The 60,948-nt window shown below is 36.4% G+C and overlaps 7 protein-coding genes across 13 annotated transcripts in view; 1 reads left to right on the top strand and 6 right to left on the bottom strand.

The window, feature by feature from the left end:
* LOC18790703 (dynamin-like protein ARC5) lies at positions 780-8,760 on the bottom strand. The gene is made up of 16 exons (XM_007226935.2): positions 7,881-8,760; positions 7,491-7,613; positions 7,183-7,404; positions 6,301-6,434; positions 6,106-6,198; positions 5,830-5,893; positions 5,325-5,373; positions 5,045-5,127; positions 4,513-4,670; positions 4,309-4,369; positions 3,946-4,008; positions 3,736-3,836; positions 2,514-2,571; positions 1,657-2,001; positions 1,269-1,433; positions 780-1,160 (listed from the first exon to the last, which is right to left on the bottom strand). The coding sequence occupies exons 1-16, from the start codon at positions 8,592-8,594 to the stop codon at positions 1,071-1,073; spliced, it is 2,523 nt and encodes an 840-aa protein (XP_007226997.2). The 5' UTR covers positions 8,595-8,760; the 3' UTR covers positions 780-1,070.
* On the bottom strand, positions 11,427-15,354 carry LOC18791109 (mRNA decay activator protein ZFP36). 2 transcript variants are annotated; one of them, XM_007224725.2, is made up of 4 exons: positions 15,111-15,354; positions 14,575-15,014; positions 12,272-12,331; positions 11,427-12,179 (listed from the first exon to the last, which is right to left on the bottom strand). In XM_007224725.2, the coding sequence occupies exons 2-4, from the start codon at positions 14,998-15,000 to the stop codon at positions 11,838-11,840; spliced, it is 828 nt and encodes a 275-aa protein (XP_007224787.2). In that variant the 5' UTR covers positions 15,001-15,014; positions 15,111-15,354; the 3' UTR covers positions 11,427-11,837. The 2 variants fall into 2 exon arrangements, with proteins under 2 accessions (XP_007224787.2, XP_020416654.1); XM_020561065.1 differs by having other exon boundaries at positions 14,575-15,019; positions 15,111-15,353.
* On the top strand, positions 17,723-24,495 carry LOC18791192 (uncharacterized protein At5g08430). The gene is made up of 10 exons (XM_020555436.1): positions 17,723-18,027; positions 18,223-18,369; positions 19,546-19,625; positions 20,166-20,353; positions 21,336-22,149; positions 22,441-22,553; positions 22,891-22,950; positions 23,613-23,663; positions 23,868-23,938; positions 24,236-24,495. Exons 2-10 carry the CDS (start codon positions 18,251-18,253, stop codon positions 24,390-24,392), a joined length of 1,653 nt encoding a protein of 550 aa, XP_020411025.1. The 5' UTR covers positions 17,723-18,027; positions 18,223-18,250; the 3' UTR covers positions 24,393-24,495.
* LOC18791112 lies at positions 25,006-29,952 on the bottom strand. Of its 4 annotated transcripts, XM_020564285.1 has the most exons (4): positions 29,704-29,952; positions 29,451-29,539; positions 28,106-28,216; positions 25,006-27,460 (listed from the first exon to the last, which is right to left on the bottom strand). In XM_020564285.1, the coding sequence occupies exon 4, from the start codon at positions 27,145-27,147 to the stop codon at positions 25,225-25,227; it is 1,923 nt and encodes a 640-aa protein (XP_020419874.1). In that variant the 5' UTR covers positions 27,148-27,460; positions 28,106-28,216; positions 29,451-29,539; positions 29,704-29,952; the 3' UTR covers positions 25,006-25,224. The 4 variants fall into 4 exon arrangements, with proteins under 4 accessions (XP_020419874.1, XP_020419870.1, XP_020419866.1 ...); XM_020564281.1 differs by lacking the exon at positions 29,451-29,539 and having other exon boundaries at positions 27,990-28,216; XM_020564277.1 differs by lacking the exon at positions 29,451-29,539.
* Positions 35,007-39,452, bottom strand: LOC18788575 (tubulin gamma-1 chain). Of its 3 annotated transcripts, none has more exons than XR_002269972.1 (12): positions 39,196-39,452; positions 38,344-38,544; positions 38,099-38,210; positions 37,336-37,736; positions 37,058-37,111; positions 36,874-36,978; positions 36,476-36,550; positions 36,331-36,375; positions 36,013-36,141; positions 35,526-35,630; positions 35,321-35,452; positions 35,007-35,208 (listed from the first exon to the last, which is right to left on the bottom strand). XR_002269972.1 is itself a non-coding variant. In XM_007222817.2 (12 exons), exons 1-11 carry the CDS (start codon positions 39,322-39,324, stop codon positions 35,384-35,386), a joined length of 1,425 nt encoding a protein of 474 aa, XP_007222879.1. In that variant the 5' UTR covers positions 39,325-39,452; the 3' UTR covers positions 35,007-35,208; positions 35,375-35,383. The 3 variants fall into 3 exon arrangements, 2 of the variants coding, with proteins under 2 accessions (XP_007222879.1, XP_020411687.1); XM_007222817.2 differs by having other exon boundaries at positions 35,375-35,452; XM_020556098.1 differs by having other exon boundaries at positions 35,375-35,404.
* LOC18789349 (beta-xylosidase/alpha-L-arabinofuranosidase 2) lies at positions 40,964-45,537 on the bottom strand. The gene is made up of 7 exons (XM_007225183.2): positions 44,975-45,537; positions 43,409-43,696; positions 43,144-43,313; positions 42,960-43,057; positions 42,314-42,664; positions 41,815-42,225; positions 40,964-41,708 (listed from the first exon to the last, which is right to left on the bottom strand). Exons 1-7 carry the CDS (start codon positions 45,422-45,424, stop codon positions 41,137-41,139), a joined length of 2,340 nt encoding a protein of 779 aa, XP_007225245.1. The 5' UTR covers positions 45,425-45,537; the 3' UTR covers positions 40,964-41,136.
* The window catches only part of LOC18791644 (laccase-14), a 3,110-nt gene continuing 1,989 nt past the window's right edge, over positions 59,828-60,948 (bottom strand). The window contains exons 5-6 of the mRNA XM_007227239.1: positions 60,075-60,948; positions 59,828-59,958 (exon numbers count right to left, since the gene is read on the bottom strand). The exon at positions 60,075-60,948 is cut by the window's right edge and continues 80 nt beyond it. Coding sequence (XP_007227301.1) covers positions 59,828-59,958; positions 60,075-60,948 — 1,005 coding nt within the window. The remainder of the gene's footprint in view (positions 59,959-60,074) is intronic.

Below are 60,948 nucleotides of genomic sequence, written 5' to 3'. Positions count from 1 at the left end.
ATATTAAACTAGTTGTTTCCTATGGATGAAAGGAAATGTCGCAAACAGCTTGTTTCCAACGAGTAAAAGGGAGCAACGAAATTGACTTACTTCGAGCTGGTAATAGAGAGGCACTAAAAAGTATCTCATTTGCTTACCCATATGGGCGAACTCCAAGTAATGGGCTTGAACTTTTGTGCTCCCATGCAACCCAAAATCTCTATCATCTAAGAGCTTGGATGGGCCTTGTGGACCTCGGTAACTTTCCACACTACAACCCCTCATGCAAGCCTCGTGTACCACATGACTTGTGTACATGTGAGCTTGATTGGTTATTTGGCATAGGAAAAACGTATCATTGGTTGTGATGAAGCATCCTTGGTGATGGACCAAGCTCAGTGGGATTAGCACATGACCAATTTCCCTTTATCTGTATGTTATATTGGGCTTTAAATACTCCTGAGGTTCTCTTAACTTTTTGAGCTTTAACAAACTTAAAACAAAAACCAAAAAAATAAGACAGAAGAGAGTAAGTGCACAGAAAAATAAATAAGACTCCGATAAATGTTTTCAGTGTATCTCACACTGCCCATTTTCATCAACTCCATTAGAAAGTCTGTTAATTTTGCTGAAGTGTTGGGCCATTAACAAAGGTGTCGTCAATGTTGAAGTCAGCCTAAACAACAAGAATGCAATGTTGGCTAATTCTACATATAAGACACGTGGGCATCAGGAAACCTAGACAACAAGAAACCAATTTGAAGGCAACCAAACCAAGTTCTTGCTTCTTTAGGCTAACGTTAAAGACAATGAACAGAAATGTCTCATATAGACTTAGAATAGGTATATGAATCAAATCTCTACAACAATAGGCCATTAACAAAGTGCATACTCACTGTATAATTAAGAAAGACATGTTATCTAAATACAATCCTCTAGTCCAAATAAAGATCTAAGATTTTTCTCCGCTAGATTTCTCTAAGCCAAAACAAATATGCAGTTATCTCAAACACAATACCAAAAACAAAAACCAAATCATTTTTCATCCAACAAATTTGACTTCCGTATCAGTATGTTGAATTGCAAAACACTCAACGGTGGTCGGAAAAGGCAGTAGAATGGGCTTGATGCGAACTAAGATGCTTATGCAGTGATCTGAACTTATCCTTTAGCCTTTTGATCTGCAAAACCAACAGCATGTCAGACAATTGTGTGTGAGTACGTTTGGGTCAGTGAGAAACAGTCATTTGACAGGTTTGGGTAAAAATATTAAGGCATGATTGAAGTACCCTTTTAAGCTCGATCTCTGCGTCTCGCTTTCGCTGGCCTAATAAGTGCCGCAGGTTGGTGATATCAAAAATATTATCCAAGTCATCCTCAAAAGCAGATTTTAAATCTTCTCTAAGGAGTGCAGGCAACTTGTCTACTACAGGCATTAGAAGAAAGCAGTTGAACTGCGAAAAAAAAAAAAACACGAGTTGTTAAAATAAAAGGCCTATTAGCAGGAAAAAAAAACCAAGAAGCTCAATAAACAAGATATATTTTAATTTAGAATAAAAGAAACAAGTCATTCTTCATAAAACAGCAGGCTAGTTATCTCTTCCGCATACTCAGTTGATGGTTATTACAGCGCACTACTAGAAATACATTCATAAACAAGCAGTTTGTATAACAAACCTTCAACTCCGCGGAGGCCAAAAAATATTCTTTTATGCCATGAAATATCTGCTGCACCAAAGCATAAACAATCCTTTCAGAGGAAGGAGCAAGCCTCCTATTCCAAAGTGTACTATCTAGAAGATCAGCCAGCCTTGTTTCTGTTGTCTGAATAGAAGATGCCACATCAATGCCAGACGCCACATGGCTGAGCTTCACATCTGCCCTTGACTTAGTATCCTTCTCATTGGCAACAGACCCAAAGGATGAATCTTGGGAAATACCAGCAGGTACGCAATTACTACCCATAGTGTTATGTTCTGTTCCAGCGAACGAGTCTAAAAATTGACGTAACCCAGCTCGATTCTACGAATTAGGCATTAAAAGACATGTCAAAGGGAGAACAAGTTAATACTTACCGTAAAACATAGATATATATCTGAAAAAGCAGTTGATAGTCCCATGCAACAAAATGAATAATGTAAAAATTATAAGGCTTAAATATTCCGGGTACCACCGTATTAGAAAAAGAAAATGGGAAAAAACAAAATGAGGATTATGCAAAAAAAAAAGAGGGGGGGGGGGGAGGAGGGAGAGATAGGATTAGGATAGGTCATGGATTCGATCTGATAGGCTAGAGTAACCATTTGATGATTAATCTATTTATCCTAGAAATTCTACAACATAAATTTTTTAATATGAAAAAGTATAAAGTTTTTTAAAGAAACTCTCCTTTTTGCTCATCTCTCTCTCTCTCTCTCTCTCTCTCTCTCTCTCTCTCTCTCTCTCTCTAAGATTTTTGTACAGCAACATAATACACCAATTCGAAATTAGTGCATAAGACATGTAAATATGCCTTCATAATCAACTATGATAACCTTGTTGTGAAGGGACCAGGTGACATAGCGGGTGGTGCTTACTAAATCCTCCATGCATCTGCAGCAAAAACATATGTATCATAAGAGTAGGTTCAGTTGAAGAAAACCAGACTATACAAGGTATCCCCATTTTATATTTTTGGGAATTGGATGCCGTTATCAATCAATCAATAAATTACATTCTAAACATAAAAGCTGCAAGTTTTTGGGCTACAACATTCAATTCACGAGATAAGTAGGATGGCCTGAGTCGTGACCTGGATGGTCGAGCTTACAACTAGTATGTTAAACCTGGATGGGCGGGTTTTCAACTAGTGTGTTGACTCTAAAGTGTTAATTTCCATTATTTCATAAAACATAGTAACTCAAATAGTTCAAATAAAATTTGACTTTTAACTCTAAGAGGTAAGATTCAGAGCTCTTGCAGTGTTATTTACATTGTTTTTCTTATAGAGTAATATCATATTCTCTGCATTCCGAGTGCGTTAGGGAATCAGTGTTTTCAATTTGTGAATTCATTTATTTACAGTACGAAATCCCCAAGAAATATGCTAATGGTTGACTGCAATCCATAACCTACAATCACTTTATTTCATTAACTGAGATTTTCCAAAAGGATTCTATGTAGTGTGTGGGCAAGGACGAAAATATCGGCTGACATGTCGGATTTTTAGAGTGTCAACACTAAAACTGGGGGGTAAGCTTATTTATTCCCCCCATATCGGCGATATTTCCCTGATTTCCTGCATTTCCCCGATATTTGACCATAGTTCCGACATTTCCCGGTATCAGCCTAAGAACCCAGAAAAACTTCATGATTTTTTAAGGTAATAGAAGGAAGAAGATGCAAATCCAAACCGAAAAAATCTCTAATTAAGCCAAACATGAACCAAATTAAACCTTAATTGAATACCCATCTAATAACCCACCCACTTAATCAAACGAAATATCCAATTAATCCAATGATCATTCTAATCCAAATAAAACCAAAAAACTATTGATGATATACACCGATACCAAAAACCAAAATGATATATCCCCCAAAGGATATAAGGATGTTGACTCCTTTGGTTGTACATTGTATTTATTTCAACTCCTTTGAACTATAAGAATGTTTGTTTTAATGTATTTCTACCAGCCAAAAAGAAACAAAAGAACACAGCCTCAACAGGGTATTCACTTGCTAAAAAAAGTAAGAGATATAAGCAGCAAACTGGTTTACTTTTCACGACATGCCCTTTCGGTAGATTCTGCAAAGTCATTGAAAGCAGAAGCAACACGCCTAAGAAACACCTCATGGCCACTTAAATACTCACCATCTTTCTGCAGAATCCAAGATAGAAATTGAAAAAATTAACTGCATAGAACTTGAGCAGGTTAAATGCACACAATAATTAGAAGCCACCAATCTACACAACAGTGGAGTCCATACCTGAAGAAGATAGACTGATATAGGAAGTAATCTCTTTAGAATGTGCAAGAGTCTACAACCTAACTGCACAAGTAGAGAAATATCAATTTTCACACAGATGGCTAAGACTAGCAGTAATCAAAATGTCTAAGACTTTAAAAAAATATATTAAAACGGAACAGACTTTAAGGATAAATAAGTACATAAATAAAATGTATTGATCATAATATTCTCTTTGCAAGAGATTTAATCACTGGACATTGCACACTAGATAATGTTCATGAATTGGACTTTTAAACACATAACGAGACAAGATACTTCGTGTCTCAGGAAAAAGGATAGAAGAAAAGAACGTGAGAATTACTCAGAGAAATTATTCATCACCTGATGAAGGAAAGGCTCAAATGTATCACGGGCCTTTGCAACGGCTATTACACAAGCTGTCCTGATTGATCAAAAAAGTAAGTTTGAAAACGGAAACGGATTAATAGAAAACAAAACAAAAAATTTGAGAAAAATTTGGAACACAAATACTACAGCTTAAAAACCAGTATCACAAGTATGATTATATAATAAAATTATAAATACCTTGAGTAGTTTGTGCCATCATGTAAATCTTCAACTCCACATGCATTTACAATTTCTTCCCTTGTAATTGGAGGGCATTTTATTCCTCCAACTACAAAGCGGAACTCAGCCATGGCACGGTGGTATTGTGCACCACCATATAAACGCATTCCTGCGTTCTACACATGAAGTATACACAGTGCTTAGATGCATGTATACGAAACTCTAAAAAGGTACAAGTCAGTTTGGGTCCAGAACACCAGAAACAATTAGTATTTTGCAGTCTTATAGAAACTATCACATAGATGTTAACAAGAGACAAACGAAGAAAGGAAAGCACAAATAGCCTGATTTTTTTCAGTGTGTTATTCAGTATTAGAAGTGACAGAAAGAAACAAGCCTGATTCATATATGAAGATTAAAAAAACATGCCAAAAAATCTGGAGAGAGAGAGCAAAAAAATTTCAGCAAAAAAGACACCAACATGCAAGACATGCAAGCACAGAAGAAAAAGAAAAAAGAAAATTTACAGTCTAAGAATTCTTTAACTTACAGGTATAAGCTTGTGCGGGAACTGAAGGCCATCACTGCTAACAAATGCCCCTCCGTTAGTCCTCTCATCCTGTAGTGTCTCACCTTGAAAGAGAAATGACATATAAATGAAAGTAAAACAAACAAGAGTCCAACAACACAGCATGAAACAAGGCACAATCTTAAAGGGCGGGAAACAGCAATGTTGATATTTGAAAGATTACAAAAGCTATCCTTCTTTAGTAACCTTATGCTTAAATTGTTTGTGATAATAACTGATAAGAAACATTAAGCTTAATTACCAAATTTATCTGGAGGTGCAACAACCGTTCCTTTTAGTAGCAACGATAGCTGAGGAATAAAGCTAACTTTTGTCAGTAAAAATACAAACAAAATAGAAATCATAAATTGTAAAGCATTAAAATACCAACGTAAAACCCTGAAACAAACAAATTAATCAAAAAAGGGAAAAAAAGAAATGTCTTATGAAATCATGAGACTTCTATTGTTACCACAAACGAACAGAAACTAAGCATTATGAATAGTTCACATGATTCCGTCCACCCTAACAATTCTGAAGAGTAAAAAAGGCCCAAATCACTTTTGACCACACTTCACATCCTGTCAAATGCATGAGGCCAAGGTGGTCCTACCCTTCAGCATTATAGCATGAGGACATTCTCAAGCGTCAAATGCCACGTTTTCTACTAGATAAGGTACAATATATAATCGGAAGGTTCAGATGCTGAGATATTGATAAGAATAACATAAACTCTTTGTAAAAAAGAATGCCTCAACTAAAAATACCTTTGTCAAGAAGAGATCATGAAATACTCTTCCTTTTTCTTTTAGTTTCAGTTCATCCAAAGTGCTGCATAAACACAAGAATGCAATATAATCAACCAATATAAAAGAAAGAAACCAATGATCAAATATTTATAATACCAGAAAAATATAATTTGCTTAATGGTTATAACCCCCTTCGTGATCCATGTTCTGATCAGAGTTTAAGAAAATAAAGTGCCATAAATTGCATCCAATCTGTTAATTGACTTAAAAGAATATGCTTTGTCAGTTAAAAACCTGAGTTCTTGATTTATTTCATTCATCTTTCTTGTTGCGCTCCGGTACTCCTTCTCGAGAAGTGGAATGATCAGTGGCACATTATCCATATACCTTGCAGAATATATTTCCCAAACTTTTAGGCATGGAACTTAACAGGTTGACAATTAACTATGTTATTTTCATCACAATACGAAAGATCAAAACTATGGGCACCTTTTCTGTAGCAATTCTTCCAAAAAACACCTAAGTTTGCTTACACCTATTCTACTTCTTTCTTGTATTGACAGTGACCGGCCCAATTTCTCCTCCAAGCTTGCAACATCTTCCATCTCTCTTAATGATATTGCCTGCATAATAAAATAGTGCAAACCAACCATATCTATGATTCTGTTTTATTTTTTAAAATTTTAAAAACATAATTTTATACCAGCATAAACTATCTTATGCTTATGTTTTAAAAGAATAAACACGAAGGACTTGTCAAAGAGAGTTGACATAAAAATTAGCTTAAGAAGTTTAGCATTTTAATTAATTAATTAATTAACTAATTCTGCATAGTTCAACATTGAAATTCCTGTATAGCCAGAAAGGAAAAGAACAAAAAAAGAATATACTTAAAAACCGTTCTTTTTCAATAAGCACTTTGTAAACAGAATTGTATCCGGGTTAACAGAGCAAATATCAGTTCAGTGGCTGTAAGTCTGAAATATACCAGGCCAAAGTTCGGATCAGCAGCGTACATATTACAACTCTTATACTGCCAAATTATCACTACTGGAAAAATGTTTCTTCCAGTAGAAATACCATTAGTTAGAAACATGGGAGCAGTTAGAGTCGACTAAAAAACAAATTTTGACTTCGAAAGTTGCTTTAAGGATCAGTGGATTAAATTATGACACTTAATTTACTATAAATTACTAAATAATAGAGATGTACAATAAAACTTATGGTTTATTACGTTTATTATCATTAAAGTGATCAAACATAACTCAGTAGTGGAATCTTGGAAATTATAAATTAAGGACATTGAATGAACATCGCAATCCTTCCTTGTTATTTATTCTCCAAAAATGAATATAAGATAAGCACAAATACCTTTTTGAACTCATCATTAGATCTATAAACCGAATCATGTCCAGAGCCAACTCTTCCAGAGGGCACAGAAGTGAAAAAGGGAGAGTCACCCAAGATGCAACCATCAAGCATACATGTGGGAGGTGACAGAAATACTTCCACATCTGATGAACGCGCAAACTGGGGAATTTTGGTATCAAGCTTCGTTGAAACAATTACAGTCCTTGAGAGCTCGGGATCAATCTATACATGATGCAACCAAGGCAAAGCTTTACGCTAGAGTTAAATAAACAACACAATGCCTAAAACGGGGAAAAGGAAGTGGCTACCTGCATTACGACCCTTCGTGTAGTTGCATTACTCCAGTCACTGCAATCTTCAAGACACAATATAATAAACTCTTTATGCTGCATTTTAGCTCGAACTAGAGCTTCCACAGCACGAGCTTGGACCTGACATCAGCTTTAAGCAAACAACTATCAAAATTCAAAACAGAATCACCATTGCAAACCCCAATTTAGACAAGACAAATACCTAGTCAGTAGACTAACGCAGTACATCAATCATTTATTTTTACTAATAAAAATAAAAATTTCCCTAATAAATGTAACTATAGTTACTCTCTCTCATGATATACATTACCCAAATTGACCAGCAAAGAAAACACAAGAGCAGCATTTCAATTCAAAATTCAGTACAATAATAAGCAAATTGACCACCTGTAAAGCTCGATTCTTAGGACCAGGAGCAGGAGCAATAAGCCCGGGAGTGTCGATGATGGTGAGGTTCGGGCAATACTTGTAGTCGACCCGAACAATAATCTCCTTGGCGGAGAAGAGACAGGGCTCCTTCTCCAACCTCATGTTTTCAGCCTCAATGTAGGCCTGAATCTCTTGGAGGGAGAGGGACTTCTCGTGAGGCTCAGAATCAGAATCGGAATGGGAATCGGAATTGGAGGGGAGGAGGAGGCGGCAGAGAGGGGAGTGGGCGTCGGCATCGTACTTCATGTGGAGGGTGATGGGGCGGCGGGTTTTGGTGCCGCCGCCGACGTGGTTGAACTGGAAGCCCATAAGTGCTTCCACCAAAGCGCTTTTGCCGTCAGTCTGGTGGCCCACCACGAGTACCGCCGGAGCGTCGAAGGGAGTGTCGAAGGCTTGGGCGAGGCCGTGGAGCTCGTTGTAGGCCTCGTACAGACGACACTGCTCCTCCTCCCATACGCCATTTTCGTTTTCCATTTCTGCTGCCCTTTCCTCCTCCCTCGACATTTCTTTCCTTATCAGCCTAGACGACGACGAGGAGAAGGAGGAAGAGGAGGAGGAGATACGGTTGAGTGGGATTGGGAGTGAGAGTGGAGTGGAAGCCAGTGAGAGGGATTTCTGTTTCTGCTTTGATACTGTACAGTATTCACATAGAGAGTAGGAAATTTCAAACATTATCTCCTTCTTTTGTTTTGTTTTTTTATAAGCCACGGCCCACGCCTGTACTTTTTTTTTTTTTAAACAAGCGATATTGGAAAGAGATGTATCTCGACTTCATACACGAAAGCCGAGTGGAGCCGGTCGGCTATACTATTTCTTCTTAAACAATTATAAACAGCCTAGTATAGCCGCGCGGCTATACTATTTCGTTTTTAAATAATTAGAAAACCCAGTATGGCCCGGCGGCTTTACTATTTCTTCTTTTTAAAATAACAAAAACCGAGTAGAGCCGATCGGCTATACTATTCCGTTTTAAAATTAGAGAAAATCCAGTATAGCCGCGCGGCTATACTAATTCTTTTTTAAAAAAATTGAAAATGCATATAGCCACGCGGCTATAGGTTTTTTTGTGTATAGCCGAACGGCTATAGTATTTCTTTTTAAAAAAAATAAAACCGAGTATAGCCGAACGGCTATACTATTTCTTTTCAAAAAAAGAAAAAGAAAAAACGGAGTATAGCCTCGCGGTCCTAGAGATCTGATATGCTGAAGTTCAATATGCAATCAGCAAAACTTCTCTTTCGGAAAAATTGCAACCTTTGTAGCTCCTTGTATTCGTCGAAATTCCCAGGAAGGCCCTCACGGTACCATCTTCAACACCCCAAATTTCACTCTTCTCTTCATCCTCGCACAGACGCGATATCAGCCTAGAATCATGACTCACCAGTATAACTCCACCGGTGAACTCATCAAGTGCATCAGCCTGCATATCTAAATGATTTGTGGGTTCACCCAACAGCAAAATGTGGGGCCTTGACATGGATATTGATGTGAAGACAACACAGGGTTTCTACCCTCCTGATAATTTTGATTCATCAGAGTTGTTTAGGCTTGGATGGTTGTTGGGTTACATAGAGGTGGTGGTTGGCTGCGGTTGGGTGGAAGCTGTATTGTGGGTTACAGGAGGAAGAAGAAATCGATTTCAATTTCGATTTCAATTTCAATTTCGTTAATCTAAACCCAAGGAAAAAATCGAGTTTAAGAAATTAGAAAAACCTAGTTTAGCCGTGCGGCTATACTATTTTTAGAAATTACGAAAAACCGGGTATAGCCGGGCGGCTATACTATTTCCTTATAAAGAAATTAACAACCGAGTATAGCCGGTCGGCTATACTGTTTTTAAGAAATTAAAAAACCGAGTATAGCCGCCCGGCTATACGATTTCCGAGTATAGTCGCCCGGCTATACCATTTTTAATAAGGAAAACCGAGTATAGCCGGCCGGCTATACTATTTCTTTTTCTTTTTAAAAAAAATTAAAAAAGGGGTCACCACTCGAAACTCGTTTAACAAAACAAGTCACAGAACAACCGCAAGGGTACGTAAGCAATCCAACATCCAACTACATGCAACCGCAACCAAATTTAAAACACATTTACAATTAACCAAATTCAACCCAAATAAAATTCTTGGGTTGTTCTCAGCAAATTTGTCCCAAACACTACAAACTTCCATACCCAAATCACCTCAAATCTCCATCAACAAAATCCCAAACAAATTCAATGAACTACGAGTTGGCTTAATCCCATTAAAGGATATGCAGGCAACTTTGAACTCATTTCAAGCCCAGTCACAAAATCAACCAAACACACATTTACCCCATTATGTTTCTTTGTAATTTTAATCCAAAGGTTTTTCTCATGTAACCAGGGATTATAATTAAAAGATGTTTCCTTGATGAGTTGAACTTAAAAACTACAAATCCCCATTCTTTGAATATTAGCGAAATTGTATTGGCAAATTTTCATATCATTTACATTTTCTCTCAACAAAGGGATATGTCCTGATGTGAGAAGGTCCTCATCTAATAAGTAGCAATTTCCTCAGCTACATTACCATAAAAAAATTTGAGGCCATTTTTTTTTTTGGGCCAGAATTTTAGGCATTTCAATGACCTTGTTTTTGCTTAAGAATATTGACTTTAAGGTCCCCATTAATATCAATTTCTGGTTACTTGGTATGAGATGACTTGCTAGAAATGGACAATTCTCAGCCTGGTCTTAGGAAAGATGAAGATGAACACCGCCCCTTCTCCACCAAAGAAAACATATCATTTCTCTTTTCCGTGGAGATTACATATTTGTAATACAAGTAATATTAGAGAAGGAGGAAATCGAACCTATGACGTAAATTCTCTTAACCACTTGAGCTACAACACCCTTGCAACAAAATAATAAAAATTTCTTTGCAAAAGACAAGGTGAAAAAGATTAAGATACATACTTGTATATGTCTTCCCAAACTCATTGCCTAAAATTTTAAATTATTTTGCAAACGTTTAAATTTACATCCAAAGTCATAAGTTTGATTCTCCCTTTTTCAAAATCGCTTGTATATGAAAAGAAGAGAAAAAATAGGAAAAATAAACATAAAAAAACTTTTTTCTACTTTGAAGAATTCGTCCCGCCGTAAAAATTCGATTCTCAACGATTAACCCAAAAGAACAAAAGATTTCAAAACTTTTTTTCAGTCATGAAGAAGATCCGAGCTTTAAGAAATCATTTAACAAATATGGCCCAGAAACCCATTAGCTTACAAAAGCGGAACAGCAAACTCGTGCCTATCTCAATATCTACAAACTAAAGATTAGGAATCTGAAGTTTATACCCATTAGCTTACTATACCACTCCTGCCTGATGAAAAATAATAATAATAATAATAATAATAATAATAATAAGAGAGGGAAAGGGATGATTATTTGTGAGTGCTAAGTATTCATATCCCCCAAATTCTTACACACACAAAATATATATAAAAAATCTCCCAAATGCAACTAGACCATTATGTTGTTTCTCGAGATGTGATTCTTTCTACCATATATAACCAGATGCAATGCCAGCATCACAATCTGTAAGCAACTACACGCAATCACACATGATTCATACACACGTGTTGATTCTCAACACGCAACAGAAAGATTCAAGTCCATTGTCTTTATCAATTTCTAAGTACGACATCATGTCTAATACCATCAAAAAGCTATACACTATAGTTGGCAAGTACTGCAGTAATGCAGCACCAGCAAAGGTCAACAATTTGTGTTCAATCTAACCCCATTCACATACTAGATTGTGAGCAGCAAGTTTGAAAAATTAAGGTTTCAAAGAACCAAGTATGTATCTAAAACAAACAGGAGGAATGTACATATTATACCTTTGGTCTCAAGCGGAAGTGGCTTCTCTACACAAATCGGATCGAAACTACTCTGGGCAAATTTCAGCAAACACTGGTAATATCCTTCTTGTAGTGGGGCCACAAAGAACATCAGTGATGTAGGAACTTATATCTTCCCTTGATGGAGGTGTTCCAGTTGAAGAATACGGCAACACAACCTCAATGCCATCATCTTGAGGTGACCAGTCCAGGAAGCTGATGGTAGTAGTGGGAGTCTTCATGGTGGCTTTGGGTGCAGTCGACGAAGCTGCTTGTGTTGTGGCTGATGCTGCTTCTGTAACAGAAATGGCCATGACCGGATGGACAAAATTAGACTTTGGGCTGGGTGTGCATAATCTTGTGCCAGTGTATGACTTGCACATCAGTGTCTGCACAAATCAAAACAGAAGAAAAGATGTCATTTTCAGTACGTTGACTATGTTAATAGTAAACAGCTAAAACACACTGTGTGACTGTTAACCTCAGATTTGTTCTTGACAGGGAAACGAGTTGGGCGTGGCTTTTCTTTTCCTGGTGCAATCTGAAAAGAAAAAAAATGAAAGAAACAGAAATTTGTCAAGACAAAACTGCAGCAAATCATAATTTGGTCAAGTACTCATCATCAGGAAACAATTTTCTTTCAATGAATAAATTACATACTAATTTCAACCAACACTACTGCACAACTCATCTCGAAACATGATTGAGATATGACAAACATACAGGCAAAAGATCCAATCCATTAAAACACACACTCATGCATAAAACCACCAAAGGCACCAAAACACAAACCTAAATTCTAACACTAACGCAAGCTACAAAAACCCAACTAGTTGAGCACCAGTCAACAAGTTTTATAGGAAAATTGAAATCAAGTAGAAATTACTTCAGCAGCAATACTTTCATTTTTTCGGCCAAAGATGCCAGCTTCCTTTCAATATAAAAAAGCCCATTCAATTTGTCCCAATCTTAAAAGGGGGTATAAACCATTTTCTACAGAAAGCAAGATAACTTTACAAAATGATTATAGTTGTATTGCAACATCCATATAAGCCCAAGGAAATCAGTTGAACACTAGAATAGGCTATCACTGAATTGAATAGGCAGGCAGCAACAAGAATGCAAAATTTATATTACTGTCTCATTTAGTTACAACATTTTGCTTAAAAGGGAAAGAAAAAAAGTCAACGCATGAATTTTAGTTTTTAAATGCACCTCCAAATAATCTAGGTGCAACAAGAAACCAGCTAAGTTTGACAAGTACAAGTCTCTTACTTGAACCTTTATCTTTATTCAAACCAATCTCAACTTTAACCATCCAATTTGGAAGGTAAAATAAGTTCTTTCTCGTACATTCCTTTCATTGTCAAAACAAACTCATAATGGATGGACTATTATTTTGACTAACTATAGAATTATCTGAAATCTCAATGAATAGTAAATGTTGCAAGTATTATTTGCTTGTGTGTTTATGATCTTCGAAAGAAGCAAGCAAGTAGCAACAATTTCTTCTTTTGTGCTACTGTATAATCGAGAAAAATATCCTGTTCTCTAAAAATTGGAGTTTTCTGGCGGTTGATAAGTAAAATCATTGAGAACACTAACAAAATCAATACACAAAACAAAGATGTGTGACATAGATACACTGCTGTCATACAAGACTTTTCAAATCTCAGACTCAACAGAAATTCAAGTGCAAGAGTAGTAAACTGACATAAAGTTTGGATCTTGCAGATCAGAAAACACTCACACCAAGTGTACCTAATCTTTTAGATTCCAAAAACAGAATTGTTTTCCTCCAAACAGAAAGACGTTAAAACAAAGGAAAGAAGAAAATGGAGTAACAATTTCACACCGAACTTTTAAAGAAACAATGACATTCACAATTATTATGGTTCCAAAACAATACCAGCCATTAAATTAACACATAAATATTAAGAAAATACAAAGACCACAGAGAGAGAGAGAGAGAGAGAGAGAGAGAGAGAGAGAGAGATCTTAAACATTACTACAGCTAAGTTTCAAGGGTGCAACTATATCTTACTTGAACATTTGTCTTTATTCACCAATCTCAAAGTTCAATCCAATTTGGAACTATCCACTTCTTCAAATATTAATGAATGAGCATACAACCTAAGTTCTTTCTCGTATGTCATTTCAAAGTCAAAACAAAGCTCTTAATGGAACATTATTTTGAGTAACCATAGGCTTATCTGAAATCATAAGGAATTTTTAATGTTGCAAGTGTTGTTTACTTGTATGTTCTGCTCTTGTGTGGCAGCAACAATATTTTCTGCTTTGTACTACTACTCTATAAATCAAACAAACATCCTGTTTTGTAAATTTTAGGTCTTCCCTAGAAGTTTGTAAGAACAAGCAAAAAAGGCGGACTAAAGAGAACACTAGCAAAACCAATACACAAAAATAAAAGGTGTGACAGAAACACTGTAGACATACAAAGATTCTTGAATTTTAGGGTAAAAAGAAGTTCATGTGCAAGAATACTAAACTGGCATACATAAAGTTTGCATCTTGCAGATCAGAAACGGCTCGCACCAACTCTACCTAGTCTTTTAGATTCCAAAAGCAGATTGTTTTCTCCAAACAGAAAGATCTTAAAACAAAAACAATAAACGAGCAATAGTTTCACATTTTAAAGAAACAATGAAATTAAGAATGATTATAGTGCCAATAAAATACTTCAGCCATTATAAATTCATAAAAGTTAAATTTAATATAAAGAAAAACTTAAGAACAGGAACACAGAGAGAGAGAAAGAGAGACCTGGCCTTTGGAGGTGTAGCGGCAGCTTCCAGAATCCTCCCAGGACCTGCAAAGGTCGGTCTTGTACAGAATATTCCCCGAAGAATCCGAAGAAGAAGAAGATGACGACAGATCAGAAGCAGACCTTGAGCTCCTTCCTCCTCCGGTGACTAAAACACCGTCCATGACCAGAACCTCCTCCCTCTGCACCCCTCTCACCGGCGTTCTATAAACTATCGAAGGCGGCGACCTCTCCATCAGATTCTCCAAAGGCGAGAGCGGCGAGAGCGGCGAGAGGTGGCGACGACGCTGCTTCAAGGCGTCCATCGGCGACTGACTCTGAGATTGAGCGCACAAGTACCTGAACAATGGCGAGTTGAGGTCCACATTCTCCAAGTTTCCTTTTAGCAGTTTCGCCATTTTCGAGTTGCTGTGAAAACCTTCCATCAATTTGCTATGCTCTGCTCTGCGCACAAAATCAGGTTACATTTCCGAGAAAAACAAAGCTTCCGATAAAATGCAGATGATAAAAATCGTTAATCGTTTCAGAATCGTACCAAATGCAATCACAGAATTAGGTTTTGGATGAAAATCGCGGAGGAAGAAGCGTCAATCTAAGGTCTGAGATGAGAAATGGCAATGGCGAAGAAGAGGCTTAACACTAGTTCTCCAATTCCGAGGGTTTGCGCTGGAAATGCATCACCGCCATTCTCAATTTCTCATCTTCTCGTTCTCAGAGAAGCTCACGTGCTCTGCAAGTATCTGTTGTACTAAAATTCTGATCGGTTTCTTAATATATAAGCGTGACTCTTATCTTCCCCGCCTCTTAATTTTAGTAAGCTTGTTGAAATTTCCACTTTGCTAATTTTTTTCTTCTTTTGTTTTTTATTAAAAAAAACAATAATAATGTATTCTTTTAGGGTCAACTTAGTCCTATGTGTCAAACTTTTCAGAAAAGGAACAATCTGGTTTCTAGTAGTTGTACTTTTTTTTCCCCCTAATGAGGTTATTGTAGTTAGATTCAATTACAATCAATGATAAAATTTCATAATTTATTATTGGATGAAAATATCACACAATTCAAACGTGTGATGTAAAGATAGGAACTTAATTGAAATGAAAATCAAACTATAGAAACATATTTGACATTAAGAAGATAAAAGAAATCAAAAGCAGTCGTTCAAATGACAAATAAACGTTGAAAGATGGTGTACATTGGTTTAAAAATTCATCATGAATTGTTAACGGGTAGTTGAAAAGGGTCTTCACTTGTAGACCAATAATATCAGATTTCGAAACCCTATATGGCACCTTGATAGTGTGTTTATGAGAAATCCACTTCCCCTTGTAGTTTAGACAATCGCTTGTATTTTTATTTTTTTTTTAAAGCATATTTTTGGAAATGTGATATTTTATTTTTTTTAATATTCAAAAGGTTCAACAAAGCAAACAAGGTTTAGATGTACGTCCCTTTTCCTTTATTTTTATTAACATGGATTTCAATGAAATTAAAGGGTGAAAGAAAAAAAATATATATACGATAGAAGGCTAGAGTCACATCTAAAAGTTTCAAAATTTAGAAAGAAAAAAATAAAAATCAATAATGATTGTTTCTCTCGCCGTTGTGCTAGAGACTAAGCTCTGATTAAGAACATGAAATGTGATAACCAAACTTCCAACAAAAAATAGACTTGCAACCTTACTTAATTCAATTACTCTGACGTCGTGTCAGAATTCGATGTACATGACTTGTTTGATACTAAGATTTACATGTAATGACCAGTATATTTGTATAGTTCCACATATATTTTTTTGTCTCTTCAAATCTTAGTATTTTTGTATTTTGCTGGGTATTCTTCAAATATTTACGGTGATGAAAGTTGATACGACCAGATATTTAAGTCTTCAATGGAGAGAGAGAGGCTATTGAGCTGCTAGGGGGGTTATTTTTTTGGGTGGGAACTGAGGTTTAATTATCTAATTTATCCCCATGAATTATTTTTGTATTTTGCTGGGTGTGGTGAGATGAATTAAGAAGTTATGGTGGCATGAGCTGTAGCTCAAAAGCTTCTTTCAGCTTTTGTTGAATGATGATTGATGTTTTTTATTTATTGTTGTCTGTTGTTGTTTGGGTAATTTCTTTTTTTTTTTTTATAAATAACTTTTTAAACATGTATTATGAGATAGACAAATGACATGACATATTATATCAATGTGTCATACATATTATGTTTGTGTTAATAAGTTGAGAAACAAGGTGATGTCCGTAGCTTTATGATTGACGATAACTATCGATTACATATTTCATCATTATGATTGACAATAACTACCAATTACATACTTCATCAAATAAATAATAGAAATACCGTCCTCGTATTACTAAAATTGGAAAAGGGTACAAATATATAACTGGTCAGATGTAATTCCCAATATCATGCGTGAGAATTTATTGAGTGCTTAAACAGGTTCTCCTTTTTATTTATTATCAGTGCCTTATATCCTTGATCCTTCCTTTTTATTATTCGTTGTAAATTGTGATTGAGGCAAGTGTTTTTTTTTATTTTTAAATTTTATAAAAGGATGAGTAACGGGTTATGTCCTCGGATTAGAATAGTGTCTCTACACTAATGGACTGTAACTCTATTTTTATTTTGAGATATTTAGTGATATACCCATTTCTAGCACTAATATTATAAATAAACCCTACACAATTGAATTCCTATAAACAAACCCAAAAAAGACCCAAAAAATGATAGCTGGCCTTATTGAATTTAATATTGATTATTAAATTACTTTGATGCCCTATTGAGTGCTTTGGGTATTTTTATGAGATTTTGGGGTTGGGCTTGTTTTAAGAAATTGATGGCAGTTTTGTAATTTATAAGAAGTTAAAAGCTTTTTTGTTATGTTGTAAATGGGCTTTTGGTGTGTTTCTAAAGTCCATTTTATATAGGATATTTTTATAATTTGGACCCCTATATTGGGTATAATAGTGAATCGCCCTTTTATTTTTTAGCTCCAAATAAAAGGAAAGACAGGAAATAAATAATATAATATAATCCTCCCGCGAAAAGTAATATAAAAAAGGAAAGACAATCGGAATTAGATTTTGAGAGAGGCTTATTATTGGGAAGGGTGAAGAATGTCAAATCAGTCGGCCTCAATTTACTCGTTTAGAACAGATGGAGGGGCATTATCGGGATTCTGGGCAGTTTCGTGAAGAGCAAGAGTGCAACTGTCAGGGACAAAAGAGTAATTTAAACTGCTGGTTGTGTTGTTGTTGTAGAGTTCAACTAGCCTACAAATTCCAACTCAACAGCAGCTTTAGCAGTAGAAGTAAAAGTTAGAAAACAAAAAAAACAAAAAACACAAAGAGAAAATATTTTCATGTTTGATTTTGGGTTTTGATCATCAAAGTTAACATAATTCTCTCTTGTCTTGAAGAACATTGATTGCATGGTGCAGTTGGTTTTGGTAAACTCACTCTCTTTTTTTGGTTTTTGCATGCTTTAATTCTTCGGTTTCAAACACAAGATTGAAAGCAAAATAAATATTGGGACTGTTTTTTTTGGTAGGTTTTAATGATGCGTGTGTGTATATATATATACATTTAAAGCAGTAACTTGGGTTTTTTTGGTTCTTTATTTTGTGGGTGGTTTTGTTTCTCAGTTGAGATAGAAGAAGAAGGAGGAGAAGGATGAAGACATGGAAGAGGCAGAGGAAGGAAGAGAAGATGGTGTCAAACGAGGAGAGAGAGGCAGAGGATTGGTGCTTCATCTGCAAAGATGGTGGAGACCTCATGTTATGTGACTACAAGTGAGTATTTACTTCCTTTCTTTTTTTACTCTGTTTACAGTTTTACTGAATCATCTGCAAAAATGTATGTCTTGCTTGTTTGCATGTTGCAATCTATGCATTCGCTTTCAAGATTGAGAGAGGTTCTAAAGCCACCGGCCGGCCTAAGAAGCCTCTTTTAATGACCCGCCAAGCTTCGGCTATCGCCGGGCCCAGGCGGCCCATCCATTTGAAAGGCTTAACCGTGGGCTTTCTTTGCTCTGCCTGGTCCACCGGCTGACTGGTTCTATGTTTTGCGGTGGCCCGTGAATCATGAGCGGCCCAGGCCCGCATGGGGCTGGCCCGACACTTTGACCCAAACTCCTCAAATTGGGGTCCCTCCAATGCAGGTCTAATGCAAAATGCACTAGTGCGTATTTAACCAGGAAAAGGAGCAAAAAATTATTTGAGTTTATGTTTCATAGAGGTGGCTCATTATCAAAGCTAGAAAGATTATACAGCTAGCCTAGAGGCAAAGTAATTATATGCAAAGGAGTGCATTATGGTACATTGTAGGGGCCCTAGGGGGTGGCCCAACAAGAATTGGGGTTTTAGACAAACCTATAAATGTACCATTTTAATATTAAATATATACAATGCGAACTAACTTTCAAGCCAAGGATTCAGATTATGTCATATGGATGTAAAGTGTATTGTGCTTTCTTTGGAATTGTTCTCTTTCCAAAGCTCAAAATATTATGGCTAGAGACATGTAAAATAGTGTGAGGAAAATAAGGATGTGTGGAAATGTTTTCTTGCCATATAGGTGATATTGAGTCTGCATACATGGTTTGATTGACAGTCTGGCAACGTAACATGCTAGATATTTGGCAAAAGAGCATTACATAGAGATAAAGATACTCTCTTGCTAGAACATGTTAATGTTGTCAGATTGTGAATTAGAAAACCACATATTCAGACCTAATCATCCTCATTCATTATTTGACATCATGTCTGATAATCGAGAAATAAGAGAGCATTACTCTCTGTGTGTGGCTGTAATCTCGGATACCAGAAGAGAGCATTGCATCTTCTGTTGATCCTCAACCTGTACTTTCTCGTCTCTTTTAGCATTTACACATGTGCCACAAATTATTCCTGTGCCTAGACTTAGGAAATTTTTATACTTCTATATTTTAACACAATTACTCATTCTAGGGACTGTGTAAAAGTTTATCATCCTGGATGTGTTGGCAAAAAGAAATCCTTCATTGATACTGGAAAGAGCTGGACTTGTAGTAAGAAACTTCACTTTTATCATTGACGATTCATTTGTGCTTTTATTGAAATCATTGTACATAGCATATTACAGAATTGATAATGTGCATGCATGGTATATATGAACTTTATATGCTTCACAATTTCCTGAATCATGCATACCTTCCCCAGAATTGTATTTATTCTTTTACCTCTTGTTGTCCTTCTATCGATAAGTTATATGTGATTGGGGATCTTTTCAAATGGATATCTCATCATGATTGCCAGTCATATATCCACTAATCACTTCAAAGTCCAAATATTTCTCAATAATCTGAATTGGCTTTGGACTCCGTACCAAACTTAAGGTCAATAAGCACTAAAAAAAACTCTTGGCCAGAGTTCCTAACACTTGGAAAGGTATATAATTAGAGGTGTTAAATAAATTCCGTTTATTATGTTTGCAGATTTTCTTTCACATGATTAAGTTTTGCTACTAAATAGATTTTATCTTCATATTTGCACTACAATGGATTTATTATGTCTAGCAGTTTAAAAGATGATGCAATTTTATGTTTCAGGGAAGCATTCTTGTTCACTGTGCCTTGATACCCCCAGGTTTTGCTGCTATTGTTGTCCGAATTCAGTATGTCAACATTGCATAAGCGGTTCCGAGTTTACAGTGGTTAGAGGGAAGAAAGGCTTTTGCAAGTACTGTTTGAAGCTTGTGTTACTTGCAGAAGAAAACTCAGAATACGGTTTAGATGGGGTATGTTAAGCAATCTTACTGTGTTAAACTAGTTTTGAGAAATCTCTTTTACTGGTTTTACTATTGAGATGGATGCTTTCTTGATCATTATTTTTCCTTTTTGCTTTTAATTACTTTCTTTCTAGGAATTTTTAGTGTGTATGTAGGCCTAGAATGTTACAGCTTGGTTATGTTATATTTGGACTTATGTAGACAAAATATGTATGATTTTTGTCAACTGATTAATGCCAAACTAAAAGGGGAATAAACAGAGTAGGAGTTGATTATATCTTAGCTGTTATTATCTGAAGTTTATAAGGATGCACAATCTATGAATGGTAATTAATAAAATAAGAAAAAAAGGAAAGAGAAACCAGTGTAAATCTAATCGCCTTTTGGTGTGTAGCTATTAAAAATCATTTATGCCTTCTGGAAAATCGTTACTCTAATCAGAATGAGAGTAATACGGCATGTACTACATGTGGACTGAAGTCAGATAATACATGTGATGTGCACGCCTGAACATTCACATGAAACGGCACACCAAGAACCTGTATCATTTTCTTCTTCAATTTGAAAGGGCTATACGTTTGCTCTCATTTGAAGTGTTTGGGGAGCAGGAGAGTGAGAGCGGGGGTTTTGGCTTGTCGGCAACCAATATAGCGTCACCTCTTTTTAACCAAGGGTATTAATTTTCATTCGACCTGAAACTTTTATTTCACTTCATGAGAAATTTTCTTACGATATTAACATCTATATGGTTGTTCTGTCTTTAATGTAAATAGTTAATCCATATGGTTCGTTTGCACTCGATATATGTTCTGAATAAAACTGATGACAAGCCTTTAGCTCAAAGCCCTTTAGCTCAAAGCAACAGAAAACATAAAATTCATCTCTTTACTTTCAGTTTCAGTCTCTTCATTGGATTTGTTCATCATTGTTGAGGTAGCATCTAGTTAATTTTTTATGTTTCTCTTACAGTTGTATGGTTGTTGAATTTCAGGAAAAAATAGACTTTAAGGATCGGGATACTTTTGAATGCCTATTCAAAGAATATTGGGAAATCATAAAAGGAAAGGAAGGTTTGAGTTTGGATGATGTCTATTCTGCAGATGTTGATTCAATAAAAATTGGTGAGAGTGAAGAAGATATTGACCTGACAACACCTAATAGTGACGCTGATAGTACAGAACTTCAGAGGTCGATGGGAAAAAGGAAGGCGCCAAAGGAACAAGAATATCTCGGATGGGGATCGAAACCTCTCATTGATTTCCTCAGATCCATTGGTAAAGATACAACTAAACAGTTATCACAGTATGATTTGGACTCTATCATCTTTGCTTACATCAGAGATAGAAACCTATTTCACCCTGAAAAGAAGAGAAAGGTTCTATGTGATGATAAGCTGTATTCTATTTTCAGAAAGAAGTCACTAGATAGGATAAAAATATATGGTCTTTTGGGGGCACATATTAGTGAGAACTTGGTATTATTGGATGAGAATACAAGTGAGGATGAAGATGAAAATAAATTGGAAGACAAGAAGAAAGATACAATGATAGTAGGGAAGAAGGGAACAGTAAGCTCAGATATAACATCACTTGAAAATGAAGTGAGTCCTAGTGTCCGACAAAGTCGTTTTGCATCTTTAGTGACTGATAACATCAAGCTTCTCTACTTAAGAAGGAGCTTACTGGAGGAGTTACTGAAGCAGCCTGAAAATTCTGAAAGCAAGATTCAAGGAAGTTTTGTGAGAGTGAAAAATGACCAAAGAGACTATCTTCAGAGAAATTCTCACCAACTTCTACAAGTTGAAGGTAAATTGTTTGTAGTCAATATTATGTGATAGCATGCATTGTGTTAATAATCTCAGATTGGAAAACTGTTAGCCTTCTAGTCTGATTTGTTTGAAGTCTTGATAAATATGACTTCTTGACGTATCTATGAATGGACACGACCCTATACTGGGAATATAACATAAAAGATAGATATTCGAAAGTAGTCGTGATGCTATCTAGACAGAAAAGCTCTTGTTTCCTCCACAGGTTTTTAAGGTTTCCTGAGATTCCTTTCAATTATATAAGTTTTTGGCTTTTATATCCTTGCAGGCATAAGGAAAATCTCAAGTACTAATGAAATGAATGGTGAAATTCTCCTGCAAGTTTCCAATATTCCAAGAGATATTCCCATTTTTATGCTGTCAGATGTTGACTTCACTGAGGTAACTGACCTGCTTATGAAATCTTTCCATATTTATGACGCGGAGAAAATCTTAAGAGGTATTTGAATTTTAAAGCTGACATTATTCATATAGGGTACGCGATAGTGTCAATAGAAGGATACAGATAAAATATGATGTGCTCCCCAATCCCATTCCTATGAGTTGAACTCACAACCTATAAAATATGATGTGCTATTCTGACATTATTAAGCTATAAATAACTTGTCATTTGCATTTCCGGAAATATACAAATCAATTTGTTTATTTTATAATAAGAATTTTAATTAGGACTTTCCCTCTATAAGAGTATTATGGAATTCCACTGTGCTTCTTGCAGGATGAATGTGAGGATTTGAGACAAAATGTGACAAATGGCATGCTGAGGAAACCTACAGTTGTAAGTATAAGATACCACTCTTAGAGATCATATTGATCTTTCTTACGAATAATAATAGTGAATAACCTTTATTCTTTTTCTATTTAATTCTCTTTCATCTGGTTTCTGGAAAAAGATTTGTGTGGCTCACCATGAAGATCTGTATTGATATGGCCAAATTTTAGAAACTCAAACTCTTGTGTTGAACGATGGGTCAGCTTTATACTTTGTGTTGAATCAGCCTCTCTAGATTAACAATGCATACAGACATTCATGCGTATACATGTAAACAGGGAGTCCCATATTTCTTAAATACAACACGGGTTGAGAAAACCTCACTTCTACTCAATTTTCTTTATCCATTTATTGACATGGTTGATCTTTTGGGGTATAGAATGGTCCTTTAGAGCCCAGAATTTGATACTTAAAACCTAAAACCGAAGTGATTTACCAATCCGAGGCTAGAAACCTCAAGTCTAAGCTCTAAATAGTGATTCTACACCCCAAAACAATCCATCATGTCAATAAATGGGATCAGAGTTGAAGAAAATTTAGTTGAAATGAGGTTTTATCAACGTGTCACATCTTTACGAATTATGGGACATCCACTATAGCAAATAATTGTATGTGTATATATAATATATAATTTTTCCAAACCTTAACCAAGGTGTGTTGTTGGACAGGTTGAGCTTCAACAGAAGGCAAGAGATCTCCATGAGGACATAACTAAGCATGTAGGTATTTATAATTTATGGTATTAACTTCTAAAATCTGTTGCCAATTTCCCCCATGTGGCCATACCTCTCACCCTCTGAAAAATTTCCAGGCGTTTATCACATAGAATTTCTCTGAATATACTAGTACAATTACAAAGAGGATTGTTGCTTGCTCTTCATTTTTCTGATCCTTTCTGCATCTTGTGGAAATATTGTTGTCAGCGGATTGAGCGAGAGTTGGTCAGGTTACAGAAGTACATTGATCGGGCAAATGAGAAAGGATGGAGAAGAGAATATCCTTTCATAATTTCTATATCTCTTCAGTGGTAAAAATAAAATTCGCATAACTTTTAAGTGCTTTAATCTGAGTTTTTTTTATTGAAGGCTATTCAACTAGATGGAAGTCCTTCCGCTCGCGATCTTTTATCTTGAGGAAAATTACACACATACACAACACATGTGTGTGGGCGTCTCAATGCACGCATACACAACACATGCACAAATGCTTGAGCATATGTTTACCTTAATTTATGTTTTGCTATTTTTGTCCCAAAAAATGATAGTGGACCTTAACCTGCTTTGTGTTCAACGTTATGCGAATATTTGGACCAAAGAGAGCTGCTAAAGCAACCGTCTGAACAGGCTCGACTATTAAAACAGGTGCCAAAGGTCATTGCAGAGGTTTTAGAGGATGAATCTCGTTCCGTAGACTCCATAGAAGTTGATAAGCAAGGAAATCTGGAATAGCAGAAATCTAAGATTCATTTGACATATGGTGTATTTTGTTTCCTTATAAAATCTAGTGTTGTATGAACAAAGGACAAAGCCTTTCTAGTCTGTATGTAGTTTGACTTCGCAGTGGCCAACAAAATGGCCATCTGTACTGATGGTTACCATATTTTGCCTCTATTGTTAGCTCGTGTAGCACCGTTTCTCGTGTTTCAGTCACCTTTCAATGGCTACCTTAATTATGTGCGCTATCATTTCATCGCTGAGTTAGCACACACTACCACTACGGTTGGATTTTCAAGCCAATGGAAAAAAGAGGGAACAGTTTTCCTGTTGGGGGAAATCGATTTCCATTTCATCACTGGAACGAGTTATAATTAAATAACAAATTCTGTAAAGTTCAACTGCAATACTAAAGTTGTAAACTACAGAAAATATGAATAATTGAATCAGAAACATGCTAAAAATTACTTTCTGCTACTGGTGATTGTGTCAATGTGTGTCTGAGTATCCCCTCCTTTATCTACTGGAAGAAAAAGAGCTGTGTTTTAAACCCCTACAGATTTGAAACAACTCGGAACAAAAAAAAAACAGATTTGATACAACTCAGAACCAAAAAAGACAGATTTGAAACAACATGCAAACTGATGTAAATGTTTCCACCATTTATGGCCATTAAACAGCATAATCCACAAATCAGAGAGTCAAAAATCCCCATGACTGGCATTACAGTAACGTGCACAAACTATATACGAGTGTCGTTGAGCAGAAAATTATACACAACTCCCATCACCAAAAATATCCCAATTATACAATAATAATCTACAAATTTAAGGCACCAACTTATAACTCAGATGCCATCAATAGCATTTTTCAGGTCACCACCAAATAGTGACATGAGGGGTCCTCCATGGACCCTCCCTTCTGGAATTTTAAAGTCCAAGCTCTTTATTCCGTCACTACTATCGACACCAATGCCATACTCGTTTCTCTGTTCATCAGGCTTCTCAGAACCGAAGAAATTTGAATAGGATGAGGAAGACTTCATCGATAGTGGAACCAATACCTGCGAGGGTATGAGATGTCTTTTTCCTGGCTTTTCCAGTGATTCAACGCTGTCAGATATGACACTGATTCCTGAAGAAGAATGATTGTTATCAAAGCTGCTTCCTGCTGTTGAAGACGCAGATACAAGCCCATGGAAAAGTCCTGGTCCAATGAGACCTCCCTTATTTATCTCCCGGTCCTGCACCATGCTGCTATGAGCAGCACATAAACCACTCTTTCCCCTGGCGAATTTTTCACATTTACCCTCTTCCCATGTACACCGCTTACCCCCACCATGGGCCTTGCAGAAGTCTGTGCTCCCTTGGGCACTTTTTCCACAGTTGTCAAACTTACACCTCTTACCTCCACCATGTCTAACACAACAGTCAGTACGGCCACGGGCGCTTTTTGTGCAGCCTGGCACAGAACACCTCTTTCCACCACCATGAGCAACACAGAAATTAGTGCCTCCATGCACACTCTTAGGGCAAATCCCACCACCATCGAAAAGGCAGCGCTTCCCCCCACCATGTCCCTTGCATAGTGGTGTACTTCCTTCAGCACCCTTGGTGCACCCTTGAAATATGCAACGCTTTCCACCACCATGTGCCTTGCAATACATAGTGCTCCCTTGCGCCCCCTTTGCACATCCCTGGTACTGGCAACGGCGACCACCGCCATGCGAGATGCATAAACCAGCCTGTCCTTCGGCACTACGAGTGCAGCCATCAACCTTACATCTTTTCCCTCCACCATGTCTAATGCAAAGCCCTGACCTTCCTCTAGCAGCCTTGGTACATCCACCTGGATAACCACATCGTTTGCCACCACCATGAGCTATGCAGTAATCTGTTTTCCCCTCAGCACTTTTGGTGCACCCCAAGTGTTGGCACCTCTTTCCTCCACCATGTGCCTTGCAGTATGCTGTTCGGCTCTCAGCACCCTTGTTGCACCCAGGTTTCTGACACCTCTGTCCGCCCCCATGGCCAATACAAAGACCTGATGCCCCTCGTGCTCCCTTTCTACAGCCAAAAAATTTGCATTTCTTAGGATTGCTAGTTCGGTGGTCTGAAGTTGTCCCTGTGGTTGCCTGCTCAGAGATTGTTCCTGTTGAGTAATCTGCTGTAGCAGAAGGTTCATTTCTCAGCTGGGGTTTGGACCCGAGCTCTAAAAGTTCTTGAGTCAGCAGAGAAACCTTGGCACTTTCTCTTCTTGGAGCAAAAAGAAGTGATGGCATATAACCACCTGATTTCTTGGCTGAAGTAGAACCCTCATCAACAATTGGAATTGTGAATTCAGAAGATACTTGGTTCTGGATATAGGATACATTAATATCAGTCTCTCCTGAAATTGAATAATCAAGCATAGCTGAAGCTTCAAGACGCCCTCCAGAAAGACCAAGTTGGAGGATTGAATCACCCTCAGATGCAAATCCCTGAGATAATGCAGTGGGTAATCCTCTGTTCTTTGTAGATCCGAAATTATAATAATCATCGCAGTAGGCACTTGGTGTTGGGCCCAATCCAAGTACCAATTTGCAGCTGTCCTCGGGTGCACTGGAAGAGTTAATGTTGAAAGTGCTTCGAGTACACCTATACCTGGTTGTGTTGCTTCCACCTGAGCCAGGGCTATTCAAGCATAGAGCTGTATCGCCAAAGCCAAAGTGGTCATTTTTCATGAATTCCCCATCATGGGAAAATAGTACACTCTTCTTGTTCAAATCCATTTTCTGGGAACTGGGTTTTAAGCTATCCGAATAACAGACTACTCTTTATCACATACAATTAGTAAGCGGACATATCAGAACTGAATGAACAAGTAGACGAAATCCTAATACGCAACCTCCACCGCTAACAAAGCCTGATGTGTCTGACCTGTCCATCACACCCCAATATCTTTCAACAAAATCACTCACTTCCTAAAGTATCTGATTACGTTTCGCGGATAGAACCCCCTTATAAGAATAGTTAATATCAATGTGCAGAGATCTTTGGAGCTTGTTGTGCTCCCTGCTGAAATATCATTTAGCTTCATTAACCCTGACAATAAGAGGAAAACAGAAAACACAATTTATAGAATGTACAAACAAAATTGATAGAAAGGATACCTGCTGAAAAGATTGAAAACAATATCGGGAAAATTAATTGCAGGAAATGAAAGAAACAAAGGAAACTATTATTGATAATGGCCAAAAAAATTCAAGAGGTATAAACGCAGTTTTCAGAAAATTCAACATGATATGTTTCTGATAATATGAGACAGAATGATTAGTACAAGCAAGAGAGTCTGAATCCAACACCAGAACATAGTCTTTATTTTATTATTATATTTTTTAGAACAAATGCGCAGAGTCTGACTAAGTAGTATCTAGTGATCCTAGTACCAGCCAAACGTTTGAAAATTTTGGAGAAACTCTAGATTGGATCATGCATATATAGAAAGAATTTGAACAACGATAAAGTTTTCCATAAACCAAGTACAACAAATGTGGAAATATCGAATGCAAAATGCCAAAATGAACATTAATTTTCCAAAAATTAAGAAACTAAATCCCCGATATAAACTCACAACTCATAACCATGAATCCATGATCCAAAGGTGCAGCAGCAACAGGAGACTGCACAACTCAATAACATAAATTTCACATTTATAATCCAATATTTATAAAGCGCAGATGAGTTAACTGTTGTTAAATTTTTCGCCATGTTGCGGCAGAATTTTATAAGAACAAAGCACTTCCAAGTCCTGACTACTGTATCTGGTTCAGTTTGATTTGCCTAAGCAATGACAGCAACCTTCAAAAAAAAAAGGGAAAAACAACTTAATATCATGTCTTAAACCAACATACAAAAGTTTAAACTAAACAAATAGCACATCAAAGGTTTTTCTACAATTCCTTGGTAACCACAGGATTATTTATACAAAATCTAGGGCATATTCTCATAACCAACACATTGTCACTCCAGATAAAGAATCCCCATATTCAGTGGTTGATCAACTTCAATCATTATATATTTTTATTTTGATATAATTTTATTCAATTTACTTGTACTTCAATTCCTCCTTTGGAAGAACTAAAATTAACTTCAAATGAATTCTAACAACTTTTAACCAGCGTCAGTGTTAGATACAATATTTTCCAGCATTCAAGTTTTGTACTTCCATTCAAAATTTCTATCTAATCTCTCAATGTTGATATTTTAACATTTGCAGACCCTTGATATTTCTGTCAACATCAACATTTAATACTTCATTAGCATATTTCATGTCGATCACGAAGAACTGATAATCTACAACTGTCTTATACAAAGCGGGTAGCACAAAGTTAGGTCCACCTACTTGTAATTATCAATATGGCTCACTTGTTACCGGACTTTGGAATGCAATCTAAATAGCTAGTGCCTTCGTGGATTAACTTGATTCTCAAAAGATCAAAAGGTATTAGAGGAAATCAAGATCTGCAGATGTTTGAATTGTGAAAGACAAATCTAAGCCAGACGAAAACGTCAAAATCTTCAACATCTGTGATTTTTCCATTGAGCCTAATGTTGATTTTTCCATTGAGCCTAACGTTTTCAACTAAATTTCGTCGTTTAGGTTTTTACCAAAAATTAAATGTTCAATTCTGGAAAATTGTCATAATTCTGCATAGACATATGGTCTCAGCTTGTAACAAGAATTTTAGTCCTTCCGCTTATGAAACCTTCCATTCATCAATCTTAAACTTCTTCAATGTCCACGACGCAAATTCAAAATCAAATTTTTTAGCCTCGTCTAGATTTATTACTCTCATCAATCAATCATTAACAGACAGAAAACATAGTTACATAAATGCAAAAACCATATTGAAGCAGGCACTAAAGTTTAAGATCTACAACAAAACTACCATAACAAGTCCCATAAAGATTCGTTAAAACAAAGCAAATTAGTAAGGACCCAACCAGATCAGAGATATACCCGGATTACAACATCCAAATTGGTAATAAAAAAAAAACTAATTTAGTATAAAATAAAATAAACAGAGATTACCCAGTAAGTCAAATACAGCAATTAACTCATTAATTTTCAAAACTTAAAAATTAATGATATAGATGGTAACCGGAAGAAAAAAAAAACCCCTGCAAAACCAATTCCAGTAAAAACAAATAAAGGTTAAATTACAAACCACATGAAAATATAAAATAAAACCCATAAATATGACAATAAAAACAAACACAGGCACAAGCAGAGAGGGTACAAAAAAGATCAAGAAAATGAAGAAACAAATTAGCAGATGCAATACCCAGATGAAAATTCAGAGGAAATTTCGACAGAGGTGGCGCATCCGAGTAGCAGCTGCAGGAGACATATCTCTAAGACTGAAAAATTATTCAGAACACAGAAGGCACAGCACAGTAGAAGAACGAGACCCAATAAAGAAAGAGCACAGAAGAGAAGAAGGAGGAGGAAAAAAATGAGAGAAGCAGAGTGGCAAAGTATTTAGTAATGTCCTCCTCCCATTATTTTTTTTGATTTGGGCGGCTCTCTCCAGTCTCTGCCTTCTTTATTTTAATTTTAATTTTTTACCTCGTGAAATACCAGAAATAGCCTTGACGTCACAACTGTCATCACCCCATGGGCACACAAGGGGCCTCCTGATTTGGACAATGCATACTTTTCCTTGAAAGCGACGGCCTCTGCAAAGTCAACATTGCCCTCACCAGCTACCAAGTGGTATGTTACGGCTGACATGGGCGTGTGGCTATCTTCTCAGCCCAACACAAAAGAGATGGATGTGGCTGAGAGTTGTGTACTATATTTGGTGGCTGTCAAAAGTACATTTATGAATCTTTACTTTAATATCATACTTCTTTTTTTTCTTTTCCCGAATGATACTTCTCCTTTTAATATTAATAGAGGTCTCAAATTCCGCCTCCATCTTTTTCTCAAAAGGTGATTACCTTTTACAAAATAAAAAAATTCTCTTGAGAGGAACACGGTCAATAACATACATTTACCGCATACCGACTTTGCCCGTTATTCTTTATACTTAACCTTAAGATCCATTGTATTTGAATAGACCATCTATTTAAAAAGTAAACATAAAATCGTTTTAGCCTTAATAAGATATATTAATTTTTAGGTGAAAGAATTAAGGGAACCTCTGTTGAGAATCGGCATTCCTTGAACATTCCTTATGATTCATATTGAATAAGATTTATAAAACTAGACCTAGTATTTTTTGTGTCATTTTCTGCTTGAATTTTTTTTTTGTAAGATCTGCTTGACTTTTATTCTACAGATGTCACCCTGTAGATGGTGTAACGGAAATTTTTGGCAGCAAAGTTTAATGAAATGACAAATATAAAATAAAAATCAAACAAATTCTAGAGAAAATTCAAGCGGAAAATCTGAATAGGGGTGCGAGTAGGAGAAGGTTAAAGAAGAGTGAAATTTTGCTCAAAAAGTGAGTAAGAGGAGAGGAGTAGAGTAGGTACAAATTTGTCCCCTAAAAAAAGGAGTAGGTACCATACAAAGCGTGAAAATTCAACACTAACTGGTCAAATGTGTGCAATTTTAATTTTGCCTAACATACTTGAAAGGGTAATTGTGTCTTTTTGATTAATAAATTTTTTTATAAAAATTATTCATTTTTGTCTTTTTCTGGTATGAGTATTTATTTTGTCTTTTGCGTGAGCAATGAGTGGCAAAGCTGGTGGGTTGGGTGCCCTTATCAAAATAATTAAGAGTTCAGATTCTTGCGCACGCTGCTGCTTATCTGGCTAATGACGCAACCTCACGTCGGCTTCGTCTACGCGCTCTTGGCTCCTCCTTGATTAATTTCGTTTGTGGAGGAGACACATCAGACATGTGACATCATCATCTAAAATCTTCTTTTATTGCTACGAAAAAAAAAAAAAAAAAACATTTTTCCCCTCAATTTAAAAACATTTGTTTATTTTCACTTGTTTTATTTTCATTTGTATGAGCTGCGGCTGAAGCCGAGAGCTGTGGGGTGGACCCGCAGTTGAACAGAAGGCAGAAGGCAGAAGGCAGAGGGGTCCAGTTGTGTCCGGTCTCCATCCGTCCACGCTGTAATTGAATTTTGACAGATTGTCTCTAAATCTCATCGGAATTTAGCTTTTCCAGTTCGCTGCATACACCTCCTCCTCAACTGTAATTGGTCGAATCTACCAATACTCCAACTGTCGGTTCCCCATTGGACAGCACTTCAATAATTGCTAAATTCCCTTGAATCCTATTTCCAAACTACGTCGTATAAACAGTAATAATAATAATAAATAAAACATTAAAGGATGTGTTCCCATGACAAATGTGCCGCGTTTTTAGAGTATGTGTGACATGTGCGTCAGTAAGAAAAATCTACGTGTTATAATATGAGTCAGTCACACAACGAATCTTTTATGATTTGTAAGATTTAAAAAAATAGGATATTTGTTATATCAAAAAATATCATTAGTTAATACAAATATTAAGGATAATATGATAAATTCATATTTTTTTATATTTAAAAAAATAAAAATAAAAACAAAATTAAATAATAAGTCCTACTTTTATAGAACATAATTACCCATGTTATCTTTTCTTAATTCTAAAATAAATTTTAAATTTTTTAAAAAAAAAACATCTCGCAGGTGTAGAAACGCGTGCAGAAAAGCTAATATAATCTTTAAAATTTTCATAAATTACTTTAAATTAATCTAATTTACGGAAGGGGAACTCGTACTTGAGTGCAAAGGAATGAGGTAACTGTCACGGTCAACTGACTTAACCCACGCTTGTAATTTTTTAAATTTTAAAAGAGAGTAAACAATAATAGGACCCAATATTTAAAAAATCATAAAATAACACTTAATACCAACTTTTATGAGACATGAATTTTGACATTGCTTTTATTGCCTTCAAATTCAGGTAAGATTTGACTACTTATATGGAGTAATTTTCTCTTTCAAATTTTATCATTTTATGTTCACATAATAATTTGACATATAGGGCGAATACCTTTCGAGCTTGTATCTTTGTTTTACACGTTTCCAAGCTAATCTCACCCCATGTGAGGAGAAAGACTTCCATGAAACAGGAATATAATTATTTTGTTATCCCGTCCAATTACGTTATGATATACGTGATATCACTTTTACGTGACAAAGCATTATTGGCCGAAAATAGCACTATCATTACAAAAAAGTTTTTCTCCCACGTGGGAAAGGTGCCCAAGTTTCTCTCGTCTTTGTCCTGGCCAAGAAAAAAGTCTACCAACGCAACGCAACACGAGACCTACTCACCCACCATCAAGGGACGATTTTGTTGACATACATATTTGCAGACAGCAGTGGAGGAAGTACGACAAAATATGTGAGACTTTGGAAGGAAAATAAATATACTTGGAGGGAAAACCAAAGCATTATTGATGACAACGCAAATGCACGCCTATCATTGGACACTTCTCTCTTTGTGGGCCATGTGTTACGTACACTTGCCCACAAGGCCAACTTCGGAGCCCACTATGTTTTCGAATCTTTTTATTTTATGCCATTATTAAGCAATCACAAAACAATATACAAATCCCTTTGCATTCTTTTGTTTTTGTTTTTGTTTTTTTTCCCTAACTAAGCTAATAAATTTGTTTCGTTTAATTAACTAGAGGCTCGTTCGAGACTATTTTTACATGAAGTATTTCTACTCATAATCATTTTTGTTATAAGCGGTTTTATTAAAAGAACATTGAAAAGCACATATTATATGCTTTTCTAAAAAATCATTTTTTTACTAATAAATACTTTTGAGATGTTATGCTAAACATAGTTATAAGCGTTTTTGATTGTCACACAGTGAGCGTTTTTGGCCATTCCAAGCACTAAGCTCGTTAATTTTTTTTTTATGTGAAATGATTTACACTAGTCTAATTAGTATATAATGTATTTGTCTTTCAACCAAATTCATCCCGCGTACTTAAAATAATACTATTAAGAATCCAAGATAAAAGCTTTTTGATTTTTCAAGAATTCATAGAAGACCAGTTAAGAAGTGAAAAAAAACTCAAACGAATATATATTTTCTTGTTACTCAAACATAGTCCTTGTGTTGAATCAAGTATTTTTATTTGACAATAACTCTGATATATGTTCATTACTTGTTTTTGTATGTTGTATTTTATTTTGCAACGGTGTCGAATTCTCTTCTTTCAGATAATTAAAAACAATTATCAAGTAAATTTGTGGACGAATATTCGAGATATGTGGTCAAGTGGCGGATGACGCATCCTAGTAGAAAAAAATTAAGAAGGAAAACAGTAGATGAGCCCTTCGTTGTGCAGAAGGGGTGTGCTAGAAATTGGAAGCCTAATAAATTTGTTTTAAAAAAAATGAAAGAAGACATGATGGGAGTTGGTTGCATATGAAGAAAGGGGGACCAAGTCTTCTTTTGGAATGACACCATTTTTTTATGATTTGGTATGGATTTGCAACGTCTTAGGGCTCTAAAGTATTTATATGTGGGAGACTGAAAATTAGTTTTGAGGAAATGTACTACAACTGTGGTTTTTTTTTTTTTTTCCAAGTTAAAAGACATTAAAAAAACTACTTGAATGATTTTTTGTTGTTGGAAAAGATGTTTTATTAAAAATAAAAAAAGAATACAGTGTACAATAGACAGCATTGAATCATCCAATACTATCGAAAACTTAATCATGAGAGACATGAACAAAGGCGTAATCTTTAAAAGAGATTCGCGGCCTGGACAACTTAAAGGAAGAAGACAAAAAAAGAGAAAGAAAGAAAAGGAAGCCTGAATATCCCTTCAATCTACATACCAATAGAGCCTTGGCAACACCAGGATCCTGCAACCTACAACAAAAAATGAAAAACTGGCAAGAACCAACTCAGCACAGTGACAACACAAAAAGAATGAAACCCCAACCAAGACACCAAACTGAAAGAAGACAAGGAACCAAATTAAGGAAAAATTGTAACATAATTGAGTCTTGGAATGACATTGCCACATTGGCGTATAAAGAGTCATAAAACCAAAATGAATATTCGGAGAGCAAATTTAATTGAAGTTCAAAGTTCATGAGCATTGCTAAGTTCAAAGTTCAAAATGAATATATATTATTTTTTATGCTATTGTCGATTGCATTTTTCTCATATTATACACATAAGTGTTTGCAAATTTAGGTCACTTTACATTGTTTTTAGTGCAAGCGATGAGAAAGCGATGAGAAAATAGGGTTTACACACAAATATTTATTAAGTGTTTAGGAATTTCAAACATCTATTCACATGGTTCCTGGGTGTCACATTACATTTGTAGGTGGAAGGTCTTGGCTAATTATATTGTTTCTGATTAACATTGCAGATCCAACCATCGGTTGACACACATCGTTTATTAATTGGTCATGTGACAACTCGTGTTATGAGAAGATCGTTGTTTAAATGAACGACCCGTATTTATTGGATCACTAATTCTTATTAGCAGCAAGAGTGATATGCCATGATTCTTGCCTTTCGTCATGAGCATTTGAGGCGAGGATAACCTTGTCAGGCTTATAATCTCTTTTCTCTACTTCAGGGTTTTGAAAGGCGTGTAGGCCCACAAAAAGATCCACTTAAAATAATAATTGCTTCAACAGACTAATAATTAACTAAATCAAAATACCCACAAAAAATTTACATTACAAATCACTTCACTCGGGAAGAACTCAAACTCAACATTTAATTCATATTTACAATGCTCCATCCAATGTACTTCCTGGTGCCAAGACTTATCCTGCAACAGTCTTCCAATCCTGTGTAAACACCAAAAGAAATGAGAACTTTAAGGCAGCTTTTAGTTTGTTTGAAATGATAGTAAACGATGATGGTGGGATCGAGGAGAGAGTTGATAAACACTAGTCTTACAAATTTTGGATCCACTGTTCCTGTTTATACAGGAGCCCTTGACTGTAGCTTTACCTGATTTGCTCATATTGCCAATTTTGGATCCACTGTTCCTGCTGCATTGCCTTCTCCTGTAAGAATTTGGTCTGGATCCTGGAAAATAAATTCACTCACTGGTTAAATTGAAAAGCATGATGGGGTAAAACTAGGCAAGTATGATAATTACCTCCATTCCCCATTTGATGTAATCTGGGGACTCACAGGCCTTATATTCCTCAACCAAACTCTGAAGTATCTCTCTTGATTCGTCAAATTCTGAAAGGTCATTCTCCTGTCCACGTTTTATGTCATACTTGTGTGAGACACAAAAAATTACAGAAATCCCATAATGTTGGAACACTCGAAAAGGTTTCTCATCTATCACCAATGATGCTAACTGAGTGAAAAAAAAAAAAAAAGTGGGGAAAAGTCATGCTTTTGCGCTCGCTAATTAGTTAACTACATGGAATCTGCATATGACATATATATACAGAAGCATATCAATTTGCACTCATTAAGTAAAACACTTCTTGCTCAGCATTTTAATTGTTAAACGCTCGTTTTTTATTTTAAAAAACAAAACAAAAAAAATCCAAGACTGCGTAGTGGTAGCATCAAGAAATTGAGAAAACACGTATGAAGTAATACTAACAGTTGTAGGAATGGTAACTTACTGCAAACATTGGGAACTTCCGATAGTTGTCAAGAAAGGCTTGCTTCTTTCTTAGCATCAAATACTGGCTCAAACACTTACTGAAAAGGTGACGAATACTTGTATGGCTTGCCAGCATAAGACCACTGACCTAAAAAGACGCAACATACACAGAATCTTTATTATAAAATAGGGCGTTATTTTAAATAAAAACATCAATCCGCAATTTTGCTCAAATTAACTTTGAAGTGCAAGTATAACAACGAAAGAGAGTTTCTACACTTGATTATTGCAAAAATCTGACCAAAAAGAGAATCTCAGATAAGAATTAGATCCCTACCCTATGGGCCGTTTGCACATATGGAGACTTTCTAGACAAAGCAACCTACACAGAAAAGCAGAAAGTGAAAGATCAAATATCCAGATAGTGTAGAAGAAAAATTAGATTTATCTCAAATTTAATTTCTTTCACTGTGTTAAAACACCTGAATGCTTGCAGGGCCCCATTCAATAAAGTTAACAAGCTTTCTTTCACGTATCCTCTGCAAACTTTCATGAACCTGATTACATAGAAAAAGGCACAATAAACCACTATAAAAACAAGAGAAAATAGCTGAAGAGGAACTGAGGTGTTAACATTCTACAACAACCAAGAAATTCTGGGTCACATTTCCAAAAAAATTCATGGCATTACTAATATAATAAGAGAATCTGGCCAACATTTAGCAGTTATATATGATAATTGACAAATTTTCATTTCAAGTTTCTAAGGGTAAAATATGATCATGAAATGAATAATGAAAATCTTCATCAATATAGATTTTGCTGGTTCGCAAAAACCATAGGATTACAATGCAAGTTACAATACTATTATTGTTACAACCTGAGTAGGGTCAACTTCTCCTTGAATGATGTTTAATATTGATATGTACTTCGCTTGACTAGCTTCTTTTGTTCGAGCATATGAGGAAACCATTATATTTTTTGTCTGCAAAATGAGAACAATGTCAGGGAATCATTTAATTCTGCTTTGTGGAAAATAAAAAGAGGTTAGCAAAGCTTCTTACCTGCAGAAGTCTTCTCATAACATCAAGTACAGTGGTTTTCCGTATTACATTAGCCTGCCAAGAGGATATATACATGCATCAAAAAGCTAAAATTATAGTTCATAAGCATAAAACGAGCATTTAACGTTTGCAACAATAAGAGAGGCCAAATCAATTCCCCTCTATTTGGACACTTACTCAAGCATGTGCCTTCACACACAGAAGTACATGGATGCATCCATAAACACACAAATAGACATATATAAGGGTATAAACTGACATGCACGAGTGAATCATACCTGGCGCTCAACTGTGAGAGGTGTATACCCTGTCATTAGAAAATGGCATCTTGGTGTTGGAATTAAAGATGCAAGAAGACCAACCAAGTCATTGTTCATGTATCCTGGATATCTCAGAGTGGTTGTGCTGGCAGACATTACAGTAGAAACCAAAGAATTTGTTTGAGCAAAGGTTGGATTTGTTAAATGAAGGCGCTCAACAGCAATTCTATTCAATGCAGTGTTATCAAGGACCACAACACAATCAGCATTAAGCGTTAGACGTTTAAGCGTCAAAAGTGAGTTATAGGGCTGGACCACCACATCACTTGTTTCCATCTGGTTAGGAAATACACTGTATGTCTGAACCAGTTTTTTGCTGTATCGATCATTCAAAGTCTCCAATAGATAGGAACCCATGCCTGCATCATATGTTATGAATACACTCAAAATTTATTCAGGCAATAAAGTCCTTAAAGTACTTAAGAAGCCATAAAGAAGGACACTTGTGTTATACTACAAAGCACATCACAGCCATTGAAGCTAGATTTTGCCCAAAATTTTCCATTGAAGCACACCACCACATCATATGTAGTAGCTAATTCCCTATATGAATGGTCACACTTCCAATGTTACATTTTACTTATTTGACCCAGCATTGTAGTCAATAGGAAGTATTTTGACCAATCCAACCAAAAAAAGAAAGTATTTGGATTAAATGCATTATTTAAATCATGATTGGAAAAAATAAAAAGATAAACACTAAACATAAAAAAAAAGAAACCTGAGCCTGTTCCTCCAGCAATTGAATGGCACAGAACAAATCCTTCAAGACTATCACTCCCATCAGCTTCTCTATCAATCATGTCCATTATAGCCTCTTCAACACCCTTTCCCTGAAGAGAATTTACAACAACCTCATTCAACTTACATGGAAGCTAAAGCATAAAGCCTTAATATCATAAAATTACTATGGAACTGGAAAGTATTCACAGAGATTTGTCTCTAAACATCTGACTACATACAAACCTGATCATATCCACTGGCCCAATTATTTCCTGCGCCACCTCCATGATCTGAAACAAAGATGTTTTCATGATTGTAGAGATTTCGATATTCACTGTTTTGAATACCATTAATTACTCTTGGCTCCAGGTCAATCAGCAAAGCTCGCGGTATGTAGTGCTGATCATCAGCTTGATAGAAAAACACATCTTTCCGATCTCCACCCTGCAGTATTTCAATCAAAAGATAATTACACATCTATATCAAGAGCGGGACTGAAGAATACCTATTTTCAATATGTATTTCCGGATCAGCACTTGATGAGATTGCTATGTTGCCTGCTGCCTGATGACCCTTACAGCCACAATTCAGATAAAAAATGCACTGCTCCTTATTGCTTTTCTTGTTGGCACGTTTGATTACTTTAGTCAGTTGTGCAAAACAACAGAAGACCACCAATTCTTAGTCTACCTTTGTACTAAGATGGAAATCAACACAACTTAGTCCGGACATTCCACCTTAAAGATCTCAGTAAGGAGAGCGATTCGAAGAAAGGAAATGCTTTATCTATCAGTCGGCCATCACCAGAAAATTCTCAATTGAACTCAAACTTTTTAATTGTAACTGTTTATTATACTAACTGAGAAAAAATATACATTTCTCAATTGAGCCTCAAATGACGACTCATATAACGCCGACATTAATTCACTAATTCATCAATTCATAACCCACAAAAAAAAAATTATCACACTTCAACTAAGCCTAGCACGGCAACTTCAAATTCCATTAATTTTCCCAAGAAGAATTTTCTCACAAACCAAACATAGAGAGTAGCTGAGTAAGATTATATATAGTAAGAAGTGAATGAAGAATCACCTGAGTGGCAAAGTCCTCGAGAATTCCTTCTTTGCTGATTCCATGCTCGAGGCAGAGTTGTTTCCAGAACTCCATGCCGATCTGATTCCCGCATTGTCCGACCTGCAATGTGATGATCTCTCTCGGCATTTTCCCTCACTTTCTCACTCTCAGAAGAAAACCTAGGGTGTGTTTGGACCGATGGAAAACGAAAAACAATAGAAAATGGCGGCAGAGTATGAAGAAGGCATTAGGCACTTTTCAGTCCGACTTTCCGCCCAAATTGAAGAAACAATCGTATAGCCGATCGGCTATACTCCTACTGAATATAATATGGTTAAAGCGTACAGCCGGGCGGCTATACTACAGGTTTTTATTATTCAAAAATAGTACAGCCGCGCGGCTATACTATTTTGACACGTGTAGACGCCAGGCGGGTCCTTTTTTCACTTTTTTATTAAATAGTATAGCCGCGCGGCTAGACTATTTTGACACGTGGCGAAATATGCTCCGGCGCCATGCAACCCTTTTTATAAATAGTATAGCCGCACGGCTATCCTTGGATATTTTAAATAATAAAAATAGTAGCGCCGCGCGGCTATACCATCGTTTTTATTATTAAAAATAGTATAGCCGCGCGGCTAGACCATTTTTGACACGTGGTCAAGTGGCGGTAATAAATAGTATAGCCGTGCGGCTATACTCGGATTTTTTAATAATAAAATAGTATAGCCGCCCGGCGAAGCGGGCGCTAGGAGTCGGCTTCACCGTGCGGCTAAACTCATTATAAATATCCTGGCAGTTGAACATGGTGATCTAAGAAACCTTGCGCCTGTACTCCCAGTCCCCATCCCTGATTGTTGTAAGACAAGGCTTGGAAGATATTGAGCTCAACAACATTCAAATTCCCAAAGGAACCAACATTGAGATTCCAATCCCAATACTGCAGCAACTGCCTGATATCTGGGGGCCTGATGCCCTCGACTTCAATCCGAAAAGATTTGAGCCCGGAGTTCTTGGGCCTTGCAAGTTTCCTCAGGCTTATATGCCATTTGGAGTTGGTGCTCGCAATATCTGTTTGCCAACACTTAGCCATGACAGAGTTGAAGGTGATTCTGTCTCTTATTCTATCCAAGTTTTGCTTCTTACTCTCCCCTGCATTCCAGGCTTCCAGCACTGCCCGGCTTTGAGATTGTTTATCGAACCTGAACATGGAGTAATTCTCCATGTGAGGAGAGTGTGACACTAGTTGTGTTTTTCTAGATTTTATCATAGGGCTTTTATGCATTTGCTTTTCACTGTGCGTGAACATTGAAATTGAAAAAAGAAGGATTTATAATGCTCAACTTATTACATTACTTTGGTGTATGTTCAATTTTATTTATTTATTATTTCTGTATATCAAGTATAAATACCCATTGGGTTCTCTCGGAGTATCAAAAACTAGTATCCTTTGTCTAGTACTCTAATTTTGTGTACTATTGTCTATCTTATTCTGCTCGGTGACGATTGAGGGAAGAAGACGACTACACATTCGAGGCATATTCATAATCTCACAAGCATGAGGATAGTGAGAGAACCCCACCCCCCCTTCCTAACTTTGGCAACGAAAAAAAGTCGTTTCAAGTTTTTTTTATTTTTATGTTTTTCAAGTTCTTGATTCTGGAGTGTGTGGACGTGTGGCCTGTTTTTATTGGACACTAGTGCCACTTGGCATGGATGAGGTGGCACTAAGTGGTGATCCCTTTTGAGGGGGCGTGTTGAAGATGAACGTGAAAATATGAGTTACGAATGAAAAATTGAAGGCAACTTTAATTTCTAGATTAATTTTTTGATTTTGAACAAATTGGCTATAACAAAGAGTTGAGAAAATTTTGACAATTCTCTTAACTTATTCAAAGCTCAAATGCTCCATTCCAATCTGCCTCCAAAGAATCACAGCGGAGAAGTTGAAGACTTATATCAAATCCCCACGCTGAATGAGTGTTTCAAGCTTCCAACATGAAGGACATGCTGTCCCAAAGCAACTTTCCGATTTCCAAGCTCATCAACCACACTCAAATGCTTGCAAACATCCACCTTAAACTTAACCAATTCTTCTCTCTGAGCACTCAGGAACACCTTCTCAAATCCCAACAGGTGCTTCTGAGGTGAGTTGTGCACTGATGGAGGACTCGAAAACAACAAAACGGTATGGCCTCCACTCATGCTTCCCGTGTTCTTCACCCCCAAATGGATGTCGAAAGCTAGATTTTCACATCTTTCTTGGACAACATCAAGTGATTTGCAACTTGATGAGTGACATACATGACCCTCCTCTAAGGGAATTGATACGAGCTTTGGCGCTCGAACTAGTTTGTGATTGAAAGCAGAGTAGCCTAGTCCATCTCCAAACGAATAAACGGTTTCTCCAGTGTAGAATCTGTAAGTCCGGCCAGGGTAACCATTCGAAGCATCCGGTCTCATGTTCATGTTTGTCATTGGTACCTTGTCTACATAAGATTGTGGATACCATGTCATAGGTAGTCTTCCACCTGCAAGAAATTAATACCAATCATCTACCATAGGCAAAATGCTTAACATTGTAAACCTGAAAAGAAATAAGAAACATGAAAAGAGAGTAGACTATAGACAGCTTACTTGGATTATAATGACCAAAAATCACATCAGCTATGGCAGCTCCACCAGCTTCTCCGGGGTAACCAACCCATAGGATGCTTGTAATTTTACTATCATTTTTCGCAAATGAAATGTCGAACCCTCCTCCAGACATTATGACAAGGATTACAGGGCCTTTGGATGCCTTTGCAACTTCTGTTACTAGAAGTGTTTGCTGTCCTGGAAGATGAAGGTCAATCCTGTCGCGACTCTCTGCCTCTATTGATTGATCTGCACCCACTACAAGCACAGTTGCATCGGCTGAGGCTGCTGCCTTCTTAGCATCATCTACCTGGGCAGTACCACAAGCCACATTGGCGCAGCCAGGGACATAAGTTGTTGCAACTGAGGCAGTTAGGCCTTGCAAAGGAGTCGTATACTTGCATGGAATGCCTGCAAAAAAAATCCAATAAAATTGTGTAACAGAAACAACTGTATGCAGTTGTTTGATACAAAGAAAGGCTGAATTAATTTTGTGTACCTTCATAATTGCCGATCATTGTCTTTGTGACAGCGGCATTGGGACCAATGACTGCCAAGGATTTGATGGCCGTGGGAGACAGAGGCAGTGATCCTGGACTGTTCTTGAGCAATACTATCCCTTGCCTCGCTGTCTCACGGGCTAGCTCCTGGTTCTCTGGGGTACAAACATCCTTTGGACCAAGCTTTCCGTAGGGTAGCTTGCTTGGATCACCGTCAAAGAAGCCTAGACGCATCAATGTGGCAAAATTGTTTGAGATGGCCTTGTCAATGGCCGCCTCATTAACAAGTCCTCCTTTCACTGCACCTTCCGTATATTTTCCAAGGAAAGGTCCACAGTTGAGATCCACCCCTGCCAAATTCAAACAAGTACAGAAAACTGATTAGTCATGCTTAAAATAGTTTCTTTGTGACATTGGATATACGAAAATATAACACTTGGTGTGACATTGGTGATCTTTGTATGATTTAGAGCACCTTCTCCATTTCTTCTTTATCTTTTCGTTCTTATGTTCTTTTGGTCGTTTTTTGTTTTTTTATTTTTGATTTTATTTTTCAATTTCTAATGGAAAATAATGAGTCTTTGTCCCTTAAGTAGAATATGTGATCATACGCATAATGACCAATTTGTAGGATGTCAAATTCACCTGCCAATAAAGCCTTAGCTGCAGCTTCCTCTGGTGTCTTGGTGTAGTGTTGAGTATTGTAGTATACATCTAATGAATCACAATCAGTAACTATGTATCTGCAGCAATCCAATATTCCAATCATCATCCTGAATAATCAATCATATCTAATAAGAAAGACTTAATTAGAAGAGAACAGAAATACCCATTTAACTTCCATTCGCCACGGATGACTCCGGCAAGAAGGTCTGGATCTGCACAGGTTGGTATCCCATTAACCTGGTTGTAAGAACACATGACACTAGCAACATTCCCATCTATAACACAGCTTTTGAATGGTGGTTGAAACGTGTCATCCAAATCTTGCTTTGTTACCTAATCATAAGCAACACAAGATAAATGAAAATGGTGCGCAACTTAAACCAACTACTTTGTCGAATTCACGCATTAGGAAAATCCAATTTCTTTACCACTGCATTAAAGTGGTATCTGTCAACCCCTTTCCAATTGTCCAAATCATAAGCTGTATAATGTTTGCAACATGCAGCAACCTTGAGCTTATTTTTGTCACCACCATCTGTCTGCTGAAGGCCTCTAACATAACCCGACCCGTATTTGCTTGACAGCAACGGGTCTTCTCCCGGAGTCTCCTGGCCTCTCCCCCATCTGGGGTCCCTAAATATGTTAATGTTTGGAGACCAATAAGTCAATCCTGCCAATCCCACATTGTACATTGCTCTGGCCTCGGTTGAGACCACCTGCGCACACACACATTAAGCTGTTGATCATTCTATGCACGAAACTAATATCTCTGTCATGGACCCTTTTTTCTTTTGTTCTTTTTTTCTTTTTGAATCTGTCATCTTCTACTTTTCTTCCATCTCTCTTTGTCTTGTAAAACACCATAACTTGTAGTGAGTGAGCTTCATTAAATTAAATTATTTTGCGCATCGTCTGCTCCAATCGTGTAATGTTCAAAACAGAAGATTCTTATTTTTTGTGTGGAAAGATATGACAAGTTATATGCAGTGATTAATGTCACAGGTAATCGATCGGTATCATCTCTCTTGTACTTTCTTTTCTTCATCTGCAAGCTGGAATGCCCTAAAAGTCTATGTACTTGGGGAACCTGTGACTTAAAAAATTAACTTTTTTCAACAACTACTACTGTTAGTATTAGGTATGGCCAAACCACCCAAACACAAGTCAATCATTTCTACCAACAAAATCTCCCATTTTCATTAGCATAATTATTAAAACTAACCTCCAAGTTTTAACAACTGTTACAACTTGCTTCTACTTCAAAATATCTAAAGGGCAATGGGCAAGCCGCTGACAGATGCTTTTCTGTTCAAAAGCTGTAAAAGTGCTTTTCCTTTTTTCTGGATTTGGATTATAGGAGCTTAGAAAAATAAAATAAAAATATGTCGACAACTGTAGAGAATATACATTTCTGTCTTAATTTATTAGTGCCATTGAAGATTCGTCCAAAAAAATTAGTGCCATTGAAGTCTGTGATGTTTACTGGTAATGCATCTCAACCACTAGAACAAGAAACAAACTAATAAATACAAATCAATGTTAATGATTATTGGTGACGAGTAGAATGACAGTGACACGAAATGGTGAAGATTCAACAAGACAAAGAAATCCATGATTGATCCAACTTTGAAAATGAACGGCTACTAAACCAGTAAAATCAACCAAACCAGTCACACAAAAAATTATTTGCCCTGGTAACAACTATTGTTTCAACCTCATCAAATTTACCTAAATTAATGAAACAGAATATGCAAAAACAACCCAACAACTCAATGTCATCACAGAGAGAGAGAGAGAGAGAGAGAGAGAGAGAGAGAGAGAGAGAGAGAGAGAGAGAGAGAGAGAGAGAGAGAGAAGACTTTGTTCTGTTCTGTTCTGCTCTTATTTTGATTTGTTATAACTGTGAAGCATACTCATCACAGATTGAAAACAAAGATGACGATAATAGGGAAGAAGATTAAGGACAGTTATAGTGAGAGAGTTAGTTTACGTACCCTTCCAATGGCTTCAAACAGAGAGGCATTGAAAGAAGCGGCAGTCAAAATGACCTGAGGGAAGCTGGTAGCTCCAGGAACCACATTCGTAAACTTGGTCCCGGGGCCAACGTTGGACACTCCATGTAAAGCCTCAGACCACCACTCATACTTTGGTATCCCAAGCCTGCTCACGCTCCCTGCACTGTTCACCAAGAACCCAATTTTCTCTTGCAATGTCAGCCTCTTCACCAGGTCTGCTACCCTCAAATCGATCGCTAATGACGTGTCGCAGAACCCGAAGCTTGACACGCTCGCATTGCTACCAACATCGCAGGCGAAAACCGGTGAGGATTGGGCAAAAGCCCGGTTCGCATTTGGTGACAAGAATAAGTGTTGGAACATAAAGGAGCAGAGGAAAACAGAGAAAACAGAGAGCTTGGGTGCTCTGTTTTGAGCAGAGGAGGCCATTGTTTGTGGCCTTGAAAGGGTTAGTTAGAATTGCTGTTAAGCAACTTTGGGAGGAAAGGAAGCAAAAGAGTTGTTTTTGCTGCCTCCCTCAATGCCTCCTATGCCTCATTGGGTTGTAGTAGGCTGTTATATATACATATATATATACACACACACATATATATATATATGTATATTATATAATGAAATTATAATATATAATATAGTAAATAAAAAATGGGTAATGAATTAAAAGGGAAAAAGAAATATGCTAGTACTAAAAACACGTTGTTTTGTAGTAGCCCGTGATGGGCAATTGGGAAGGACTTAAATGCAATGGGGTTGACGTTGGCAAGCACTATTTTAGAGGGAGAGAGAATCTATTTTTGTTAAAGTATTTGGTGGTAGGCTGGAAGCCATATACTATAGAGCTTATATGAGTCCGTGAAGGTTTCTCCTTTTCTATGCATAAATGTAGTAGGTGCTGCCTCTTCTGCATTTTAGGTCGTATAAGTATAGGTTTAGGATTGGGGTTTCTGCTTCTGCATTGTAAGCCATAAAAAGTATGTTCAGGAGGTATGCATGTGAATCTGTTAAGTTTAAAGTTGAGAGAGAGAGAGAGAGAGAGAGAGAGAGAGAGAGAGAGAGAGCCTGTTGATTTGTGCTGGTGGTTTAATTTGGGATTTGCCAATGGGGTCGGTTTTGGCATACTCAGTAACTCACGTGAGAGAGAGAGAGAGAGAGAGGGAGAGAGATTAGGCTTTATCCTCCTATAAAGCCAATGCCAAAGCCTAACTATGAAGGTAAGTCATGCACTTGGCATACCCCTCCCTACAATGAGAGACTTATTGTGTGTGTGCGATTTCTTCTTCTATTCTCGTTCCAATGTATTTCTCTATGCTCTCTCATAGCTTGAGAGAACCTAAACAGTTTTCTGAGTAAGATTATTTTCATTAAAGAGGCTCTTTTTAACTTCTTTTCTTCGGAAATTCATTGATTGACAAATTTCGAATTATTATTTTTATGCATTAGAAAATACGTCATCTACGCCTTCTATACTCTGTACTCCAAACTAATGTATTTAGAGTACAAAATACACTTTAGTATGAATGAAGTGTTGAATGTTTGGAAAACACTTCCTTATAGAGAATGAAATGAAAATGTTGGGTTTTCCATTTAGAGTACAAAATAGGAATCCGCCTTTGTTCATTGTAATCTTTAGAAGTGTTGGCTCTCCAACCTTATTAAATTAAGTTGGGAAACATGCACCGCGGAGCCACAGCAAGGCTTGTCATAGTCCTAGCTCCTATTTAATTTTCAATCTCTTGACTCTTCCATGCTAAGAATCCTAACTTCCCCACTACATGTTAGGTGAAAATGTTTAACATGATAAAATTAGGATGCCATCTTCTGTCAACAACATTTCTTAATTGAAACTCTATGACTCTTCCTACATATTTTGATTGAGGTCCTTAATTTCTTTTCCATGTCAGCATTTAAACATAAATATATTTTCATTTTAGCGCATTGTTAAAAGAATCTACTGTGGGTGTAGGGTCCACACCCATGAACCATGTCCAGATCCAGACCTCCAATTTTCAACAGCATACCAATCAAACAATGGTATAAGCTAAAAACAATGGGTGCAAGATTTATAGTCGGTCTATATTTGGTAAAAGAATATTAGTTTTTAATCATTGAGCGGCAATTATAATATTAATATTGTGCAAGAGACTTGTAATTCAATTTATTAATAATATTTATTCTTACATTCAAGATTCTATCGTTCTTATTATCCCTTGTATGGACTACAAACAATTTGCTTGTCAAGGACTCTACCTACATAGGACCAACATTAATCGAAAACTGACTATAAGGATTGAATATATCATTCATGATATTCTGGAATTCACTAGGAGCATTTTTCAAACCAAAAGGCATTACATTCCATTCATAATGACCAAAAGGAGTGACAAATGCAGTCTTATATCTATCTGACTCATCTATTTGGATTTGCCAGAAACCACTTTTCATATCAAACTTAGAATAGACAACTGCTTTTTCTAATCGATTAATGAGATCTCTTTTATTAGGTATAGGATACCTAATCCATTCTAGGACCGCATTAAGGGGCTTATAATTGATAACTAATCTGGGAACACCTCTTTCTAGTTCAGCATTTTTCTGGACATAAAAAGCAGGACATGACCAGGGGGACTTACTCTTACGAATTATTTTCTTTTGGAGCAACTCTTCAATTTCTTTCTTACAAAACTCCATCATTTCTTGACTCATTTGAATTGGCCTGGCTTTAGTGGGGATATTTTTCTCACTAAAAGTTTTGATGTAAGGAAGACGGACAACATGTTGCTTCCTATACCAAAAGGCTGTGGGCAACTCAGAACAAATTTCTTCTTTTAGTCTTTGTTCAAATTTTTGAATTTGCAACTGTAAGGACTGACTGGCAAGCTGTTGTTCAACTCTCTTAAACTTAATTTCTTCCTTAAGGAAGTTCAACTGGTTAGTTTTCTGGACAACCTGAAGGGACCTATAGACAGACTGTTTCTGTAGGGCTTTCAGATTATGCAACTCTGGTTTAGACAGAAAACTAAACTTGACTTTCTCTCCTAACTGGGTAGAGATAACACCATCGTATTCTACCTGGAAGGGATAAAGCAGACTTATGAAAGGTAATCCTAGGATAACCTCATCAGTAATATTTTTAACTAAAACAAACGAAGTTTTAAAACAAACTTTGTTTTGGCAAATATGGGCTTTAGGCAACTCATAATTCAACTGGAGAGATTTTCCTGAAGCAGTGCTTAGGGTTTCTCTAGATTTCTGGTAGTACTTAGTAGGAATTAGACCTTCCTGGATGCAGTTAAGGTCAGCTCCTGAATCAAATAAGGCAACTGTGGTAAACTCAAAATCTCTGACAACTATTGTGACTTTCGAATACCATTTTCGGAAATTGACTTGTTTGATTAGGTTGACAACTGGGGTTTCTTCGTCAGAACCAGCAGGGCTGTCTGACTGGTTACTGGGCTCTAAAGGCATTTTGCCTTTTTGAAGACTTGTTAAGTCTTGCCTGATTGTATGGTTTTCAACCTGCAACTGGTTACTAATCTGTCTTAACTCGGCTAATTCTTGTTTGACTAATTTGACTTCTAACTGGAGATCTTGTAAGGTAACTTCTTTCTTTTTCTGGGCGAACTTTTCTATAGTAGTGGCTAAACTGACCGGCTGCGGTTTAGGACTACTAGAGCTTTCTTGACTGATAACTTTTCGCAATTTTCTCAAATAATCGGACTTTAACTCAGGGTTTTCTACTCGGCTTATCAGGTCGATTAATAACTCTTCTTGTTCTTCCTGTTTTGTAAGAACAAAAATAGATTTTAATCTATTACAACACTTATCAGTACATCCAAATTGGATATCAGGGGAACTAGGCTGGGAATCTGAAGCTTGTTCAGAATCATACCCAGAGCTGGCAACTAAGGTTTCGGGGCTGCTAGTTTCAGAGTCTCGCAACTCTAAAACTTGGATCAACTTTTCTCTTTCAGCTTCTGAGATCTGCAACTGCTTAATGGCATCTTTAACTTTGCACTCAGAGGCATAATGACCAAATTTTTGACATTTAAAACATTTAACTTTGGACTTATCGGTTTTGGGTCGACTTTTCTGGGCTTTTCTGGGGGCTTTAGACCAATTTTTTCTTTTAAAACTTTTCTTTTTCTTATAAAACTCATTGTCACTTTTAACTGCAAAATGTTTTCTTTTAGAGGAAAACCGGCGTTTCCTAAGGTGACTTGGCTTAGACTTGTTTCTTCTAGAGGGCGGCAAACTACTGAGACCATACTGTTCACAGAAGTTTCCTAACTCATACTTGGCTGAATTCCTATCGGACTGTATTTGTTTTCCGATTTTGTAATCAACACACATTTTTATGCCAACTTGATTAATTGTGCTTACAATGTTACCATAAGTTAAACTATCCCAATCAATATGACCTAATTCATTACTGAGGGTAGTTCTGATCTTATGGGCAAATACACGGGTGTCCTTGGTGATGGCATAGGACCATTTAAGGATCCAAGGTACCTTGTATCTGGCAATAAACAGCAACTGTTTGGGAAAGAATAAATCAACTAAGGAGAACTTGGCTCTTTTTGTATAATGGCGGATTAACTCAAGAACTGATACTGGAAGAATTTCATCAACTGGACCGTATTTTTCCCACCAGTGAAGAAACCAGTAGGGGAATGGGCTTTTAAACTTATTATCAAAATTAATAAACCAGGAATGACTAAAATCTTCAGATTGGTGAAGAAAGATAGTATACCAGGCTTCAATATAATCCGAATAATTATATTGTAATTTTGACTTAAGTAATTTCAACTCATAGGGATGGCTACTGAAAGATTGCTGACTGACAATTTGATGAATGTAAAGAGAATGATAAAGAATGGTTTCAGGATGATCCCGATCCTTTATCGGCTTAATTTCAACTGATTGGGTCTCAAGCAATATATCTCTATAATACTTGAGGGACTTATAGGGACTCTGGGGCATATAATGAAATCCAGGAGGGAAATAGTGTTTGGCAATTTCTGCTGGATTTGCATGAATATCATATACAGACTCAATGACAAATAAATGGGAATTACTCTTGGGCAAATAAGGAGACGATTTTTTGTGGACAACTGATGGCCCTGCAGGGATCTCAACTGCAAAGGGGTCATAACTGGAAATTAAGGTGGATTGATAACTGGGGCGAATTTGGCCAACTGTGGATCCTAAAGAGGAAAATCTGTTTGCAACTGAGATTGGAGTGGCAACTGATAATGGGGGGTGACCCGGATAAGGAACTATTTGTTTGGGCAACTCTGGCTTAGGTTGACTCATGGAGGAAGGAAGAACTCTGAACGATTGGGATGACTGGGTTGACTAGTGAATGGAAAGATTACATGCGGTCAGCCCAAGTTGAAATTTTCTACCTTGATTTTGTTGAAAGCCGCTATATGTCAAATGATGAGTTAAAAACCTTAACTCAGCAAAAATGGAAAATGGCAGATAAGTCTGTCGTTGAGTCTAGCCATCCTCCAGTAGAAACCATAATTATTGAGCATAAAGATACTCTTATTCCTGCTACTCCTTTCAAAACTTTTGAAAGCAGTGACAGTAATAGAAGAATTCTTGAGCAAAATAATTATACCAACCAGAGTCTAATTGTTATAGGAAAACAGTTAGATATAATAGAAACTAAAATCGATAAGTTAGGTTCTACAGACGTAGAGTCTAAAAACAAAGTTGAAAAAACTGAGAAATCTGGTCTTAAAACACTAGATGCCTTTGCAGTAGAAAATACCTCTGAGTCTGAGTCTTCAGAAGTAAGCAATATTTCTAAAATTGAAAAAGCCTTTCAAACTTTAGAAATCCAAGTTGAGCCCAAAGTTAAGAAATTAGAAAAGTTTGTCAGCCCCAGTAGTCTGACCAAAAATTGGTATCCCAGACCAACACCTCCTGACATTCAATTTGAAGAAAGAAACCTGCAGACCCAGTTCTCTGTTTCTTCCGACAAATTGTATGAATGGAACATTGATGGTCTCTCTGAGCAAGAGATCCTCAATAAGTTACAACATATGTCTATGGTTGCCAATAGTTATATCACCAATCACAGTTTCAGACAGTCTGAAATTGTCCCTCTGTTAGTCACTGGTTTCACCGGTACTCTCAGAAGTTGGTGGGATAAACATCTGAGTCCTGAGTCTAAAAGCCGTATAACCTTTGCTGTAAAACTTAATGATGACGGCCACCCTATCTTTGACGAACGAATAGGTCAAGGTATAGAAGACGGTGTCAACACCCTGTTTTACACCATAATCGACCACTTCATAGGAACCCCTAGTAATATTTTTGTAAAATGAAAATAAAAAAACAAATTATATGTTGAAGAGATTATACATATATATATATATATCATGCACTCCAGGTCAATGGATGTAGTTAGGTTTAGTGGACCTCTAGGTGAGGGATATTATTTAAAGTGGGACTTATAAATATCGTAAATTGCAATTAAAATGACTTATAAATATTTTTCTTGAGCCAGCAGTGCATTGCAATTTGCTTGCATGTATAGACAGAAAGCCTGGTGACTTTGAACTTTGAACTTTGTCTTGTGGCATGAGGCTAATTATTCTTGGATGCTGGATCTAATTGGATAATATAAATAAGTGTACTCTATCTATATATACAGCACTAACATAAATAAGAGTACTGAAGGGTACTGTAAATTCTTTAGTTGATATTCCAATCGTGCAAAAGGGATATTTAAATTTGTCCATAACATCTGTACATTATCTGCAGATCGCATATTTAATATATATATATATATATATAAAGAATTATTTTCATGCCACTGATCACCTGCTCCAAATAAAGGGAGATTTACTATAATACCTAATATAGAAACTCAAATTATAAAAAAAATCCTATATGAAATGAACTTTAGAAACACACCAAAAATCTATTTACAACATAACAAAAAAGCTTTTAACTTCTTTTAAATTACAAAACTGTCATTGATCTCTTAAAACAAACCAAACCCAAAAACCTCATAAAAAAGCTCAAAACACTCAATGGGGGCATCAAAATAATTTAATAATTAAAATTAAATTCAATAGAGCTAATTGTCATTTTTTGAGTATGTTTATAGAAATTAAATGGTATAGAATTTATTTATAGTTTTAATGCTAAGAATAGGTATATAATTAAATATCTCATTAAATTATAAAAAAATAATTTTAGCAATATTGGTCTAATGATCTTTCTCCTCTCTGTTTTTTATTTTAAGAAATGAATTTCATTTGTAGAATTGAAATAGCGTACATAGAACGTGCCTGAAAGGAAGATAAATATATAGTGGTATATTATCATGCACGTCAGTGTCCATTAGACGTGCCTCATTTTTCGTCGATGTCCTCTGTAGCCATGATTAGATATTGTCGTACGTCTACATGTGGTGGGCAAATCTTATGGGCTCTTTTTTCTTATATCCAATTTTATTGGTACCCATGCACTTTAAAATATATACAGGCATGATGATGATAATATATAGTACGTTAATGGAAAGAAACTTTGCAGAATTTGGGTATCAAATTATTTAGTGTTTGACGTAGGAGACTGATCCAGCCGAGTCAACTACTAATATCTCGCTACGTGGATTCAGACCCTCCACGTAGCTATAACAACTCAGACAAACCCTCGTCGACCGATTATTTTATTTATTAGCTGGACATACGGGTTGTCGTCCGTTATGCTCAACAACACCAATGACCCGCCTCACGTTGTTACGAAGGCATCCTCGGAACGGCACACTCGCTTGGTGCGTACGGAGGTAGTCTTGCCACGGATCTATGGAGGCTCATGTTCGACCACCATAAGGTGCGTTTTGGTTGGGAGATTTAACTGTGAATAAGTGATTATAGAATACTACGATAATATTGTCATAAAGTGTTATAATGCAAGTGAATATTTATTGATATTATTCCCTGAAAACGGGAAATAAACTCTAGCGTCCACTCATATATGTGTACAAGATGTATCACGTGATCATATTATTATAATATTCTATAATTTATCACAATAAATAATTAAAGGTGCTCACATGTCGGACCACCATTGGGCCACTTCTAAGATAAGACCCGCGGATTTAAAGAATCATCAATTATTTATATTTACTTGTTATGCTATGCTACTTAAATTCTTAAGGCAATTAATTTTGTGTTCAACATTTTCTGGTTGTAGAGGTCCCACAATCGCTTAACTTATATGCAAATGGAGAGTGGTTTACATTTTTTTTCATAATTAAGACAAAAGGTAGATAGGATAATTATATGATTTGTACGATTGGAAGAAGGTAACTTGACACAACTTGGACGGCAAAAATTGACGGACTGACTTAACCTGTGTCCATGTGGTTGGATTTGACGGACTTAACCTTGTCCCTTTCATTGGGCAAATATGATATTAAATCAACAAGCTGAAGCAGGTTTGAACTTATCATGACAGGGATGGAGCAAATTGTGGAGCCATCTATGTAATATTAAAAACTTTTAATGCTCCATCTATATACGGATCACTAGTCATTATATGTTTCGTGAAGCAAGGGGTAGCTGATACGTATAGTGGACAAAAGAGAACATTCCTCCTCAAATATCAGTATTTGGTTCAGTAATTTTTCCTTCAATGTTTATATTACAGACTTACTTTTAGGTCTTGTTTGGGAGTGATTCTGGATATGCCGGAATCACTTCTGGAGAGAATGTGTTTCTTCATATAATCACTTAAAACCACTTAAAATGCTTTATTTTATTATATATATATATATATATATATATATAGAGAAAGAGAAGTGATTTTTCATATAAGTGTTTTTTGGTCTACCCAGAGTCACTCCTAAAAGAGCCCTTAATATGTAGGGTTGTAAGATTCATCGGTTTAAGGAGCTTCTTTATAAACTTTTTATCTTTTTGAAGAAAAAAAAAATAACTCATTATATTTATCATATCTTTTATGAAACTAATATGGTAGCTAATACATTGGCGGAAAAAAAAAAACAGAAGACATTCCTCCTCAGATACAAAATTACTTTTAATATGTATGGTTGTAGGATCCGCCTCAGGTCTTCTTATTGGAAATATTCTTAAAAAGCCAATTATTTAATGTAATTTTTTAAGGATATTTATTGAATCAAACGACAAGTTTATTGTTTAATAGCAATTGTCTTATTAATAGTTATATATGCTTAAACAATAAGGTCAAGGAATACAGATAAAGATAAAATAATCTGAAGAAGTTAGATTCATGAGACATTTACTTTTTAATCCGGTACATACTACGTCTCCTCAATTGAAAGGATGATTAGTCTCAACTCAATCAAGTGGAGACACTGAAACACATGTGTAGGTGTTGAATTGTGGAGGCTTTTTGCTGCAAAAGGCTTGTGTCTTTTTGTTTAGTCTACGACTCTCCTTGCCTTTGAGAGCGAGTGGATTGTCCCCTACTCATGTCGGTGTTTGGCTGCTCTTTTTCTTTGGTGTTGTTCATTTAGAGTTTCTGTAGCAAATCTACAATAATGTTTCGGGTTGATCTATTTTCTTTGGGTACTCCAGTTTGTCCCAATGACGACTAGGTGGTTGAATTATTTACTTTCAGTTTCTTAAGTTACAATAATTACATTAATTCTTTGTGAGTGTGGCGTTTGTTTGTTGTCTTGTTTCTACTTATGTCTTATATTTGTGAGAGTTTAAAGATTTGTAGTTGTATTTATAGTTTGGAGCACCGCGATTCATGTCTGATTTGTTCAGGCTACCGGCTTTTATGTCGAAATTTATTTGGCCTTATGTGGCTATTAGTGGAGATATACATTGTGTGCTTGTTGCTGATGTATTTCTTCTTATATAGACTAGTCTCTCCGCACGTGCTTCTGCGCCTGCGAGAGGCTTTTCTATAATAAATTAAGTTTATTTTAGAATTACAAAAGATAATGGGTAGTTGTGTTCTATAAAAATAGGATCCATTATCTGATTTTTCTTTTAATTTTAATTTTTTTAATATGAAAAGTGTGAATTTATCATATTATCTTCATTTAATTAATAATTTTGATTCTTAATGTTTGCATTAACCAATGACATTTTCTGGTATTTTGAATGTTTCACCATTCTTTGTCATTTACTTTATATCTATATAGATATAGACTAACTTTAAGTAATTACTGTGTTTCCATATTTGTATTAACCTCTCATAGTTATCTGCATTTGTTTTAGTTCTTGTGGCTGACGATTTTTGTACTTGATTTATGAATAAATAAATAAAAGGGAAAGATAAATCCTCACGATTTCATGAGAGAGAAAACTTCCTCCACCACCTCTCTCTCTCTCTCTCTCTTTTAACTTCCTTCTTTTTGTTTTGGACAAATCTGTTAACTTCCTTCTAGTCAGAGACTACTTGTACAGGGGAATAAAACGAATTGGTCCAAAGTGTTGTGAACTGATGAAGAATTGAGATCTCAGCTAAAGTGAGTGCTACATGATAAATTAAAGAGTATATTTGAAGCCAATGAATTAGGATTCTACGTTCGGTGACAAAAATGGCGGCAAAAGGCATCACATGTGATGTAGTTTTCCTTTGCTTTCCATTCACTCCATGACAGAAATTGGAAGAATATATCATTGCATTTGGATATTGATTCAAGCTGTTTTAAGTTCAGTGGTTGGCAGGTCAGCTTCCATAATTTCTCACTCCTCTCCTTGGACTATCCAGTACTACATTCGAGTCTTTAAGTTCATGAATTTTGTTGGGGCTCTTAGAGATTGGTAATGTTGTTGGCCCGTGATTCAATTGTGGGCTGTCCACTTTACTTATTTATTAAGAAAAAGGAAATAATTTTCCGTTGGATTTTGAATTATTATAACGTAGAACGGAGGATCGAACTTAGGTCCAAAAGGGCATATACACTGCCATAGTCAACTGACCTAACTTAGGTGTGCAATTCCGTGGGACTTAAGTCCATAATGTAGATTCATATCTCTTATAATTTAAGAGTATTAATAGTAAATTTTAAACGCAGGAATAGTATAGTTGATAAAAAAAGAAAACTGGAACTCAGAGTTGGGCAGATATCTCGACCACCTGCTGCAATGACTTATCGGCCAAGGCCATCCTTGCCGGCAACTCCCTGACGCCTGCACGACCCTCATTTTCTATACTGGCTCCTTTTCTTTTCACACACACTTTATGCATGTATAATATTCGTTATAAGTATTGTTTGTGAAGGATTAGGTAGACACAAGAGATTAAGGGCTATCGAGAGTCATGAACAATTAATAATTAATTTAATTAGGGAGTTAGTTAGAGCCATGAAATATAATTAATATGAATGATTTGGATAAAGGATGGAGCTCTGGGTTGCTGGCTGTCATGGGCAAGTAAGTACGGTAGGAGGGAAGGGGGACCAATGCAAGTTTCAAAGCAGTGTGCTATGGTCGTTGGCTTGTTGCACAAAATAAGCATGTCCGGGACCCCGCTATGTTGGATAGGACATGATTACTGACTTACTTGGTTGGCACCCAACAAAGCCAACTACTTGCTCTCTACCAAAGCTTGCCAACTATATATATATATATATATATATATATATATATATATATATATATATATATATTTAATATAAACGATAGTCTAAACTACAAAAGAGTGGGGGTTTCTTATCAGACACTACCAACGTGTTATGGGAAGTTCAAACTTGAAACCACATGTGTGCAAGTCAAGGCTCTTATCTAGTTGTGACCAACTAAATAGGCAAGTATGGTGCTTTAAGAAAACACTGAAATGGCAACCATTTTATTAAGCGGTTAATGGTTTTGGATTTAATTGATTTTTTTTACAAAGATTATCTTCAAATAAATACTTAAAATGTAAACGCTTCGTATCATTAAAATACAATGCAGAGTGTTCCTCACATAAACTCATTTGAAAAATTCCTCAATTGATGCTGTTAAAGAATACACCAGTCCCACATCGAGAACTTAACAAAATAGAAAGTCACATATAGTAAACGGTTTCACTCCTAATAAAATCGATGTCTTTCATATAAAACTCTGTACCAGCTAAACATGTGGTTAAATTGAAAACGATATCAATATAACTAGCTGTGAATCAAAAATCCGTTCCTCTGAAATTTTAACAGACGATATATATATATAGCCCGCAGCCACAACTATAGTTGCTGAATGAATCCAGTGTTATGAATAATCATGCATGCGTAGGGATGTGATTGTGAATGTGATATTCACGTCCAATATTGTAGGTTGTGGATCCCATTTAGTGGGAAATTTGGGTACCATTCCATCAGTTGTAGTTTTGTGTGAGTTCCATGCTGATTATGATATGCATGTAATTCACACACGGCCCACTTTGAGATTATAGTGGCTGTAGCCGAAAACCGAAACGAGGTCCTACATCATTCATATAGCCTAATTCCTTGCAAGAAAAATTGTTAGCTTTTAATGGATAACATATATAACTAAAGATGAAAAAAGAAATATATGGCTTTTGATATTCGACCGTAACAAAATTATATGACTTATCACCGAAAAACTGAATGTAAAACCAACGTGCTAGAGATATTTAATTTTTGAGATAATTTTAGCAACACCCTTAAAATATAGGGGTGGTTTTATTCATTCAAATTAAGATTTGGTTTACCCACTTAAACTCTAATTAATTCGACCCATTTTTCCCTTCAGAGACCATTTTCACTTATGAAATCCCCATTTTTCGCTTATTTTCACTTTTTCTTTGTTGATTCAGAATATGATTTCAACGGAAGATTTGATCAAGTCAATGTTGAGTTGGCCAACATGCAGCTGAATTTGACAGAGGAATTGGCAAACTTGATAGAAGGAGGCACATTAACACGTTTTGAAATATTGGTGGGCCTCAATACCAAATTAAAAGTTCATAGGGCAAATGGAACAAGGTGTATAAATCAGGGGGCAATGCCTTCTTTTTAGTTTAAAAAAGGTCAATGTACTCTTTTAAAATAAAATTTATGTTGGCCTAAAAAACAGTATTTTCGTTCTAAAAATAAAAAATAAAAACAGTATTTAAAAAAAAAAAATTTGTTCTGGACCGTTAAGCCTTGGTAGTGGGGCCTATGATGGAGTTGGATTTAGCAGTCGCCTCCTTGCCCACTCGTTGACAATGCTGGGCTTTCCTTATTAAGCCTTGGTAGACTTCGTGGACTATGGGCTTCCAAAAAAAAAAGTATGGGACCCGCCTAACCCTAAAACCTAAGCGGCGCAAAAAAAAACAAAACAAAAAAGTATAGCCGCTCGGCTATACTATTAATTTCCAAAAAAAGGGGTATATCCGGGCGGCTGTACTTTTTAAATATATTATATATTAAAGAGTATAGCCGTGCGGCTATACTATTTATTAAAAATTTTAAAAAGTATAGCCGCACGGCTATGCTATTTATTTTTTAAATTTTTTTAAAAAACATCGGAGTATAGCCGGGCGGCTAGGCTATTTTTTAATTAAAAAAAGCCCAGTATGGCCGACGGCTATACGATTTATTTAAAAATTTTAATAAAAAAGCCCAGTATAGCCGCACGGCTATACGATTTATGAAAAAAAATTATAATTTTGGTAAGCTACAACTGAAAAGTTCGGCCACTATATAATATTTTACAATAATTTATTTTAATATATATTATTTTAATTCAATAATATGTGAAAATTATGTGGATAATACTTGAATTTGGTGTGTATCATTGAAAACTTTGTAAACACTGCGTGTATTAAACATGAAAAATATGTACGTACGTGTAAAATATATGTATTGTATGTTTGCTTTTTAAAAAACTTGTATTTTACCGAGCCTTTAAGACCTGTACAAAAAACGGAAGTATTATTGAAAAATGCATACGTATGTGTATAATACGAGTATTAAACGAGAAAATACTAAATTATTTATACGGATAATAACTCTGGAAAAGTAAAAGTCAAAAGGGGACAATAAATACTCGAGTAATGGTCTAATGGTAACCCCCAAAACACAAAAATCCTAGAATCAAACCCTAGAAACACCGAGCAGTCATCGTCGCCGCCGCAGCTATAGGAAGAAGGAGAAGGTTCAGGGGAACCATCAAAGGGGATCTGTAAAGCGTGGGATTAGAGAAGGAAGCGCCACCAACATTCATCATGCTCAAGTGATCCATGAGCAGGTATTGGTCCAAATGGACCATTAAACTGCAAAGCCCACACCTCCATAACATGATCTCAGATACGAGGATGGGTTGTAGGGGAGAAACAACAGCAACAAACAAGTAGACAACCAAGAAAATTCTAGAGAAAGAGGAGGATTTTAGGGTTTAAGTTTTCTTGGAAAGGGGGAGAGAAATGGACTGATAGAGGGTGAGTGTACGTATGAGAGGAAAAAAAGGGTGAGAGAGGTGAAATGGCTGAAGAGTAGTGGGGGAGTAGATGTGGAGGAAAACTAGGCCTACAACTGGAAAATCAAGAGAGGAAGGGCAAACAGACTCTTCATTCCTGAAAAGATACCACCAAAGAGAACAAGGATGGAAGTCTATTGGACTAAGACAGATAATGTATTCATCCAATTTTCCTTGAGTACCTCCTTGTTGAAAAAGTGAGTCGATCGATATGACACAAAACATGAGCAAGTAATATAAACATACACTCTTGCTTGAGCAACACAAAATTGTTAGCATTATGAATATGACTTACAAAATTAAGTTTTCTTTTGAGCGCTCTAAGCTCAATACATATATGAATTCACGTTTTTCATATTTATTACACTAAATATAAATCCAGTTATAACAAGAGGACGTGCTCCCCTCAACAAGTAGGCAAATCGTGAGGTGGTGGTAGAATTTTATTTTGAGGACTATTACCATTTTTGACTAGGAATACCACAGTCATTCCCCATGTTTGGTGGCGCTCTATGTGACAATGCATCAACCACACACCTGCATCAACCATACAAATAATTAGATATGAATTTTTGAAATTTAAATGAAGATCATAAACAAAGTTATATATGAATTTTATGAAGATTTAGTATAATAGAAAATGGATAGTTGACCTGGATTATCAGCTCTGAATCTGATTGCAACCCAACCATTCTTATGGACTCCAACTGTATTCTCCTCTGGGGGATCAACAAGGTTATAATTCAAAGGGTCTTTCTTGGGATTGAAGTTTCCAAAGCCCCAGCCAACAACATAAAAGTTATATCCATGCAAATGCACAGGATGGTTATCACTTGCTAGGACATTAGTTCCTTGCAAAACCAGCTCAACACTCGCATTGTACTCCAAAACCACCACCTTCGTGCCGTAGGAAGGTGTCAACAGGTTCTCAGGAAGATCTTCACCGGTATAATTAAATTCCATTGGGGGTTTTTTGGGAAAATCATTCTCGAAAACTCCCGGGATCTTATAGTAGTAAGCTCGAAGTATGTCGATGGATGGGGCGACAAAGCTTATGTTGTTCACACTGGCAGCAAATCTTTTACCAAAAGGACCAGTGCATGGTTTGTTACTACAATTAAGGAGGTTTACTGAAATGGTGAAGAAGAGGTGGGTGTTTACATGTAATGGGACGTTGGTTGGGTGATCTTTTGTTGCAAGGCTCCTGATTCTCTTGGTGAAGTCAGTTGATGCTTGTGTTCTATCATAAGGGGGCAGATGTGGAAATTTATAATGAGGGAATTCGGGAGGTTCATGGTATGAAGCTTGGTATTTGAGAATGGCCGTTGTCATGGTTTTGTCAAAACCAGCTCCAATGGCACTTGAATATGCTCTTGCAGCCATGAAATAGAAGCTTGGGGGTTGGTTTGCTTGTAATAAAACATCCATGGATTGGCCAGGAGCTATCATAATGTAAGAGGTCACAACTTGTTTTGTGTAGGATCCGTCTCTTCCTACCAATATCATTTTGTGGTTTGCTATGCCAAA

This window comes from Prunus persica, chromosome G1 (genome assembly GCF_000346465.2).
Source record: "Prunus persica cultivar Lovell chromosome G1, Prunus_persica_NCBIv2, whole genome shotgun sequence".
Taxonomy (NCBI): Eukaryota; Viridiplantae; Streptophyta; class Magnoliopsida; order Rosales; family Rosaceae; genus Prunus; species Prunus persica.
The sequence above is the reverse complement of the archived record's forward strand: the minus strand, read 5'-3'. Positions and strand labels throughout refer to the sequence as shown.

Bases quoted from the DNA above. Each gene is read 5' to 3' on its own strand.
- LOC18791109 (XM_007224725.2), bottom strand. From the start codon at position 15,000: ATGGAAGGTTTTCACAGCAACTCGAAAATGGCGAAACTGCTAAAAGGA. The intron at 12,332-14,574 runs GTCTCTCTTTCT...TTTTCTTTTCAG, and splicing joins GCTACACCTCCAAAGGCCAG to ATTGCACCAGGAAAAGAAAA. The intron at 12,180-12,271 runs GTTAACAGTCAC...TGATTTGTGCAG, and splicing joins CTGTCAAGAACAAATCTGAG to ACACTGATGTGCAAGTCATA.
- LOC18789349 (XM_007225183.2), bottom strand. From the start codon at position 45,424: ATGGCCTCCTCTGCTCAAAACAGAGCACCCAAGCTCTCTGTTTTCTCT. The intron at 43,697-44,974 runs GTACGTAAACTA...GTGTGTGCGCAG, and splicing joins TGTTTGAAGCCATTGGAAGG to GTGGTCTCAACCGAGGCCAG. The intron at 42,665-42,959 runs GTGAATTTGACA...TGAATTTGGCAG, and splicing joins AGCTAAGGCTTTATTGGCAG to GGGTGGATCTCAACTGTGGA.
- LOC18790703 (XM_007226935.2), bottom strand. From the start codon at position 8,594: ATGTTTGAAATTTCCTACTCTCTATGTGAATACTGTACAGTATCAAAG. The intron at 7,405-7,490 runs GTAGCCACTTCC...CATCATGTATAG, and splicing joins CACGAAGGGTCGTAATGCAG to ATTGATCCCGAGCTCTCAAG. The intron at 4,009-4,308 runs GTGATGAATAAT...CTACTTGTGCAG, and splicing joins TTGAGCCTTTCCTTCATCAG to TTAGGTTGTAGACTCTTGCA.
- LOC18791192 (XM_020555436.1), top strand. From the start codon at position 18,251: ATGAAGACATGGAAGAGGCAGAGGAAGGAAGAGAAGATGGTGTCAAAC. The intron at 19,626-20,165 runs GTAAGAAACTTC...TTTATGTTTCAG, and splicing joins TGGAAAGAGCTGGACTTGTA to GGAAGCATTCTTGTTCACTG. The intron at 22,951-23,612 runs GTAAGTATAAGA...GTTGTTGGACAG, and splicing joins TGCTGAGGAAACCTACAGTT to GTTGAGCTTCAACAGAAGGC.
- LOC18791112 (XM_020564285.1), bottom strand. From the start codon at position 27,147: ATGGATTTGAACAAGAAGAGTGTACTATTTTCCCATGATGGGGAATTC.
- LOC18788575 (XM_007222817.2), bottom strand. From the start codon at position 39,324: ATGCCGAGAGAGATCATCACATTGCAGGTCGGACAATGCGGGAATCAG. The intron at 36,979-37,057 runs GTAAGAAGCTTT...CTCATTTTGCAG, and splicing joins TTATGAGAAGACTTCTGCAG to ACAAAAAATATAATGGTTTC. The intron at 35,631-36,012 runs GTAAGTTACCAT...AAACGTGGACAG, and splicing joins GGAAGTTCCCAATGTTTGCA to GAGAATGACCTTTCAGAATT.